Source organism: Gadus morhua, chromosome 8, assembly GCF_902167405.1.
Source record: "Gadus morhua chromosome 8, gadMor3.0, whole genome shotgun sequence".
NCBI lineage: Eukaryota > Metazoa > Chordata > Actinopteri > Gadiformes > Gadidae > Gadus > Gadus morhua.
This window is the reverse complement of record NC_044055.1, coordinates 17,025,698-17,097,786: the sequence shown is the minus strand read 5'-3', so window position 1 is coordinate 17,097,786 and position 72,089 is coordinate 17,025,698. Positions and strand designations below refer to the sequence as shown.

The following is a 72,089-nucleotide window of genomic DNA, read 5'->3' as shown; positions in this document are numbered from 1 at the left end:
CACACACACACACACACACACACACACACACATACACACACACACACACACACACACACACACACAAACACACCCCTCCCAGTTCTTACTCCATCACTCCACCGCCACTAGTACCACCACCACCACCACCACCACCACCATTTGGCATAGCCATTCAGACATTTATAGCGAGCGGAGTGGGTTTTCCTTGGAGAGTGTGGGGGGTGGTGGAGGGGAAGCGGGTGTTGGCGAGACACAATGGGGCTTTTTTAGTGCGGCCACATGGCCAGAGCTCTGCGACGCTGGTCGTACTGACCTGGATCACCGATCAACATGGGGGTCCTAACGGTTTCCTCTGCAGCAACCTCTCATTGTTTTGGGACTTTGAATGGGAGATTGACAATGCTTTTTATAGTCTTCAATCTAATTGTATGTGACCCCGTCCACATGTTTTGTGAATGATTTGACACAGTATGATTTGTATTCGTATTGGTTATTGGTTTTCATGCATTCCAGATGTTGGTCACAGTAAACCATGACACTATCTCCGGAGTGGACCACAACTGCCATCCTGTTTCTATGCACAGATGCACACAAACACACACACACACACGCGCACACAAACACACACACACACACACACACACACACACACACACACACACACACACACACACACACACACACACACACACACACACACACACAAACACACAAGTATGAACATGTGCTTTCCAACATATGCACACACACAGACGCAAACACACAGACACACACACACACACACACACACACACACACACACACACACACACACACACACACACACACACACACACATACGCACACACACATTACAAAACAACTCCCTACTCCAAACCTCATGGATGCCCTCTAGTGTCAAACTGACCAGCCATGCATAAGGCCTCATGTTCCTCAGTAGGCTGGGACATGGAGTCCTAATCACCACACTAGTTCAACTATCTGTCTCGATAAAGGGGGAAATAAACCTGACAATATTCTCGCCTATTCACATAGATCTAAAGAACTGGACCTTCAGATCTATAGAAATGTATCTATTGTTAGGAATTCTAGTCCCTAATCCCTAAAGGTCCCATGGCAGACACCATTGGGAGCTGTGTTTGTTTCAAGACATTTGTAACCACAGACCATATTTCTAATTCTCTCTGTCGATTAGCTGTTCCATCTTGAGTAATAGATACTTTTCTAGTAGACAAACTGGTTAAAGCAGGTATCAAGTACATTAAGTTCAACCAAAATCAAAATGGTTAAGGAAATACAAAATGATAGTCCATTGTCAATACAGATGTAGAGGGGATGGTGCATCTCCCACCAAATGTGTAATTTGCTTTTCTAGCAATTCTGCATGATTCTCTGTATTTCAACATCAATGTCGGGACTAGAAGAGGATACGGTTTATTCAAAAATGTTATTTTAGAATGAATATATTGAAAAATAGCCAAACAAACTCAAATAAAACACAAATACAGGAAAATTAGATATTTGCGTTTCTTACCAAGACTACCTGAAAATAATTTGCGAACCAACAAAAATATGGATCCTGCCAAGCATTGTTCACTAACAATATGTAATCACTGAACGTGTGTAGTTTTATGACCCAGATTGGTCCACTGTCTTTCCACCCTTCGCCACTTCTTCTTCAATCGCTGTGATTCCTAAGAGGTAACTGATTGGCTAAGAGCCGTCTTGCTCTGTTTGGCCTCTGCATTTCACTATCTGCACTAAAGGAATACAGAAAACAAGTGGAACTCAAGTAACAGCTGATTCAGATTAAATTTCAATTCATGTCACTCTAAAGAAATGGAGCAATGAGGTTGACAAAAGGCACTCTGAACAACCATTGCGTTTCATTATATTTATTAAGCTATAGCTTTTATATAAGCCGACTAACAATGAGTGCTTTCAACCATGAAGACAGAACCCAAAAAGTGCAAGTATTATTCACCAACACGTGTGCTTACAACTAGGTTTTACAAATAAATAACAATTGACTTCAGGACAACAGTATTTTAATGAGTCTGAATTAACTATTGCAATGCTTTATTGGGTGACATTTGTAGTATGCTTGTTAAATGCATATTTTAACAAGCAGAAAATAATATTTCCCAAAACGGTGTGAATGGCATCATGATTGAATGCTGCATCCGATTAAAAAAACGCAAACCATGTTTCTGAATGGACTGAGACGGTGAGGTCTGTGTTCCATAGCTACGGTTCTGATCCCCTTGACCAAGTAGCCCAGTAGAGGGCAACAACGCGTCGACTAGATCCCCAGGAAACCTATTTTTATTTTTTGCAGATGTAACCATCATAATAGTCTACAAGGATTTACTCAGGACAAACTTCCCCTGCTTGGCAGAGAATGGTGATTGGTTTTGAGCAAATCAGGCTGAAATACAAATAAACAACATAATATCATATATCTTCAAACATACCCTAAAGGAACACAAACAGAACAGGGATGCATTACAGCTGATCCCATAAACACATTTAGAAGCCCCTCTCTTGTTGACACACTGTGGTTTGCTTTGTGCCCTCGTACAAAGCTGTATCAAAACAAAGGGTTTTAATTTCTTTAAAGGGTCACTGTGTGTTGACACTGTTCTACTTTTTAAATGACCAGTTAGTTTGCTATATCCTGAAATGCAAGTGATTCATTGGTCACCGCAAAGTAAGAGATTGATAATGATACATAATAATACAACTGCAGAGAAAGCATTGATTAAATTAATTTAAAAAATCTAAGGTTGTCAATGCAGAACACACACATTTTTTTGTGTGTGTGCGTGTGTATTTTGGGTTTGAAAACGGCTCTGAAAAAAAGAATAATAGCAAATGTAGAATTATAGTAACAATAATTGTAGAACTAATAGAATATATAATTTTGGGAATTAGAATGATAATCAAATATTTATTGTGTGTGTTGTGTGGGGCAATTTGGAATTAATTACAGACAATTATGGACCCCCTCCGTGCTTGATTTCTTTCCCAGGCATTCTTGTGGAAGGGGTTATTATCTGTCATCAAATTGGAGCGTGCTGAACCGCAAGGAAATGGCATGATTGAGCCAGTATGGAGCCTGTTTGTTAACCTGGGTGGAGGCTTAGGACTCAGCACTATCGTCTACCTTTTATGTTACACATGTGTGTTTTTTATTATAAAACTATTCTAAATGGGTAATTATCATACTATACTACTGCAGTACCATAACCAATTACAATACATAAAGAAACGATTTATTTCAAATTAGCATCAGGTGTGGCACTAGATTGATATTTCAATATTCTGTGTTGTGCTTTCTGAGGAAAATACAGGATCAATGAGTTGCTAAAGGAGTGGGCCCTATCACGAACGCTTCTCCAGATGCTAATTGGGTATTCTGAAGCCGATGGCGCGCTGATCATCACATTGCACGTGTGTGTGTGTGCGTGAGTGTGTGTGCGTGTGTCGTCGGTGGCACCACAGTTTTGTTAAATTTGCCAAACCACTGCATGCTCAGTGGGTGTCAGAGAGAGAGAGTTAGACCATGCACACGCACACTGCATTGCTAATGAGATGTATTGTTCATGGATCTGACAGATCTGCCTCCATTACAGCCCCACCTGGGCCGACAAGCGCAAGGACTTCAATGTCGCAACATGGCCAAGATTGCTATCTCCAAAGTGTTTCTTTACAAGAAAAAGCATGTCTTCTCTAGGCCTATTGTTGGATTTTCTCTTTACAATGTGTTCAAATTGTTTTGTGCCTCTATTTGAATGGAAACCGACCTGCTTGCCTGCTCGTTCGTTCACAAACAGTTGACATTCAGAGGTTGATGTTTTCCATTTCATCTCGGTGATTTGCACAAAACAGGGCCGCCACCAGTAGTACATATAAGCATTTGTCACATTATGTTCTGTAGCGAGCACTCCACAAGGTGGACCCAGCTCCAAGAGAAGGCTGGAGTGTTCTGGTTTGGAGACAGTATTTTACAAGTAGCTACAACAGAAGCTAATCCCAGCGGCGTAGCTGACATTAGACAAAGAGCTATTCAAATAAGGAGCTGTAAAAAACAATGAAAGGCTGAAAGGGGCCTTATGAATACTTAAATCCAGAATATGCAAAAAAAGCAGCTGGACTGTTATGTTGACATGGTTTTGTGTGAGACTGACGCAAATGGTATGCTTTTCACCATGGATTCAGGTGCTGTTTGATAGCCCACTCAACACCTTGGGCCCACTCCTTTTGGCAGCGGATCATAGCTTCAGCACGGCTCATTAGAAAATGTCACGTAATAATAACCTTGTGTTAGCTGTTCTGTCTGGTACCGTGTTCATCTTCGTCCGTAACTTGCCATTTGTAAAAGGGTTTTGTTTGATTACTCCAATTCTTTAAACGTTTTCCATCGCGCCTCAATTCCTCATCTGTATAGTTCACCAAGGCGGCACTCATTGCATTGTTATTGGCAGTTCTTCATTCTTTCTTTCAATCATGTCTGTTTGTAAAGGCCAGGCGCCGCACCAACCCGCTCATCACATGGTGTGTACTTCCCTACCGCGAGTCTACAGATTCCTTGGGTTAATGCGGCTCCACACAGAGGAACTATTCAGCCGCGATTCCGAGGAGTGCTATTTTAAAAGAGGGCACAAAGGTGATTTATCAGCTGCACTCATCTTGTGTTCACGGCGATGTAAATGCCTGGAGTGGAACGCCTTAGCCCGCAAAGCTTAGGAGAAAACATTAGAGGCAACCGTCTTATTATTATTATTAGAATAAAACAATATATAAAATAGTTCTTTATTTACAATAACAATGTCATCCAGACGATACTTTTTATCGAAAGTGACTCACGGAGTCAATACAGAGACAAGTCATTAGGGAACAGGTAGGGGGGACTTTGGGGATCGAACCCAGAACCGTTCGTCTGGCGGTCAATTCGGCTCGGCATGTATGCTCTCATACGTTTCTGGTGGCACAAATTTAATCTGCGTGGCTTTTATCTCCTCTCGCTGAAACCTGCTAGCCGTGCCACTCATCGCGCCTCCATCAAACACCGTTCTGGGAGAGACTCGAGGAGCCAGGAACACAGAGAGATCTTCAGATTACTGCCTTCAGACTTTAAGCAATAAATCAGATACCAAACAGACACACCGCAGACCTTGCTACGGGCCGCGCCAGCGCACCGTGCTAACGCTTATAGACAAGATTCAAGTTGAGTTCAATATTCAAATTTATCCTTGATTATAATCTGTGAAGGCTTTACTGTATCTCATTCACCAGTTAAATATAGCAGCCTTCCAATAACACATGCACATGCACACATTCACACACACACACACACACACACACACACACACACACACACACACACACACACGCACACACACGATCTACACAAACGTATGCACACGCACACCCATGCACACACACCCACACACACACAGACTTATGGACACAAACACATACACACAAACACACACACATGCATACACGCACAACCCTGAAGCCTTGAAGGCTTAAAGGCTTTCGATGAAACCGTCCATCCTTCCAGCTATGGCTGGTAAAACTATGCTATACTAACATCTATGACTTAGGGAAACACACTATGCTTGCTGTCTGCAATTCGACTAATTTACCACACCAGTATGGAAAGTCAAGCTGTTTTCACATTTTAACTCAAAACCATGTCCAGAGCAGGGGACGAGTGGGACCCTTTTTCATACCGGGAGTTTCAGGGCCCCCTGCGCAGATATGTTGACGGGACGGGCCTCTGGTCCAGAGAGTCATGTCAGGACGTTGTCTGTAGTTGCCCTTTCAGACATAAAGCACCCGGGCTTGACCATCTGGCAGAGCCCGCCCACCCCCGTTGGGCCGGCGGGACTTGGGGGCCGACCACACATCCATGTTTCTTTTTTAATTATTATTCTGTCCGACTTGCCCACCAAACAGATCCATCGGCCCATTGGGTTTTTGAATCGACACAACTTTAAACCCGCCCCTTTGGGCTCAGGGCCTACAATAAATAGCACATCTGCAAAATAATCATGGTGAACACAGAGGGTCGGAGAAAGTAGAAATGGTAAAAATAGAAACACATTGACGGAATTAAACTTTATTTCTGTGTTTGGAAATTCTGTTTGGTTACGCTATTGACTTTTGCCTGAATTGGGTGATAACGGATGTTGTTATGTAGTAAAACATTGGTTGTGGGCGTTGTTTTACCTCACTCCTCCTGTAGCTGTGCTAAAAAGTTATTTAAATCAATGCAGAGTAGTAGACCAGGTTGTTACGGGGCCTATAGCCGTTCTATAGTCAGTTAGATAATACCGTGCAGCGCATCGCTGCGTCTCTGGGCCCTTATGGGGCCAGCAGACACGTAGAAGCCTCAGGGCAGATTACGCTCTGCGTGACGTTAACTTGTGCAGAATAAACAGACAAGATATTGGGCTGAGTTGGTCTGGGCCAAATGCCAGGAACCATTCTTCGTCAGACGTTTTCTCCCATCCTGGAAGTTCTCGGTTTGGTTTGGGGCGAGGGGGGCTAGGGCCAGGGTGGAGGAGAAATCTGTTCAATGTTCTGTCCAACCGATTTGGGCATTTGCGTTCTCGCATACAGCTCCACCGGGACGTCTAGATGAGTTCAGTGATGCAGTCAGGGCCGTAGCAAGGGTCTGAAAAATAGTGTGAGAGGGAGGGGGGGGGGGGGGGGGGGGTTGTGGCATCAGTTGCAGGGGTTCAGTTCTGTTCCGGGAGGGATTGTGCTTGGCTCGCACACGTACCACCAGATGTCAAAAAAGGCGGAGACAAAGTATTAAGTCTGAAATTAAATTAAGCTTGAGGATTTCTCATCTCTGAGAAGTTCTCAAATTGTATTAGTTTCCATTTTTACTTTCAGCTGCATAGGTCCGGACCTCGTGACCTCCTAGCTACGGGCGTGGTCGCATCGCAGGTGTGAGAGAGGCTTTAGTGAGGTCGCCGTGGGTGACCGCACCCGGGGCCCAGACAGACTTGACAGATAGATAATTGCATCGTAAATAATCAAGCAAACACACGCGTGTCTGATATACCTGTTTTCCCGTTGCCATTTACGAACACATATTCAAATGTTGTGGACGTATGTAATGCTAAAGTTTTTACAGGTCATCCAAATTGGCTCCGCTCTTATTTTGGAAACTGCTCGGAATACGGGGAAGTTGGTAACATCTTGAACTGAAGCAAAACTTGACACACACAGACACACACACACACACAACACAACACAAACACACACGCACGCATACACACACACACACACACACACACACGCACACGCACACACACGCACACACAAACACACCACACCGTGTGCCCTGGTACAAAGGCGGGCGTTGAATTGAATCCCTTTGAATTTCGCCTGTGACAAATTGCCCAAAGTGTGTGCTTTGTCTTCAACGACGGTTTGTTTTCGTCAAGTGGGGGAACTGGGCAGAGAAATGTAATCTTTATTTTCTTCCAAAGGGAACACAATAGAAGCCAGACCTGCATTTGTTTTGCAACTCAGAACACATAAAGTTCAATCTGCAATTATCAGATCATTGAAAAGATGGCAGTCAGAATAAGTAAAAAGTAAATAAGGCTTTGACAGATGTACTATATATTATGTGCATACATGTGTATGCATGTATATACTGCATGGTATGTTGTTCTAGCATATTGTCAGACTGTATTGTCCGGTTTTAATAACAGCTTTTGGTATGAGGTTTCTTTCCTGCTGTTCCCATTCACTTATACAGTCTTGTGTGGTTTTTGTGCAATGTATCTGTGGCTCTCTCTGCGTGGGTGTGTGTGATGGCGAGAGGAGGCATCGTTTCCAAATAATGAGGTATCCGTCCAAGGGTGAAGCTTTGTTTCTTTGGGTTTTTTCGGTAGGCGTGCGAAGAGATGAGGCGGCCAGCCCTTCCTCATCTACCGTGTTCTCCTGACAACAGCGTGTGGGCATGAGGCTCATTAGCGGCGTCCATTATGAGAGGAGAAACCCACACGCAGCACACAGCGGCAGCTGGACCTCAGTTCCCGTCACCGTCCTGAACGGGACCGTCTAGCGTGCGGCAGCATATCTGCGTCTCGTCCCTTGTTTGATTTGGGTTTTGTTTTTGATCACACGGTTTCTCAGTATTGTGTGCTGATAAAAGAACAACGTGTCCCTGATTAAGGTCATGAAATTAAAGCACTAATTAGTTTTACTCAGGATTAGTTGGGTGTGAGTTCATTCCTTAATTGGATGGTTGCCTGCGCTCCTTCTTAAGTCTGGGTCTTAGACACGACATTTGCTTTCTGTATTTACTGATGTTATGTTTCACTGTGACTACCTTGGATGTTCACCTCGGAGGTCCTTGTGATTAGTAACCCACTGTGACTTTACATCTGTATCTGTGGAGGAAGAAAGTGAGATTATTTGAATAGGTTTGATGATTGACCTCCATTTTAATTTAATATAAGGAAGTATTTGATTGACATGTTGTTCCTCCAGGGCAGTAAAGCTGATTACAGAGTTTACTGCTGCTGTGTGCCTCAATTAGATGTTTAGCATATACAAGTGTAAGCCATCAATTCAATTACCACTCTCGGGAAAGATTCAATGCAAATTACATTTTCTCTCTCAAGGGCATCAGTAATAAATGCATCGACTAGGTATGTCAACCATTGTATACCCTAGAACTGTGCATGGACAGTTGACTAACAGTTAGCTACGAGATCCTGGTTTCAAATACCCTTGAAGGCATTAACGTTGAAGGCAATCTCTCACATCACCTTGATGGCTAACTGGGGCAGTTCACAGCGCTTGCTAAATAATACAACTAGAAGGGTGACTGTCAGTAATTTTAAAAGCACAACAGTGGCTCAAGGCAGGGGGTCTTTGTGGCTATGAACTGATGGTATGATTTGATTTTGGGGGGACCAGGAAACCAGAGAGTATGAGGGCCGTAGACGTTATCATCCCTCAGAAGACGATATCACCAAATGTTTTTCTACAGTTGCCAGTCTACTCCATTTTGTTTGATTGGTTTGATTTTAAATCTATACAGAAACTTTTAAGGAGGTTGGTGTCCAGACGCTACATTAGCCCCCCGGCTAAACTATAAACTATTCATTTCCCACCGGCTATGGGAAATGTATAGTTTACCGTTATCAGTCCTCTTCTGCATCTGGTCAGCCAAATCACATTTGTTGTGGTTCCGCCCGTCAGTTGGTTTCCAGTAGAGATCTATTCCATGTAACCTGCGTAATGTAGATTATTGATCTTCTTGGAGCAGGTACAATGTAAGGACAATATGTAAGACAAATAGCAGAAGAAACCCTACTGGAAAAATACATCCATAGTGTTCAGCCGGAGTCATTACACTACCCTAATCTTACCATGCACTTTGCCACTGATATCAAGGACAGTGCAGCTGGAACACAATGCTCATGTTCCAAACACAGCCCATATCTGCATCTGGTCTTTAATGCGGGGAAATGTACAGGATGGTGTTATATGGTACCTCTGGATAAACCTGGGATGAACCTTTTGGACCTGTTTGTTGCGTCATGTAGAGAATAGCTCTTGATTGGATGAATTTGTCTCAGGAATCGGTCATGTTTGTCTGTATTCTTTTGTTAACCCTGAGAGTTCAACACGTTAATGGATATTTATGATGAATCCCCCGTCGACCTGTGACCGAAAAACACATTAAAAGTAAGCGTATTTAATGCAGTGTCTTTCAGGGGCCGGAGCTGTAATCTCACTCATTTTCTATTACCAATGTCTGTCGCTCAATCGGGGGCAATATTTGTGGAGATATTTGCTTTTATTTAAAACAGCAACAGAAGGCTTTATAAAAAAACACTAAAAAATCATTTGTCTTAAAACTATTCTGGAATTCAAAGATATCACTGATATCACTGTATGGATATCACTGTATGGCAATTGTATCTGATAGTCTAAGTCCACCATATGTGATTGAGGTCTGTCGACAGAATGAAACATGAAGGCATTGTCTTTGATATCCAAAGTGTTTCTCCACAAAGTTCAGGAGTAGTCTCTAGGGTTTTACGTTTCCAGTCAAAACGTTAGAAATATGGTGCAGCGTGACATTAGAACAATTTGGGGTCACAGCCATATAATTATTATGAAGTAGATATTGTAAGTATTCAGCCAACATTTTTCACACTTCGATACAAAGAAGTCACCTAAGGTCTGGGTGTGATTATACAGTACATTCAGGGATTTAATACAAGGTGAAGACTATTGCTGCACTTTATAGGCCATTGGTTTATTTCAGCTAAGTTTTATTAGACAAAAAACATTTTAAGAAAACACAACAGAATTCAAATACTTGATTTGACAAAACTGAAAACCGTGACCAAAAAAAGGTGAAAGGAGCAGTGACTTACCTGAACCGTTACACCACCAGTATTCTCGTAGAAGTTGACTACAATTCACTGGGATGCGTGCTTGTTATTTATGTTCCTACAGACTCTGTTTATTTCACTTCTGCATTTCTTCATATCTGGGTGGAATTAAAATGTACCTCGATTTGAAATACACGGTTTGAAAACCCCTTAAAATAACCTCTTATGGTGATTGATTCTTCCCTCAGGGCCTCTGTTGGAATGCATTATCCCAATTATGGTAGTGATACACATGGAGTACAATTAAAAGTTGCTTTTGTTATGTTGTTAAAGAAATTGCTGTTTAATCTAAGTAGCCCTTTTTCATTTGGAAGCTACAATGCAATTATTGACGATTATAACCCAATTAGAAACCGCAGGCTTGGTGTTGGATTTCTAAATTAATTCTTCCTAATAAATTATTCCAAGTTCCGTATCCAAGATGACTCCCACTTAACTTTCTCAGCCGTGGGATCTCTGACAGACACACACAGACGCAAACACACGCACACACACACACACACACACAAACACACGCACATGCACTCGCACACACACACACACACACACACACACACACACACACACACACACACACACACACACACACACACGCACACAACACACACACACACACACACACACACACACACACACACACACACACATACACACACATCCACCCGGGTTCTTATTGGCTGAAGGGGGCTCAGTATCCAGCCAACATATCCGCTTTGTTTGCATGATTTTCATTCCCCTGATTTGCAGCGCAGTTCCTAACCACAGTGCCAAAGAACTTATTAACACTGTTCATACTTTAACAAAAACACCCATGCCCCCGCCCCCCCCACCCCCTGCACCCCCACCGCCACCCACCTACTTTCCTCCCCTTTCCTTTCCCTCGTTCTCCCTAATCTATCACAGCACCTTTTTTCCCGCTTCCAATTCCCCAGAGTGCCGCGCAGACGCAGGCCTTCACAGGGTCCTGATTAAATGTCATTTTCTGCCCTTTCACAGTCAAGCACCAGCAGCACCAGCAGCACCAGCAGCAGCAGCAGCAGCAGCAGCAGCAGCCCAGAGCGGGCCGGACCGGATTAGACCGGTCCAGAGTAGCAGAGCAGCCAGCTCCTCATCACTGAATCACACTGGGTTTGCATTGAGCTCCCAGAGGCCGGGACTAAAGGTGTGTCATTAGAGAACTGCCAGAGGCACTTTTGCCATTGTCTTTTCAAACAGGTGAGGGGGGCCGCATGTACAAGCTGCATGTGTGAGTGTGCGTTTGTGTGTCTGTGTGCCTGAATGCGTGTGTGCATACGTTAGTGTGTGCATTTAAGGCCGTTGAAATCCTTTTCTCTTTCAGTTTTAATTAGAATTTTATCTCGATCTAATTTGTTTTTTTCTTTTTCTGGGGGCGGCTGACTGACTTTTTGTTCCAGTCGCTGACATTTTGTGCTCCGGTTTATCCATTGTGTGTGTGTGTGTGTGTGTGCAATGGATCGTCAGAGGCTCGGAAATATGCAGATTAATGGGAGCACCTCAGAGGGATCTGTTGCTGGGATTAAAACTGGTGGGGAATTAGAGGAGGTTGAGTGGCGAAGACCTAATGCTCACAAAAGCCTTTGAGAGAGAGAGAGAGAGAGAGAGAGAGAGAGAGAGAGAGAGAGAGAGAGAGAGAGAGAGAGAGAGAGAAATAACTTCTCTAAGAATGTTTCCATAACCACACACAGAGGGAGAGAGGTACAGAAGAAATATTTAAAATCATTATTACAGCAAAATAAGCAGGTATGCACCATAACAAAAGCAACAAGCAAATATAGAAGGGCACATGAAGAGATGTTCAGAGGCGGACCACTCTAATTCTATCTCCTCCTTACACGTTTTCCCTATTTTTATTCTTAATAGCAAAGCAAATTATTTTGCTTATTTATAATTGGAGGGGTAGAAATCTGCTAGCGTACTGCATCACCTCAGACTCTGTGATGATACACTAAGCAAGCAGATTTCAGTTTGCCTCTGTGGAATCATTAAATGTGTCTTAGATCAATCATCCCTTCCTCTCAGAAACATACATGAGACACTCTGAGTCACAGATATACAAACACATATTGACACAGTCTCTCTCTCTCTCTCTCTCTCTCTCTCTCTCTCTCTCTCTCTCTCTCTCTCTCTCTCTCTCTCTCTCTCTCTCTCTCTCTGTCTCTCTCTCTCTCTAATCTATGGCATGTACAACAACTGATTGCACAGCATCTCACTCAGTGTCATGCAGAACAAAAATTTGTGGAAACTATTGGTAAACTTTCAATGTCAAAGCGGCTTTTGTAGGATGACCACTTCTATCTGCATCAAGGAAAGAGCACCAGTGAGAGCCACTTCAGTTGGACTAACCTTTACAGCCAGAGAGCGAAGCTGATGTGAGTAGGCATTTCAGACAGCCAGAGCTATGTGGATCAACCTAAAAGTAGATTTTAGCCCAACCACCCTGGTCCATCGGTGTGATACTTTTATGACAGAACATGTCTTGGATTTGATTATTTTTATGTGTTGCACACATTGGTGTGTGTGTGTGTGTGTGTGTGTGTGTGTGTGTGTGTGTGTGTGTGTGTGTGTGTGTGTGTGTGTGTGTGTGTGTGTGTGTGTGTGTGTGTGTGTGTGTGTGTGTTTCTGTGCATGTGTGTGTGTGTTTCTGTGTATGAGTGTGTCTTACAATGGGAGGATTGGGGGATTATATGAACTCAAATCTACACCTTGTTATTAAACTTGAGCTCTGGGTTCCTCTCTTTCTAAATAACTCAATTTTTTTTATATTGTTTTTATATGTTTTTTCAACATACAGATCCTTATGCTGCGTCGTCTGTATGAAATGTTCCTCATAAATATACTTTGATTTAATGGATTCATAGAGTGCGGGAGGCTGTTGTGCTCATCGTAAACGTGAAGTGCCTACTTGCTAAACACAATGCTAAATGGTTTCGTATCTCTGACGCCAGGGTAGATGTAGGTTTTCCAAGAGGGCAGCACTAAACAAGGCACATCTTGAGGATTAAATGCACTCATTAAGGCTTAACTCTGAGTTGTGCTGAGTACAGCTGCTGTCCAGAGACTGACCCACAAACTCCTGAGACGCTGTGCAATCAGAATGATTGTTGTACATGCCATAGATTAGAGAGAGAGAGAGAGAGAGAGAGAGAGAGAGAGAGAGAGAGAGAGAGAGAGAGAGAGAGAGAGAGAGGGGGAGAGAGAGAGAGAGAGAGAGAGAGAGAGAGAGAGAGAGAGAGAGAGAGAGAGAGAGAGAGAGAGAGAGAGAGAGAGCTTTTAAGAACATTTTCCACACACATTAAAACACACATTTCCACTATAGAGTTCTTATATTAGCTGGCCATACTAATTGGTACAGGCCACGTCATTTTGCACTGAGGTGGGAACGTGTGATTATGTGTAATTTTCCGCAGATCGTTAATTCCTTGCAGAGTTACTGCTTTTTCTCCTAGCTGAAACAAAAACAAATCAAAGAGCCTTGCGGCCAGCAGATTTTCTGTTTGACTGAAATCATCGCAGCACAGAATGGACCTCCATGTCCCACGGTTGAACTCACTGGCCCCAGGTCAGCCAGGCTTGTCTCGGCTGAGAACTCTATTGACCTCCGTCTGGCAACAAATACAACTGAGTTCAAAGACCCTCATGAATCAATAACATTGATAGAGTCGTAAATCAATAACATAATCCGGATATCGGACCTCCATGATTACCAATGTGAAAAGCTTTCCTATGAAAGACCACGTCTTTCTTTAGAAAGACAGGCCTCCAGGAAGCCACTGTGTCAGTCCCCCGTCGCTGGCCGAATCAAGTGTAAGGGTGCTGTACTCTGTCCCCGCTGAGCCATACCGTATGGCTGAGCTGCACTTCTGTTGAAAGCCTGCAGGTTTGCTGACCTTCCCATCAAAGACCCACATAATAATAAAGAGCTGTCTGCATCGCAACCACAACAAACCAACAGAAAAAGGCCAACTTACATCCGGCACGACCTGAGGGGAGACGAGGAGTACTGCATGTTCGTCTGTGACCCGTCTCCACACTTCTCTGCTCCTTGACATTTGCAAAGGAACCAAAGCTTTCCCTTTTGGTTGTTGCATATATGTATTTTTTATTTGATCTCTGAGCCCTTAAAGGATAACACAGGCTAAATTCAGTTGTGTACGTCTTATCCGTACACAATGACACAAGGACTGGTCATTCCGATGGCACTGACATGTTCATTGACACAGATGTTTACTTTTGAGAGATAAACTAAGGATTTTGACCAAGAGACTGGCTTTTGCAGGTAATCCATGGCGTTTTGCTATTTTTACGAATAGTTTTGAGAAATGCGTTTGACTGGTTTGCAAACGTTGAGGATGATTCGAGAAATGTACCAAAGCAACTGAGAAAAACTGTAATGCAGTGAAGCGACGCAGATCACTGCAATGGATGAAGGCTCCGACCCCTTCAACACATTGACATGGAGTAGGCCTGTCTCATGGAGTCTGACGTATGCGGAAGCTTTAGTCTGAGCGGTTGTTGATCATGTGACCAGGGCCGCAGGGAGCCGGGGCGGGCCGTGGCCCCAGCCGGGGTCAAGGGGGCAAAGTCCCCGGGACCAAGATATTCCAGGTCACTAGTACGTCATATTTCCCTCGTAGCAAACAAAAAGACAGAATAACTGTAGCAAATGAATGTGTGGCACGATACAACTGTTGTAAAGATAGTTAATAGATGTATCAATGGCCAACTGAAAAGCGCACGGGGAAATCAGAGACTTTATATCAGCGCGCAATTGATTTTTATATGATTGGTGCCGCAGAGCCGCGTGACATATCCCAGTCCCAGGATAGTTTCTATTCACTACATAGGGCCTAGGGTGGTGGTTCTCAAACCTTTTAAACCGCATTCCACCACAGAAAAGGTTTTTCTCCCACCACCATTATGACAGATGTTATCAAATATAACTACATACAGTAGCGTAGGCCTGCGGCTCTAATCAGCTATGCACATCTCATGAAGGAGGCACATTTATTCTTAAAAATAATATTATTTATTGTAAGCTGTTAGTGGTAGCACCAGAACAGAGACACGGAAACACATACACATACTCATGGTAAAAGTATTTCCATTCGTACAAGTATTTTGTTAAAATAGTTTTATCAAACTTTTTTTTTTTTCTAATTTTTTTCTTGATTAATATTATTTGAGAAAATATTTACTGGCCCTTTGTCTTGCCTGGGCCCTGGGGCACTTGCCACTGCCCCACTCCCTCTCCCTAACCCTGCATGTGACAGACTACTGAAGATACACAGAAGAACAAATAAGGCATCAGCCGGCTCATTCTGTTAAATTGGTCAGATAGACGTCCATAAATATTACAGTCACGCTGGAGAACGGTAACTCGGTAAGTTATTTACATTTAGGGCATTTAGCAGACGCTTCTATCCAAAGCGACTTACAATAATAAATTTGTCATAAAAAAGTGAAACAATATATCGCTGTCGGTACAATAAGGATGATCATAGAACCAAGTGCAAAACACCAACAATCACTAGGTTAACCCATTCCCTGTATCCAACATAGATAGCTAGGATATGATGTTACATAACTATGTACAATAACTTAACAGCATACAATAAGTGCGTACATTAAGTGCCAGGACATACAGTACAACATACAACAAGTAGGAGGGGAGGGACTTAAGATCTCTCTGCAATTTCATTATTTAACTGACTGACAGACAGACAGACAGACAGACAGACAGACAGACAGACAGACAGACAGACAGACAGACAGACAGACAGACAGAAAGACAGAGAGACAGACAAACAGACAGACAGACCGACAGACAGACCGAAACACACAGAGCCCAGCCTGGAAACGGTGTGAAAAGGTTACTGTCTAAAATAAGAGACGCCATCTGCACACTGCCTCCACCGGGAGAGCGGCGACCAACGGGGAACAGCAGATCTCTGCCCTCCACTGAGGCCGTGTCAGGCCTCGTGTTCGCCCTAATCTTCTCATTTCATGGCCCAAATAGCACAGTGTTCTCTCTTTCTTGATTGACGTTTACAGCTGAATTGAATTGCATAGGCTTGTGCGGTGCACCTTGTAGCCATAACACTGCGTAAGCTAATGGCTGCCGCTGCACGACCGCCTGTACACATCACCATGGAAACGTTTACATACATGTGGTTCAGTTCAGGCACCTGTTGTCTGTCTCCAAAACGTCCGCCTTTGCATGGTGATCCCTCCGGGCTGGGATGACAGCCCTGGGCTTTGACAGCAGTCGTTGTCTGTGAGTGTGTGAGCGACGTTCTGCCCCTCGCCCGTTGTGGATGAAGCATGTTGATAGGGAGCAATGTGATGGTGAAGATGGATTGTGCACCAAGGCACTAAAGGGCTGCTGTGTTTTCATTGGTTCGCTCTCTATCTTGTCGGAAGACAGACGTTCTGCTTGTATGATGCGGTCTCTGCATGTTGATTGTTATTCCGGGACTACTAAAAGAAGTTTTGCAGATGAATACGTTTTTCAATAAAAAATAAAAATCAGCAAGACAATGAACCCAAGAGGGACCCAGAGGTTCTTAATAATCTTCAGGTGTGTTGGGTACTAGAAACAAAGGGACAAAATTGAAGAGCTATTACTATGTTCACAATGTTTTTCTATTATTTTACCAAAAAAGGGAAAGGAAAGAAAACCACAGAAAATCTACAGAATTTTAACTTTGGCTTGTGGCGAGGGTTAAGCACCTCCTGGCGTTGGTGATAAGTGAAGTCTGTTTTTAGCCCTCTGTTTTGTTGAACTGTGCCGTTTTTGTAACTGACACCAGCAGCACAAAGGTTTCTTTTCTCTGCTTGTAGACGGAGTGCACAACATGAGGAACCAGCTGCATGTCCCATGCAACTGAAGCAGACCGTCTTCAACAGACTCATAGCACTCCTTAAAACCACCATCATGTACTCCACTGTGAGGATTACGATTTATTTCTGAATAAGCTTAATTGAAGACTAGCTTAATACCGAGCTATTTCTTTCTTTAGATCTTTGTTCAAGCATCTGAATGCAGCCCGAATATGAAATTCAGCATTAGCTTCAATACATCTCACCGAGAAATGGGGTTGAATATGGCTGGTTATGCGGCTGTGCCTTTCCAATAAATCATCTTGATAATCAATATGCAGTGGCATATGCCTTATAGAAATCTACCACAGAGCTGTCTGTGAATTTGAAATACATAAATATAAATTATATCTAAAAAAATCTAACTTTGAAATCAAAATTTCACGAGGCATAAGACCAAACGGCCGCAGTAAATGGAAAAGGAAATACTAACACTCACTTAATTAACTGAAGTCTTCTGTCAGCTGCACTACCAAAACAGTCAGTTAAGCGTTCAGCTAGACTCGGGCCATTAACATCAGATGCTAAAGGTCATCTCGGATTAGTCACTTGAGATGCAACACAGCACAAGGAAGCCTCTGGATGAAGCAGCCATCGGAGGGATGTATGAGAATGAAGGCACACAATCACTTAGTTACGCAATCAAACAGATCCAGGTGCCTAAGATACACGCACATGCACACGTCTGCACACACACCCCACACAAACACACACGCACACATATTTACAACTAAATGGACGGTAAATGGACTGCATATATAGAGCGCTTTTATCCAAAGGTCTTTACAATATTGCCTGACATTTGTCCATTCACGCACACATTCACACACCGACGGCGGAATCAACCATGCAAGGCGAAAAGATGCTTGTCAGGAGAAGTTAGGGTGAGGTGCCTTGCTCAGGGACACCTCGACAATCAGCTAGGAGGAGCTGTGGATCGAACTAGCAACTAGCAACTGTGGTTACCAGCCAAGCAACTCTACCACCTGAGCTACTGGCATGGTAACAAGTAAGGATGGGAACTTGGCGTTATTTTCATTTCAGGGGTGAAAGTCACAGACAGGAGAGCAGAAGTCCACACACACTCACACACCGGCCTCATTATAACGCCTCTACTTTTATATATAGATATCCGAAATGACACTCTCGGTCACACAAAGGACAATGTTGCCTTCCTGCAAGAGGCTAGAGAACAGCAGGAAAAGCCTCGCCTGTTGAACCACTCAATAGGTTTCCTTGAACGATTTTTGTGACAGTGATGTGTTCAAATATTTGTGTGAAGGACATATGTTGCAATACATTTCAGCAGTCTGCTTTAGGCAGACGAAGACCCTTTGACTAAACTATTTTTCACAACTTTTGAACACACACATACGCACACACACACACACACACACACACACACACACACACACACACACACACACACACACACACACACACACACACACACACACACACACACACACAAACATATCTACACTGTTCAATGTTTTAAGAAACAAATGAAGAAAGCCAGCTAAAGCAATCGGGACACACTTAATGATTCTATAATGCGCCTCAAAATTGTCATCCCCAATTTGTATGTTGAGCACCATGTGGAAGTGCCTTGGTCTCTCCTCATTAACTGACGGGCTAACGGCCTGTTTATCTTCAGTGGAGCAGCAGGCTGCGAGCTCCCAGCTGGGGCTTCTCCTTTCCTTTCGGGGATCTGTTTTGTACATAAATCATATGTAAATAATACCAGGCAGATAAGTGTTCATTTCATCCTACCTTTTTTCCTATAGTCGGGGGTCTGCAGGCGATGATATTGGGTGTTAGTATAACACAGTGCGTCAGAGTGAGAGCCGGGACAACCTTTCCGTTTAAAGTCTCAGGACTACTTTGCGCAGAGGATGCTGATAGAAAACAACACACCTTTACTTCCATTATTCATCTCCATCGTCTGCTGTCCTCACGCCCCGGTTTCATACCCAACCCCCCGGGAGCTGAGATACAGACATACTGCAGGACGCCAGACACGGTCTCATTCAGCTGACTGCCTCAATCGTGCGTAGCCTTCAAGGTCTTGTGCTAAACCTCCGAGCAGAACAGCTGCGGCTAACCCTCATTCCCATCGCCCTGTAATGAGCTTGATTCAACTGTAGGTGAGCAAGGCCTGTGGGTCACCTCCTTTCGAGGGCGTTAGTACAATTAAAAAAGACTGCTCGTTGTTATAAATGATTCAAAGGAATTGGCGTCCGTGGTCGGCTCAGGCGGGCAACACTGGGAGGCCCCAGACTGGCTAGGAATCCCAAGCCGTCAAAGAGAAACTAACACGACCGGGTGGACAGGTTGTTGAACTGCTGGGTCCACTTTGATTAATTCACCGCCCCGGGGTTGAGGGCCACTGCCATTGTAGGGCATATTTTATTCAGCTGTCTTCACGATAACACTGTCCGTGTTCAGGGACAGCCGCTGTTTGAAGTGGCAGAGGTCACTCCAGAACATCATTGTCCACAGTGGCTTGCATGACAATTGTCTCTCTTTTATTATTCGGACAAGGAGCCAAGTCAGAAGCACGCTTGATCAAAACACTGCGTCCACCGAGTGCGTAAGCGCACCTCTATATTTATGTCACCGTGACGTGCCTTCAAGTGGAAGCCTTGCCTCAGAAGACATAAATCCATAACAGCACAAGGGAGGTTAAATTGATGACGAACTGTCAGGTTAGGTTTAGCTTTAATCCATTACTGCTAATAACTTCCAGGTACATCGAAGGTCAGGCTGCACCCCTTGAATCCCATTAAGCACCCTTACTAAGCAGCATTCCCTGGACAAACAAGAGGGATTGTCCTGGTTGTTCAAATCACCCCATTAGCTTTTTCTTTGAACGATTAACTAAAATATGTAAAAATGAAAACATAAACATGTTTAGCATCCTAATTACATCCAAATAATCTCTGCCTTGAGATAAGAATAGAGGTATATTTAATTGCTTTGAACGATTGGTGGTGTAAATTGATCACTGCTGGACGTTAACTCGTTTATTTATTTTCTCCTGTCAGAAGCTGAAATTCTAATATGTGACAAAGCATTTCTATGCTTTGTCACATATCAAAATGAAGGCAAAAAGCAAAAACAAACAACAAAAAACTAACAAAAAAACACACCATTATATATCAATATCAATATCATTCCAACAAATTTCTCTTAAAGAAAGACCTGACGTATTCTCTATTGAGAAACCCTCTGCAGTACTCGGCAGCCTTAACCCTGTTGAGCGATCAGGCACCAGAAAAGGCATTTCTTTGCCTCCATGCGACTGTTATTGAAAACTGCGTCTGCTGATAGGAAGCACCAGGAGGGAACGAGACTCACTTAGAAGCCAGAGGACGCGACCAGTGGAGGGAATGATCACAGCGGCTCACACCCTGGCAGGCCGGGCCACACAGGGAGCCGCCGTCCGTTCGGGTTCAGCCTCAAATGAGTAGCCCCATGAGCACTGATTAAAACTAAACTCACACAATGACATTTAAACCCCCAAAAAACCTTTCCCCCTTTTTTGCTCCCTCCCTCCGGTTTCTCCACTTTTAGGAATTGTCGCAGTGACACACCTGTGATTCACCGGTGAGATGGATTCCCCTTAACTAATCGGGGAAGAGATGCCCTGATCATCAGAGTTTTGCAGGCACTGGTCTCAAATCAAGATTTGCTCAAATGCAGGGGCTCTCAACCCAGAATAGAGTATCTACTCTCACAGACTATTCCTTATGCAACACAAACAAACGTATTCACCTGATGATTCAGACACTCACTAGCCTTGACTGTCTTTAGTGCTCACTTACATATTCCAATAATATTGTGCATTTGTTTGATGCTTTTTGCCAGAGTGTTTTGAGTTGTTAGGGCAGACTTTAAGGTGTCGGAACACATCGTCAGTATTTGGAGAAAGTGAGGAGAACCTAACTTTGATTGGGGCAACCAATTAGACAAATTTTTAAGATGGCTATTGGCTTTAGGACGAGAAATGCCATAGATCCATTTTAACAAAGTTCAGTATGTGAGCTGTTGTTCATTATTATTATGGAAAATAGAGTTGTAATTAAACCCATAGCAATAATGTGGAAACCCCTGTCGATAATGTAACACATTTCTGAGAGCGTAATATAATATCATTTTGCCTATAACGTTACAACGTATAACATTCGTTCACCACAAATGACTCTTAAAAGCAGTGCCAACATTTTAATATTTTTTAACCATTCTGCGAACAAAAGGCAACCGGCTGATTATCATTTAGGGGGCCACTCAATGACATGCAGAAGCGTCATCAACACGCCCACTAATGTGGTCTGAGAAATACAGACTTTATACTCCTCATTCACATGTAAGGTATTTACATTTCCTACAGAGAAAATACTACCTCAGGGGTAGTATTATTCAGACAATCAATTGCAAATCAATTATTAAAGTGTTTGTGTGTGCGTGTGTGCGTTTCCATGTATGTTTGTGCGGTGTGTGTATACGTCTGTATGTGCGTGCTTGCCGTGTTTGTATGCGTTTGCGAGTGCTGTGTGTGTGTGTGTGTGTGTGTGTGTGTGTGTGTGTGTGTGTGTGTGTGTGTGTGTGTGTGTGTGTGTGTGTGTGTGTGTGTGTGTGTGTGTGTGAGAGCTGCAGGCTGCTTCGCACATGCGCACATGACTAACTTGAGTAACTGGTGCGACTATTATAGTAGTAGGATGACTTATAAATAAATGATGTCATTTATATAGTATACTGCAGAATTAAACAAATGAGAATGAAGATTTTCAAGATGGATTTCAAATTGTAGATGCACACGTTTGTTTTGTATCATCTGCCCTGAGGTCCGATGATGCGTCCTACAACATGAATCAATCAGTAAAGATTTGTTTTCTCATTAGCGTTAATGGAACACGGCATGCGATTAGAGTGACGGATCCGTTATGGGTCGGGTGATCTCTGTAATAGGATGGCATTCTGATCCCCCCCACCAACGCAACTTCATTCAAATAGGACCTGGGGGTGGGTGGGGGAAAGGGGGGGGTGGAATTAACCTTTACATACACTTCTCCTAGCTCTATGCATACAATTTAATACCTTCTCGGTTACTTGGTAAAGTCAACACTGCAAGGTAGATGGCGTGGGCTCAATGCCCATACAGAGTACACTGTAACAAGAAGAGAAGAAGATGTGTGGACTCTCCGTCAAATGAGATGTCCTGTATTCATTTACAGTGCTGAGGTGCATGCCTATAGATTTCGATGGTGATCTGAAAAACAAAAACTGTTCTTAACAGGTTTTAGTTTTAGTGTGGGCCCTTGCATCACAGCTCCAAATTCCAGGCTACAACGGGGATTGTCTTTGCAGAGCTGCACGACGTGCTGGTAGGAATATGAACAGGGACTAAAGGGGGTGAGAGGTAGCACAATACATGGGGAGGGGTGACGGGCACGAAAGAGGAATGGAGCTGAAAGTCACGTACGACCAAGTGCTCCTCATTAACTTCTTAAAGTTCTTACATGTTGGATGCCACATGTGTAATCATGACCTCATCACGTATTTACCATCAGGGGGATGAGAACTCATCAGGGGGAATGGAAGCACACATTATAGCATATCAGAACCACAATCATAATAATGAATTAAAGATCTCCTTGTAGTAATGATACACTAAATGTTTGATTTCATGCTGTAGACATGTCATTTTCATCCCCTTAGGCATTTAAATCTCATTCACTTCAACGGGTATCAAGTATGAGGCCGGTGCAGGCCTAGTTATGCACTATTCAACAATTATTCGCCGTAGGCGAAGTGAATGGTCGGGAATAGCCGATGGGTATAATAACTAATGGCTATCCCAATTATTCACAGAGCCTAAGGTGAATAATTGTTTTAGTATACTACTACACGTGAACACTCCAAAAATAAACAAGATAACACTTTCTGCCTGGATTTATTTGTATTTTTTCCTTTGAAACACTTGCAAAGCTTGATGTTTTGCGAGGAAAATAATATCCCGAGGTTGAGACCTCAATCATGGGATCCCGAGATAGCGAACCAATAAAATTGCGCCATCTTAGGAGGTTTACCGTTAGCATATACTAATATGTTTTTTAGTGCTTCGGAATACATAGGCCCATTTGGTTGGTTTCATTTGGCCTCAGAATTGTCTTATAGCATTCAACCCAGCAGGCTGCCTAAAGAGCTCCATCAACCTCATATACCCTATTGCTAGCCTGCTACAAAACGACTGAGGAGGTGTCGACCTTAAGAGCTTGGTCTGCATTATAATAATATAAAAATAATGCCATATTATTATTGATTGTATAAATGTGTGTGTTTGTGTGTGTGTGTGTGTGTGTGTGTGTGTGTGTGTGTGTGTGTGTGTGTGTGTGTGTGTGTGTGTGTGTGTGTGTGTGTGTGTGTTTGTGTGTGTGTGTGTGTGTGTGTGTGCGTGTGTGTGTGTGTGTGTGCCAAAACATGTGATAAAAATAACGAAAATAACGTTCACACAGTCAAGTGAGCATTTCAATTGATTCTGAACAGATAGGGGCTCGGCGCCTAAACGGTATGGATAAATGTCGAGCGTGTTGGAGCGCGTGCATTAGTGGCTCCGCGGCGCTGATTGGATGAGGTCTTGGTATAGAGGTTCGAAATAGGCGCGCTCGCTCTGCCGCCGTCAGTCACTCCACACACAGGCTCCTCTCCCGGACTTACAGCACTTTCAACGATACATTTGGGACAGCCATTTTCGCTATGGATGCTACGATTTATCAAATCATCTTGGGGGAGTTTGGCGACCTTAACTGTAGTTTAATGGACGCTTTCCAGGACACTTTTTACGAAAACATTTCGTTCTCATTGTTGAATATTGATGGTAAGCTGTGGTCATTGTAAAAATTGTGTCTGTCGAGGTTTTTTGTGTTAGATATTCGTATGTGCCTCCTTCTGTCTAAGCGTCGTTTTCTTTTATTTTGTTTGCTGTCTGAAGGTTCATATTGTAATGCCACAACGGATGAGATTGGGACCTGCTGGCCGCGGAGCAGCACCGGGCGGATGGTAGAGAGACCATGCCCCGAGTACATCAACGGGGTGAAGTACAACACAACAAGTATGCCTTCTCGTTTACTAGAAGACCTATTTTTTTGTCTTCATGAAAACTGTGCTTTAAATGGGCTAAACAAATATGTTACATTTACTGCAAATGTAGCCTATTTATATTAGGTTTACTGCAGATGTAACCTGCAGGTTGGACCTGCATTTATTATGCTTTCATAAGTAGGCTAGCTACCCTGCCACAGACTGCCCTACCACTGTCTGGAACTTAATGAATACGCAAGGAAATATTTATTGATGGAACAGAAATGAATTCAGATTAAACCCATGGAATGCTAGATATTGCGGAGAAATTAGGATTCTAGGGATATTTTGTCTCTGCAAAATCACCCCTATAATGTCCACGGTTGTAGTGTTGGAATACTAATCTGAACCCCCTCATCAAAGATGTGTCTTCATTTATGTCACATTATAAAAAGGAGGTTAAAGTAATCCCTTTGCTTCACCGGCCGGAATCCAGACTCTTAATAGCGGTTTCCTTGGCTTCTCCATCCATCAATTCAGTGAGCAAAGTGCAGTCCTTTGCCACCGCACATGCACACAACACATTCTGTGACAGACATGTTGCTGGCCGCTTGAAGGGCCTAACTCTGACAGCACGGAGGCGTTCGTCTATTGTTAGCGATAAGTATCCCCAGGTGATTGTTGCAACAAAAAGAGGGGCAGTGGGCACATGAAAACTCTTTTGCAGTTGCTTTCTATAGTGAAGCCATACATCTCTCATAGGCTTTTTCAAATGGATGGCAATTAGTGTAATGGAAATCTGAGATGGAGGGTTTGATTTGTTGTGCACAGAGCATAGAAGACTGGATTGATCAGGAGAATGTGTCATTGAGGCAGTAGATCCAATGTGTTGATTGCACTGCAGCCAAGCACAGCCATCCAGCAGCATCACCATAGGTACATTTCTGAATGGATATTGGATTGGCAGCGGGTAGATCAGCATTGTTCATTCTTCACATCACTTTCTCTCGATCCGCTCCAACGATAGAACTAAAACCGGCAGAACTTCTTGAGAAATCACAGTTTATTACATTTTATTTATGTATTGTTTTTCTTCAACAAATGTCATGCATCCATTCTTACCTTGACCTGTCCGACCGACCCAGGCCCCAGGGGAGTGGGACTCTGGCTGATGGTATGTGTGGGTCTCACAGGAGGTGCAGTGGGTTGCTGCTGCTGCACAGCATGTCTAAACAGCATCAGTTCCTCTTCACAAAGTCCTCTTGGGGACCTCACAAACGGGGCTAATTGCATTATAATCTCCAGCTCACTGTTAAAAGGCTGGGAGAACATTTTAAATAATAATAAGCAGAGGATTTTAATATACCGTAATTATATTCCTGTTTTCTGCTCATGTGTTAGCTCCCTTTTCCACCACCACCAACAACACCACCACCTCCACCGACAGCATCACCACCACTGACACCACCACCACCACTGACACCACCACCACCACTGACACCACCACCACCACTGACACCACCACCACTGACACCACCACCACTGACACCACCACCACCAACAACACCACCACCTCCACCGACAGCATCACCACCACTGACACCACCACCACCACTGACACCACCACCACCACTGACACCACCACCACCACCACCACTGACACCACCACCACCACCTCCACCACCACCACCAACTCCACCAACAGCATCACCACCACTGCCACCACCACCACCACCTCCACCGACAGCATCACCACCACTGACACCACCACCACCACTGCCACCACCACCACCAACTCCACCAACAGCATCACCACCACTGACACCACCATCACCACTGACACCACCACCACCACTGCCACCACCAACTCCACCAACAGCATCACCACCACTGACACCACCACCACCACCACTGACACCACCACCACCACTGACACCAGCACCAGTATCTCCAACATCTCCACAACCACCACCACCGACATCTTCACCACTACCTGATCCACCTCCACCGCCCCCCACTGAAAGCTCAACCACTCCCTCCCCCTGCACCGGCACCGACACGACACCCCACAACCACCTCCACCCCCTCCACTGCCTCTCAAACTGAATGGGTTCGTCTTTTACCTCAAAGCACAGAGCTAAACGTTAAGGCCATGACAACTGAGCCATGTCTCTCAAGGGCTCCTCAATACTTCAACGGACGCATCTGGTTTTCATCGCCGGTGCCTTTCTACACCGCCAATCTCAGAACAAGTACACCTACTGAGAAGCCTTGCTTCAGCTGCATGTGTGAATTATGGGCCCTTGAGATTCTAAGTGATATCTGTTTTACATTTAGTATTCCAGTGCTATTACGGTAAAAGAATGAGGCCATCGCTTGTTTCAGTCACAGGTCTGATTGCATGAAATTCAAAATAAATTCCACAGATACCACATCTCCACTCTCGGGCCCTCGTGATAGGATGACAGTGTCATCCTGTTATTAACAGACGATTCAAGATCCTGAGATTAATTCAAGAGTAGGATACACACACGATGATTCACACTATGTGGGAGCGTATTAATAGCGATGGCAGGAATAGGTTTTCAGAGAGCACGAGTTCACGTCTTAATTAAACACGTCTGTCTCTGCAGTGCCAGCCTTGCAGGAAGCCGTCGTAGAGAAGAGGGCGTGTGTTCATCAAGTCGATCGTAACCTACCGCGTCCGGTTTGATTTTTTGTGTGGTTTCTTTCTAACCACCTTGCCCTCGTATCCGCCAACAGAACTAATAATAGACCGCTCTCCGTTTGAGATGCTGTCCTGGGTGAGTTCCCGAGCGGAGTGCAACCAGCGGTGCTACAGAGAAGCTTATTAGGTTGCCCAGGGGGAGAAAGCCGAGATGGACACGCCTCGATCCTCTGACCCAGTTGTTGGCACTGAGACGACCACACACATCCTGTTTGACCTGGTTGTGCTGTTCGATAGATCTTATTTATAAACGGTTGGAAGGAAACTTTATGAGAGGTCATGATGAAAAAAAGGCAAAGGGTCAATGTCTCAAAAAAAAGGAAATCTGAAGTATTCACTGTGGGAATATAGTGAAATGGCTTTCCATGTCATTCAACATATATCAACATGATACAATATTGATGTCATGCGAGAGGCTTAAGAGGTTTATGAATTTTTAAAAGGAGTTGCACCCTTTTTACGCCAGTGTTCATCCCGTTTAGAAGTCAATATAAAATGTATATTCGTGGCATTAATAGCTGTTGAATATACTATATACACTCCCATGTGTCACATGTTCTGTTCTCAGCCAGATAAGAAGACTCCCGAGATACAGCAAAAAAAATTGGGTCATTTCGAGAAGTTAGTCCATCATGTTTGTTTTCTTATAAATGGCTCCTTCATGTATAGGCCCATTGTGAAGACACGTTATTAGTTCACACAATGCTGTCCATGGCTACAGTTTAAAGACAAGATCTCTGCCCCTACAATGGGGTGTTATTGGCTCTCTTATCTGTGTTAATAAAGTCTCTGCCGTACGGCCGAGCAGAACTTATGTTGTGCAGCAGGTACCGATCTGTAGGGCAAGCAGCAGACCATCTCCCTCGCTTCATGACGGGAACAGAACTTGTCAGTTCATTTTAAATCACATGAATGAATCGGTGCACAGCCACTTGTTCTTCATGAGGGAAACACGGCACTTTAGATGCACTTAAGTTAAAAAATTGGCTGATTCTTCAACAAAGAGGAGAATATAATTAATGTTGACCAAAAAGTGACTTTGTTTCATTGGAGCTATTTATTTATTCATTCAACTATTCATCACCGGCTTTCTGAATCATCTCAATCATCACATGTTATTCAAACTACTGAGATCAATGAATTTATTCTTGTAATTTCAAATTGAGATGGAAATTACCCTGAAAAAATTATATATTTTTTTATATATTATTTATTTTCTATTTTCAGGGAAATTACCTGATTCAAGGTCTGTTCATAAGACCGTTTTATACTTATTATTTTGAATATGACGAATTAATCAGCTAATGGCAACTGTCTGAGACTAATCTAAAACTAGATCAGTGTTTGCAAGGTAAGATATATAGCATCATTATACAACTTGTAATAGTTAACTCATAATTTAGGAAATCATTGTTAAGGCCATGGAAGTGGGACCCTCTGTATTATATCGTCATTATTCTCATCACTGTTTTCCTATCATGGATGTTACCCATGCTTTGGAGAACCATTTCTAATCCAGGGAGCTCAAACATGGCCTTTCATTGGCTGGCCGGGGCCTGGCTGTAATTTGGGGCCTTAGATGGATCCTTTTCCAGGCTTACACCTCGGTTCTCCCTGACCTACAGCCACACAAACACGTACACGCGCGCGCACTTGCACACACGCATTCATTCAAACTCATACACAGTCATACGCCGCAGATCCACGCTATTCATAGTCGGTAAAAATAGTCCTTTCCAGTCAAGTGCCCAAGCTTACGGCGGACTCCTGTATTCACAAGCGTACTCTGACTTCATTTTTAATGCATGGGCATTTTTAGAGACAGCTACATTCTTCAGGATTTGCAAAATGTCTGGGATTGGGATAAAGGTGCATTTCCTTAAAGACCCCCCTGAGTTTAGGGCCATTGGGCTCTTTATAAATTCTCCTCTCTTTCCTTTTCATCTCCTTTTGGCCTTTTCATAAATATGCGACATGTTTGAATGGTACTGGCAGAAAAGTATCAACATCTGGCTTAGTTGGTGTAGTTCAGATCAGATACTACCTTTAGGAGAAAAATGTTGGTAATAAGTGACTCTTCTTAATTTGTCAAATCCACAACAAGAAGAAATGGTTTTAGTTTAAAGTGATGTATTGTTCAGAGTGTACACACCAGGGGTGGTAAGATGGGTGATGTGTGTGTCAGAATATAGTTCTGAATAGAATAGAGTGTATTTTTGTGTGTCTGGATAGATGCATATCTTTTGTTCTGTGTGTAATCAGGGATGGGAGGGATGTGTGCAGGAGTATTGCTGCTGAGTTCAGGAGTCTTGTGGTTTGTGGGAAAAAGTTGTTGCTGAACCTGGTGGTTTGGATGTAGATTATTCTGCACTGTTTTCCAGGAGGTGAGAGAGTGAACAGTTTGAGGCTGGGGTGTTTGTGATCCCTAAGTATACTCAGGCTCTGCATGGCTGTGCGTGAACTAAGGCTTGGGGATTTGGTCTAAAAATAAAATCTCAAATTTTTCAAACCAAATCCGATTATCGATTTTAATAGACTTTCCAAGTGAAAAAAAAAAAAGAAATCAAGTTTGGATTTTGTTTGAAGGATTACAATGATTAACAAAAGCAAAATAAATAACACACATCTCCCACTCTGCTGCGTGCCTCAGTTTAAGATGTTGTAATAGATGTAATGTGCTGCTGCTTATGGTTGCCACAGACTTTAAGCAAATTACACACTCACTTTTTTTAGTGCATTCTGCCATGTTGATATTTATCTTTTAATTAAGTCCTAGGTCATTTTGAACAGTTGATGTGGGTCCAGGGTGTCATACAGTGAGGAAGTGAGGTGGGTTTTGACTTGCCGCTCAAAGCACTTAATGACGACGGATGTGAGTGCTAGGGCACTGGCTATGGGGCACTGGGTAGTCATTTAAGCAGAGTGGTTTGGTCTTCAGGGACACACACATCTTGTGTGTGTGTCTGCCAACACCTTGAGTGATCAGCCGTGGATGCCTTGAGGGACAGGTGTTTTTTGTGGTTTATCCCTTTTGAAGGTTTAATACCCCTCTGGGTAGATGTTTCAAATGGGCAAGGGTCCTGGTCTGTTTAACCATCGCAGCATCAGTCGGATCAGGGGTTCAGCCACAGTACAGCGCCGGGGACCATGTCTGCTACACACAGCCTTGGTCAAGGGCACCGGCAGGAGTCCCAACATGGATGTCCTTTGGTCTTCTGCATATCCACAGTAGGGGAGTTATCCTGAAAGCGTACATGAAGAGACAGTGTACATAAAAGAGACAGCGTCCGTAGAAGAGACAACATACATTGAAGAGACGGCGTCTACAGAAGAGACAGCGTCCACAGAAGAGACAGCGTACGTAGAAGGGTTTGGTTTATCTGCGAGAGATCGGACACTTCCACTGTTGGTTTCCTTTTCTAATTCCTGATGTTTTGAATCCGGACCACATGTTTTGGTGTTTGAGCCCCTGTAGTTGGACTCAACTTTGACCCTGTATGGCCTCTTTGCATTAAAGTTTGTCTGATTCCATCCACTCTGTGGATAGAACAATGACGTCGGGCAGAGTATGAGTGGTTGGACCAATGTCAGAAGAACCGCATCACAGGCTTTCCCTGCTTTAGTCATTGCCTGTGAGCGGGGAGCAGCAAAATTGAGGTGCGGGGGGCCATTGGATTCAGGCCATTCCTGGAAAGGTGTCAACATGGTCTACCATGTTATCACCTTGCGTAGGAAAGCTGATCTGTTGAATCTCAGTAGCCCTTTCTTCACGGTTCAAATTGTCTGCCACTATAATCACAGCTTGTGAGTGTCCTGTGCCTGTCGATAACTCTGTAAAAGGCCAATGCCTGGCGTTGGTCGATTTGGTCATCAATTTTATTTGCATAGCCCTTAATCCATAGTCCCAGACTCATAGAGCTTTGCAGGATATATATTTATTAGGGCCCGACCGATATTGATTTTTGAGTGCCGATGCCGATTATTTTCAGAGAAAAATTACGATTACGATTTAATCGGCCGATTAAAAAAAAAAAAAAAAAAAAAAAAAAAGCATATAAAACATAGTTTTTGATACCTTAAATATACTTTAAACACTTTTGACGAATATGTGAATTGAAGGCAGAATCTTTGAGTGTTTTAGAATACATTTACAGTCAAAAATGAGTGTAATGTAAAATGCAAAATAAATAACTAACTCCCAATGTGCTGCACTCGTGAGCAGTGACTAACACGTGCGTGCTGAGCAGTATGGTCTCACCGTTAGAGTCTACAGTATAACAAATGAACATGGCCTGGGACCTAAAGAAAAACAGGCACAACATGCTCAAACAACGCGTCTTGTGTACATTGGTGAGGTGAGCGCGCAGCTGCCTGAGCGAGCGTGCTTTCATGTTGTACGGTAAAATTCAATCTCCTCTTTTTTACTCCAGCTAAAGTTGTTAGTTAGCAAGGCGAGTAGGAGCGCAATCTGCAGGATACTAAGCGCAATAACATTAAAAAAAATAAAATAAAATCGGTTGTAATCGGCGTCTTTTTGGCCGATGCCGATTATTTTCAAAAAGGCTATGATCGGCCGATTAAATCGGCAGGCCGATGAATCGGTCGGGCCCTAATATTTATACCGCCCCATAACCCTAGCCCCTGAAAGAACACGAAGAAACTCCCTTAACTAACAAGTAAACTAACAGGTTGATTTAGCTGTAATGAGAGCTGAAGAATACTCCTACGAGCCAAATGAGTAAAGAAATATGATTTGAGTGTGGAATTTAAATTTTCAGACCGATTCCCTGATTACAGGTAGCAGATTGGAGAGGGATGAGAGAGGACTATATTGAGCAGTAGCTTCTTCAAATCTGACCTGAAATTTTTTTGAAATCTGACCTGAAATTTATAGGAGCATATTATGAAGTATATAATAAAAAAGTATATAAATATATGTATATATATATATATATATATATATATATATATATATATATATATATATATATATATATATATATATATATATACTAGAGCTGTCAGTTAAACGCGTTATTAACGGCGTAAACGCAAACCAAATTTAACGGTGTTAAATTTTTTATCGCGCGATTAACGCAATTATTTTATAAAAAAAAAAACATTTTTTTTTTTTTTTTTTTTGGCTCAAAACAAAGAAGCAGTAGCCTGACTGCTATGTTCAAATTACATTTGTTCAAAGCAGTCGTTTAATTGCACTATAGGCTCTTCTTTTGTATCGTCCTGTTTTGATCAGTGTATATGCCAATGTTGTTATCAATAAAAAAATCATTTGCACAAGGCAAGCCGATGCACTTCACCATGTTAATAAGAGAATTAAAATGAGAAGAATTATGGGCCAAAAAAATCAAGGGATATTTAGCATAGAAAAAGAATTTGCGATTAATCGCGATTAATTAGAGTTAACTATGACATTAATGCGATTAATCACGATTAAATATTTTAATCTCTTGACAGCTCTAATATATACATATATATATATAAAAGTTTTTCATTTTTATCACCAATAAACTAACCTTTTCAGGCAACACTAGATAGCTTCGACTGGTCTTGCACAATTTTTCAACGGTGTAGTCTGAATAAACCGGGCTTCAACCATTAGTAGCGCTGAAATAGCAATGACATCTTTGGAATTCCCTGATCGACCGCATTGCCATCTTCTCCCATCGCTATAGGATGAGAAGGTTTACGTTGTTCCCCTGATCACGCGACAGGGGGTATATTGACCGACAGTGCATCACTATAACTGACCATGTACCGTTCTCCGGTAGGACTCTGCCCAGGCCCTCATAAGCAGGAGTGGATAAATACATTTGTCATCCTTTGTTGCTGTTGTCACGGCCGAGGGGGATTCACTTAATTTAGCCTCAGCTACTTGATAGTTTCATTGTGTTTGCAACACTGTGCATAAAGAACTTTCTCAGATTGCAGATTCAAGGTCACTCAAGCCAGACATATTGGATAAAAACATTTATGGTGTTTAACCTTTAATTTGAAGGTTCAACAAAAAATAACAAGATTTAAGATGTTTTCATTATTTTGTAAGACATACTTCATAAGCACAAACTAATGATTTTTAAAAACTCTCAAGAATATGTAGTAGACCGTAGTCAATTGAGTTTGACCGGGGAGTCAGTGGCTAACACCAGACTATGATGACAAACAAGGAGAAGGCTGCAGGGATGTGATTAATCTGCTCATCCTCCAGTGTGTGGCCCGGAGAGTTGGTGGTGGGAGAAAGCATTAGTCACTGGCGGCACCTCTCTCTCCCCACCCTCCCTCTCTCGTCACCAGTGCCACCTTACCAACACCGCCCAAAACCAACTGTAAAAGTGCAAGTGTAAGTGGGTCTGCATCAGCATCAAGAAAATAACCCCCTCACCCAGCCGCAAGCACCATAAATACAATGTCCTTGTTGACAACGGCAGAATATTTTGCAGGGTTTGCAGTACCCAGTTTGACAACAAAACAAGTTTTCTCCATCCCCGCCCCCCATTAAGACTCCCACAGGCCCAAACCGTTTTAAATTTGACTTGGTCTGCCCTAAGCATGTGATTTCTTTCCGACAGATGTTGTTTTAAACTTCTTGTACATGCTCCTTGTGTGTATTATGCTCATTTGTACACTAATTCAATTGATGAAATCTCGTTCATCTTCGTCGATCACTTGATTAATAAGGAGCTTAATGTTTCAGCAGTGCGTCCTGAAGTGCTTGAAGTGCATAAAGTACCTGAAAGCGCTGTTGTTTTCGTATAACTGGTTATGCTGCAGCATTACTTCCTGACAACCACACTATTCTAGAAAATAATCTGAGAGTCACAAGTAACACATTTCCCGCTCGAGCTGTGATACAATATGAATGCAATAATAAACCCACAGAAAATCAATGAGCAGCTCAATCAACTGTAAACCACTTTCACATTGTGCATTGCCAGTGGAAGTGGAATCTGTGGTGTTTCTGTCAATGTCCTGACAATACGTGATTCAAAAGGATACAATAGCTTTAGCCTTTTGTACAGCTTTACCCTTTTCCAAAGTAGGAACCAATGTTGATCTCTATATCCAGCATATTTAGCTCTGTGGACCGACTGTTAGTGTGTGTGTATTTTTTGTGTGAGGTGTCCTCCATCTCCTCCAAGGCCTATCTCTAAGCCAAAAGTCTCTTTTGTGCTTAGTATGTTTTAAGCAAGGACCTCTCTGGGTTATCTGTGATCTGCCTGCATGTGTCCTAAAGGGGGTTCAGCTGTCATGCGACCCCTGAGTTGACCCCAGTTGCAGCTGGCAGCGACTGGTCTCTCTCTCTCTCTCTCTCTCTCTCTCTCTCTCTCTCTCTCTCTCTCTCTCTCTCTCTCTCTCTCTCTCTCTCTCTCTCTCTGTAGCTTGGAATCAGGATATATCCCACTGCGCAATGTGTCGACCAAGCGACGTCATTTCTGTTTCATTATTGGTTGTCAAATTTTGGTCCACTGGAAGGGGTTGTTTTGTAACACCATTCGACGTCTACCGAACGTCTAATGTTGACGTCCGTGGGACCTCTCTGTGTAAGGGCTATTTATAGTCCAAATGTGGTTGTTTGTGGACGTCTTTTCAACATCAAATTTAGACAAATTTTAAACGTCTTTTCTATACGACTTCTATATTTTATTTATATGCTTATGGTTGTTGCAATCGAAAAAGAGAAACGGCGATTTATTGAAATGGAGGGTCGAAGAAATAATATGGACCCGAAGTGAACTGACAATTGCAGTGGTCCAAATGAGGAGCATAGTCGAACTATGGCTTTAATCTGAGCAAGCTGTGCATGTAAACGTACTGACTGGCTCAGACGCTCTTGATAGGGAGCTGTCCTCGTCTGGTTTGTTTGAGATCACTGGCTCTCACTCAAAATATATGAAGTGAAAAAGTACTTGATTACTTAAAATAAATAAACCAGGAAATGTAAAATAACAACAAAAAAACATTACATCATGTATACATTTCCTGCACCGGTCATAGGCGTCCAAATGACGTCCAGAATATGTACCCAGTTCAAAGGTGAAATGTTGAACGTCAATATGACGTCCAAGTTGCGTCATGGTTTGACATCCAAAAAGTGGACCTCATTTTGACGTCAAATAGATGTCCAGAATTGGTCATGGACCGACGGACTAGTATCGGACATCCAATGTTTAGTGGGAACATGCTGTGGCACACTCACCAAATAACACATTATTTGATTGTGTTATCTGTCCATTCTATAATTTAACAATAAGGTAACTATTGGTGTTATAATTAGAAATTATACTAAACATTATTGTCTATTTATTTATTTTTTTACAAATCAAATAATATCGTTATATAATATTTATTTAATTAAATAATTTCTTCGTTACGTGAGCAGTGTTTTCCATTTGGTACACTGCATTTCGCACATAATTATGCACAGAAGGACTGTTACCCTCGTAAACAAGTGTTGCGGTAAGACCCTCCCCATAGAATATTGTAAATCCCGCATTCTGTTGATGCAGTTTTCCCATCGCCTCAATCCCAACACAGCTGCCAATTTTCATCTTGTACAACAGCGGTAATCTGCCCTAATTCATTAAGCCTTATGTCTTCAGTCAGGAGCAGTGCTTGAAATGTACTTTCAGGGGCTAACTCAATAGTGGATTAGTTGGCAGGTTAGCGAGTCAGTCAATCATCCGAGTGTTATCAACACTTCAGGGTCCAGCCTCTCCCCCTGGCCTGTCTGCCTCAGATTGATGTACCGAGGCCTGCTGCTTAATGCATAGCACAAATACAACTGATGGAATGGTTCTTGCTATCCCCATTCCGATACAGGCAGCATATATATTCTATATAACCTAAGGTCACTTTCTCTTTCTCCCTCCCTCTCGCTCTCTCACTCACCCTCCCTCCTTCTCTCTTTCGTCTCTCATTTCCCTCCCTCCGTTTTGTCTGTCTCCCTCTTTCTCGCTTTTTTCTCCCTCAGTACTTCCCTCTTTCTCTCTCTCTCTCTCAAACTCTCACTATTTCTTACTCCATCCCTCTCTCGCTCTTTCTCTCTCTCTCTCCCTCACTCCCTCCCCCTCACTCACTCTCTTTCTTCTCATTCCCTCACACATGCTCAGACATCTTTGCACACAGGCAAGCACACATAAAAAAAAAACAAGGGGACACACACCATCACGAAAACCATTTCTCCAATGTGCTGGTGTGAACTTGTGTGTCGTTTGTTAGTCAAACACTTAGTGAATTATGAATGCAAATCTATATGCATAATGTATTGTATCTAATGGATTGTTGCTTTTTTTCAATTCTTAGTTGATTAACCTCACAGTCCATCATCCTAGACCTCTGAATGATGTTAAGCATAATGCCCTTCTAACCCTTACTCCTGTATTCTTAAAGAATAAAGCTGCATTTTCTCTAAGCCGCAGGAGCAGTAAAATAGGGTTGGATGTTTCAATGCCTTAAATAAGCCGCTCTGTTGTATAAACCACATCTTATTACATATCTCAGCTCAACAACCCATTTACTTGCATGTACCGCCCGATGCTGGCGTGAAACCGTAACAATGGTTTAAATAAACAATATTCCTTGGAGCCGCTACCTCGCTGTGCTACCGGTTAACAGACAGGTGGAAGCAGCTTCTGTGAGTAATAGGCGATAATGCAGATTCAAGCTTCAGTAAAACCCTGAACTTTTTGACAGATTTAGCAAACAATTTTGCTTTTTTTCTTTTCGTCAATATTAGTGTTATTGCAAATGCGAAAATCAATATATATATTTTATTTTGGTATTTGCACAAAATGTAAAACTTTGATCAGTAGATACGTAGGCATTTTTTTACAAATCCTAATGGTTTTATCAACTATGAGACACATCACTGTCCATATTCAACCACTACCTGTCTTATATATATTTAAACATCTGTTTACATCCACACACACGTTTTCTAGTTGACTGCCTATTTGTTTTGTTAGTAACTTGCAGGCTTTTTAGATATGTTCATGTTGTTATTATCTTTTGTTTCTCTTGCTGCTGCTGTTGTAAACCTCAAATTTCCCCCATAGGACCAATAACGGGTTATCTGATCAGCAACCAAGGACTCGTCTGTGGGATAATCCTGAGCACTACAATAAGCCTTTGTCATTGTTTTTGATGCTTGATTCTGGGTCTCTATGTTTTAATCCACTGAACTGGGTGTTAATGTTGTACTTTCATTGACTCATACGCATACGTTTATCAGCAAAGAAGAACTAAAAACAAAAAAATAAAATTAAAAAAATGCAGCTTGACATACAATTACGATAACTGTCTTACGGAAGCAGGTTTAAGCGACAGCCACGACTGATCCATAGGCTAAACACAACCATAGCATCATAAGAGAACCGATGATAAAATAACAGAAACACAAATGATTCCATGATTCACGGCCCGTAATAAGGCTATCCAAAGACGTGCAACGTCCCAGCAGCCCCCGCTAGAGATTGCTTTATTACAGACTAGAGCATGAATATCCAATATCTTCCTAGCTCAGTTTGACAAGATCAATATGATGGATCAATCCACAGTTCACGGCAATCCCGCCAATCGACTGCATTCAAAACAAAAGTAAAATCAACAGCTCGTCCAGAGCTCATTACAATAACGTTTGAGATTATTTAATATTTTCCCTTTGTGGCATAGTCCTTTCAAAGTTTTTATTTTGATATGTTGCTCTCTCATTAGATCTAACATGAAATACTTCTTCTTGTGAAGCAGTAGTTCTCTTGTAATGATTATTTTCTCTGTTACATGATTTCTATCATGCCATACCTATATATTAAGCCTCCATATCATGTTTGTTTCAGTTATTGTAAAGCACTGCAATGGTTATTCTGGGAGACTTTGAGTGGCCCCAGGGTAGACAGAGCGGAGAGCCCTAGAAGAAACTCTATGTAGTTCCTCCAGCCGGTAGTGGCAGAACGACCCAATAGGATGGGATTTATTTCTCTTAATACAAAGGCAATCGTTTTTTTCATTAGTTTAGGATGTCAGCGGTCAAGTCTTCTTCATACTATCTATTTTGCATGGTTATATTTTTATTAAAAAGCATAATTTCTGATGCTTGTTTCACACCGTAAGAAAAAAAAAAACCTTAATAACGTAATTAGAAGTGAATTCCGTAATTTCGTTGTCTGTCACTTTAATACATTTTGCCCATAGAATGGGTCTTTGTTCGGGATCAATTCCTCTGACCTACCCATGTCATAGAGCTGTCCTCTGGAACAAGGTGTCCCAGCTCTCTGGGCAGATTAAGTGTTAGAATTGCTCCTCGTTAGCCCAGTCTGGGCTCTTCTTGATTTTAATAACAGTCCATCTCCCCTGTCCCAGAACATCCACTTGTGCTCCCAATCAATGGGATAACTGGAGAGTGCAGCCCAAGGACCACTGCTTTTTAAACTCTTTCAAAGGGGAAAAAAATTATCCCCACCTCTTATCCGTGTCAAAGTTTTTTGTTAGAGGGCACACAACAAATGGTTTCGTGTTCTCACTGAGCTCTTTTGTTTTCTTTATCCTTATATCTCTTAGATTCATAAAATGTACAGAATGTCGATTTCAGTGTTAAAATGAGGGTCATATTTGAGTGTTTTAATATAGCGCCTGCGAGAGCATCACTCTTGCACCCAATTTAAAAGAGTCAGAGAGCACAGAGTATTAGCACGTGAATGCAAAAGGTTTTTTGCCATTGATGCATGCAATGTGTTGCTTGTAGTATGCATTTTGTAGTACGCCAAAAATATAGCGCGTCCGAATGCTCAGTACGCATTGTGTAGTACGGAAGACGTTTCCGAATGCGTACTACTACTACCGCCAAAGTAAACCACGGAGTTCACTACGCTATCCCACAATGCAACCGGAGTCTGGTAACGAACGAAGAAGAGATGGCTGACCCGACACCACCCGAAAGACGTTGTAGAAAGCCGCGAAAAAAAGAGACATTAAAAAGAGTAAAATAGTAAAGTAAGTAATTAAGTAAAAAGAGACATTTTTAATTTAATAGCAACGATGACAAGACGGAAAACAGGTAACTTATCAAGGTAATTTTGCCGGCATCTGAGGGGAGATACGTCATCTCCAAACATCCGGTGGAGTTTCGGCGATGTTCGGAAGTGTTCGGAGGCGTTCTACGCATAGCTGTAGACCGTACTACACTGTCAAGTGTAGTACCGTCAAGTAGTAGACACTGAACAGAAATAGTATGTACTAAGTATTCGGATTCAGCGATGAAGAGGGCAAAACGGAGTGCAGTATGGAGCCACTTTAAGTTGGTTAATGACGACAAAGACGCCAAATGCACAATATGTGGAAGTATTTTAAAGTACAACAACTAAACAACTTTGTTGAATTACCACCTAAATGTGTCACATTCAGTAGGAAATTCAGCTTCTCAGAAGAATTGCCGCTTATCAATTAATCGATCATCGATCGATAAGATGAAACTATCGATTAATGAATTACTCGATAATTTGCATCCAATGAGTGTGTCAATTATTAATGCCACTACGGTTGGTTGATTCACTGCTATTCCGTATTCAACTGGATTTGGTGTGACAATAAAATCAAATAGTCTTTATCTGGCTGCTGGGTCCATCCTGCTGGACAACTCTGCGGTGCTGAAGCAGAAACACAGCAGGAAGTGTGGAGGGTGTCTTCACGAGGCTGTCCCACATTACGTTGCCATCTATAGGACGGCAGTGGGGTGAGCTTGGCGTGCCATCAGCCAGAGCTTAGCCAGAGCGTTTGGAACATCTGTCTTTGGTTTGATTGGGTCAATGAAAGCCAGTGACCCTTGAGAAGAAGTTGACACCAAATGAGAGACAGGCCGGCGGTCGCTGGTTGAAGATGTGTGAGGGGCAGCCTACTGCATGTTGTGCTGCTGCTCTGGCTGCATCTGGCTTTTGAGTCATGCTGTGCACTACGGGAGAACAGCAGGCTGGCAGACAGAAACACACTGCAGCATACAGTCAATTGGAGAACCCAGCAAGTGACCGAAGTACTGCTGCTCACTTGTCCCTTTTGTTTCCAGTTGGCTTGAGGAGATTTGAGCATTCTTTGAGTTGTTGCTATGCTACCGCCTATTGTTTTGATCATTCTTAGGACCAATTTATTTCACGCTGTGATTTTCAGGGGTTTCATCAGAATCTGTAATTACGATCCATTCAAGACGAGTGATGAGAAGTCTTTTCTGCAAAAAAGGCACTGCAAGTTGATGGATTTGAATACAGTTCTCTATTTTTTCGCAGTTCAGTTCAAATATTTGGGACGATATGAAACAGTTTCAGAACAATGCAGAGAGAGCTGCAGCAGTGTGATCTGGTTAGTTGCACAGGGTCTGAAGCCGTTGCTTGGTGTCTCAAGAGATTCACTTGATCAAATCCTTAAAAGATAGTTGTTTTCAATCTTCAATGTCTCCGGTAGACGATGACCGCAAAACTCAGTTACACAATGTGGCACACCAAAGGATACAATGGTAATTACTTTAAAAAGGGGAATTATGACCATAAAATATCCCAGCGTGATATTGATTGATATTTAGTTTCTCAGCTGTCGCCAAGAAGCCTAGCGTTATTATTCATTAGTTGCTCTCCAGGTGGGAATACAACCGTTGAAGTTTGGTGCATTGCCAGCTCCCAACTCTGTGCACAATATTGTTGTAAGCCTTCTGCCTCTGATGCTGCAGTAGCCACAGACAGCTCACGTCACTACAATGGGCCAGTTTCAGAACCGGGTGACTGCTTGGACGTCCAAGCAGTCACCCTTTGTTTTTTTTTTAACTTCTTTTCATTTTCCTCTTATCAGTTGCAGTCATACAGTACATCACATCAGTACATGAATTTAAGTGCTACGGGTACAAATCTTAGGCTGGTGGGGTTAACAGTCCATGGATGTCTTGGGGGGCCCATGCAGTCACCCTTTGCAAGCAGTCTCATCGCTAATCTTTGATCTGAACTGGACTTAATAAAATGCTCTGCATGGATTAGTGGTGTAGCGGGAAAAAAAAGGTACTAAATAAATATCCATAAAGGTATACAGCATTCAGAAAATTAACTGTAAGAAATAACTTTTTTTACAGAAACTTTAGAATCGCCAGCTTGTACTAAGATTCATTGTATTTTCATGTTGTTTTTGACAGACTTAGTAACATGTCCACATTGTTTGCAGAAAGGGCAGAGCTGCTGGCACTAACAATGTCTTCCACCATGGAGAACAGCCTCTCTCTAGGGACAGAGGCAGCACGTACAGCAAGGCAGCGCTTAGCTAACAATGGCAACGTGGGGATCTCTGGGCTCATTGGTCCTCCAGCACAAAAGTGGCCCGGAATCCAGTGAAGTGCGGCTACCTCTTCCTTCACCATCTGAAGAGTAGGCTTCTTTCTCTCCTCTGTCTTGTAGAGCTCACCTAACCGCTAATTAAATATTAGGCAAAAAGGATATGATGTGAATGCCGCCTCTGGACAGGGTTCATATAATTAGCCTTATGGTCCATGGTAATGGCGAGCCCTGACTCACTACCCGGCTTGTAAGGTCCTTTCACAGTGAACGTGAGTTTTGGGTGGGATTTTTAAAATGACAAAAAAAATTAAAATCATTCTGTTGAATGACAATGCGATTTACATTTTGTGAAAAGACGACATTCATTTGATTCACACCAAGGTTGATTCTTTAAGGCTATCGCAAGCGGATACGTCCGTTCAGCCATCACATTCGGGTCTCTTTGTCATAGTCACCAATGTGGAGACTTTATAAGTTGTAGGACGTGGCCAAGGTAACAGCCTATTTAGGTTTCTCAACACACTGTTTTTTACTGCATCCAAAGAGGTAAAGTACAAAAATTAATATATACTACATTTATATATATTGTTTATTATCATTCATCTCGATAGCAGTCGCGATACAAGCCAATGTTTACTTGCACTTGTGTTGTTTACTTGCAAATGTAGTTATTTTTTAAAAACTCTCTATGAAAAGGGTGATAGCCTAGTTTAGTTATTGAGCAGGGCTACTAAATGCTCCAAAAGACACCCACTTATTAGATCCCCCTCATCCGCGAACAGCCATCGCTCGAACCTCCAGTACACCTTAATCCTCTCAATACATTGGATGTTTTGGTAAAGGGTCGGAGCATAAGCTATTAATCTGAAAGTATTCTGTCCGTCTTTTCACCGTTCCATTATTATCAGAATATGCAGCATCTTCGCATCGTGGCTATTAAACAGTTTTAATTTGCGTGAAACCTTTATTGTTCATCAGGCGTGACGTAGGCCATGCGAGAAGGGCGAGATTCTCTATCGTTAGTGTAACTTTTGGAGACAAATGTTGAGCATTTTTTTTCTTTGATACGTTCGCCTGCTCTCACTCCGCAGTCATTTAAGGGGCTAGAAATGGCACTTGCATTGCATCAAGATATCTCTTCTTTATTTTTAATGCATACATTTTTTTGTAACTACATTTTATATTTCAGCATTTCTTCTCTTTTAATCTTTGTTTTGGCCTGGTGGGGGTCCTCGTTGGCCTGGCCTGACACTAAGATGCCACACACACAAAGGCATTCTGCACATAAAGTGGTTAAAACAATTCTGCCTAAGTTCTGTACACATGGTACACAGTACACACGCACATTTTGTGTACGAATATGCGTAACATTACACCCCTAGTACGTGTGCCTCAAAATCCCACACAACGAGTTCCGAGTTACTATCCACTGAGACAACTCCACTGTCCACGTGGTCACGTGACATGGAGAGGGCTTGAGCGTCTTTCTCTGGAGCCGTTTCCCCAATCAAGTGCTTCTTTAGAATAGAAGCCGCAGGTAACTTCCCTTGACACCACGAAGGCAGACAATGTCAAAATAGAAGCTCTCAACGCAGTGTAATACTCATTATTATCTTATTTGACTCCCCTCCCTTGAGGCATTATTCAATAATAGTTCCTCAGCACAATGTACGTGACAAAGATAAGTCTAGTTTGGCATTGCTATCTTTTACAATTAATTTCCCATGTCATCGTATTGTTCTTTTCAAGATATCTTGTGCCGTGAGTAGCTTTGAGCTGCTGGTGTGTTAGAAGTGTGACTTTGACAGCCTGGAGAAGCAGGATGTGTTATGTTTTGTGATACCCCTCTCTACACATCCTCTCTTTGGCTGTGTTATTATAACTGAACGTAGGTGGCCGGTACAATAATAAGACAGATGGTTTGATTAGCAAGATTAGAGCAAACCACACATAGGGCTTTCCACATGCACCGAAAGTCGGACGTTCTCCTGACAATCCCCGCTGGGGCTGTATGTTTGAACTGGTGTCAGAATCTGCCCCTCCAGAGTAAAACCCTAGTGTAAAGTCTGGAGTATTAGGGAGCCGGAGTGATTCTGCTTTTGCTGACATGTTGCTGACGTGTTGATGTCGTTTCTGTCATGCGGCTGGAGTGAAATTTGGCAGCACGGAGTTTAGCTGCCTCATACTTTTCTCTTCTCACCTATATTTTGCGTTCCAACTTCTGTCTGCTTCGCACTCTTATGTTGATATTGTGGATACATCACAATAAATGCAGTATTGATGTCACTGCAAAAAGAGTCAGCATCGAAGAGTTGGTAGCCACCTTCGCCATCCTTAATGTGTTTCAAACAGAACACACTTTTTGAAAGGGCAACTACTGATTATCCCGATTCTCTGGAGTTAATCGGGAGTTCATGTGTGAAAGGCCTTACACAAACACACACACATACACACACATACAGGCCACAAGCACACAGAGACACACACACACACACACATGCACACACATGCATGCATGTGCACACACATATAGATACACACAGGCACAAAATCTTAAGCCAGAGGAGGAGCAGCATCCTTCTACTGTTGTTTGGTTCCCAATAGAGCTGTAGTCAACCAAATAAAATATTGATTGACAGAAATTCAACCATCTCTATGACAAATCGATTGGACGATGGGGACATTTTTTTATCAAAATAAATCGGACAGTTATCTCTGGATTAACTGATTTGTTCACAATGCAGTCTACTCGACCTGCTAGCCTAAATATCAAGTAAGTGCTGTTTGGAGAATGTCAGTGGGTTTCAGATCCACTCTTGGTCAGAGTCCGACTGGGTTACTGCAGAGCTTCAATATAAAGCGTTCAGCATACCGGATGAGCCACAGAGCGCCGCCGTGGTAGAGAGACAACACACGGCCGAAGATTAGATTTGAGGTTTTGATTTTTTTTGTCCTGTGTTTAATCAAATGGGTCCTAATGGATGGCACTCTGATTTGTGCTGAGGGAAAAACATTGGAAAAAATAATAACTTTTCCCATTTAAATTATATGACTACATACTTTTAATTACTTTACACTTCATATACCTATTTTTTATAATTTTTATCCAAATGCTGCCAGACAGACAACTTCTTTGGTAACAATTCAAAGTTGGGAAAACAGGATGATTTGCCCTTCTAATTTATAAGTACCGTATTAGTCTATCAAACAATATGATTATTAAAACAGTAACTAGGAAGCCGTCAATAGCCTTCAATTCCTAGTTCTCAGTAAAAAAAAACTGACGTTTTCATTTGCAAACAGAAAAACAATAAAAAGCTTGAGTGATGGGAGAAGTTACGCTAAAGGGTTATCATATTGGGAGTCTCAGAATTCATGTAATGGTAAAGTTTTGTGGCAAGTGCATTTAAAAGGAACAAAAAAAAGAGACTAACAATAAACCACCTACCGGGAATTCTTCCACATTTCTGACAGCCTGTTCCTCTGATCCAACCCTGGAGTTTGTTGTTTTACGGACCTCTCCGCTTAGGCGTGCTCTAAAGCACGCCTAAGCAACCATGAGCAAAGACGGCTGCTGAAGAGGCATTCTGCGCTGAAGTCAGATACCAAGTCTCTATTACATTTTCATAAGGGGCTTACGTGTTTGAGTTCTGTCAAACGTTTGTAGCGTCCCCTTGGAAAGTGTAAAAATAACGACCTGGGATGTCTAGGGGATATTGTCTTGTCTGTACTCAAAGAGATCAGTATGCTGTCTTATAATTGCATAAATATGCATAGCAATTAATAATTCCTCAGCAGAAATGTTTGGTCTTATGTAAAGTAGTCATTCCTATTGAATTACCTTTAATACCATGGGATTGGAAGCCAAGCGAAACGTTTGATTTGCTTAGAAAGGTTTTTCAAGAAGATAATAAAGGCAAAAGTTACCAAAGAAGTGTTCAGAAGAGTTGCATAAAATATCTATTTCTATGAATAATTTGCCTCACCTATTACCAGCCCCGTTACTGCATTTACAAAAATGAAACGTCCCAGTGATATATTTACCTCTCTCAGTAATCCATGCCCAGGGCCTTTACAGATTCTGACGGCAAATTCCAGCTCCACCTCACACCCACTGCTAGATTATGTCATTATGTCATTGTCAAACAAACCATTTATTAAGTACGGTAGCTATAATCAATGTCTGAGGAAACAAAACAAAACGATGGGGGAACACCCTGCCTCTTGCCCCTGTGGCGCGTTAGCGTTGTGAATCCAACGCTGTCCTCATGAACCCAATACACTGATTGCTGTTGTCATGCATCACAATGTCAGAAGCCTCCAGCCGGCGGAGAGACTGTGTAACAATGTGCCCTGGTTTGCTCTGCTCCCTTCAGGGTCATGACATTTATTTTCTGACGAGTGCATGAGCAAAGGCATGCCTGGAAGGGCTCAGGTGTATGTTGCACACTGGAACCTAACCAAAGCTGTGCTGGGTGATTTGAGTTGTAATGGATTATCTAAGAGATGAGTCTAACAAAAGTGAAAAACAAACAGAAATAAAATATATCAAATTTAACTCTACATGTACTCGATATGTAGAGCCCTTCAGAGATGAATAATAAAAAAAATTTAATTGAAGTATTAATTGATAATAATAAATTTGAAGTATTGTAGAATTGTCTGTATCTGCATCACATGCAGTGTGCCAGTAAGAAAATAGCCCCATTGATTAAAAGTGTGCGTTAGTTATCCCTGTTTTGCTATCGTTAACTTCTGAACTCCTCAGATATAAATAATAATCAGGTCTTTTTACACTATACAGCTATTCCACCAAGTGAAATGTTTGGTAGACATTTGCCTTGTTTATCAGTCAAGCTGTTTTAGTTATATGACTTCACTGCAAAAAATGAATATGCATATTTATTTCTATGTAGTGTCTGGCAGCCATGGCTGCTACAGTGAAAAAGCATCACTCCCTCCCATGACAATGGAAACCCTGGCTGTAGGACAGCCTGGGCTGACCTCCAGGAACAGTGTGTGGAAGACAGGACACATTGAAACAGATCATCTCCCCACAGCCACACTGATAGCCCTGACTATCACTCAGGTCACTACCCCATGGTGGCAGAGTGGGTGAGGGCTGAGATGGTAGGTTGGTTGTGTCAAAAGATTAAGCAGACGTTGTAAAGCAAAGCCTCAACATTAACACACGTCGCCACCAGCCTGACACCACCAGACCTCTCAATTCATTTTAGATTTCCAAGGGTCGCTATAAGGGCGCCGACCAAAGTGCCTCTGGACACAATTGGACGGACGGACAACCTATCAGACCAAAGGTGTGTGAGGATCAGCCGCAGCCATCTAGCTTGTGTATGAGAATTCCTCCACGGCGCTGCCATAGGGTGCTCCTCTACATCATCTTATACCTGCAAACCCAAATTATATCACATTATATATTATAGAACGGTTGTGATTGGCCTGACCCGGTCCAGGTCTGCTGGAAATCAGACAGGAGGAAGGCCAGACGCACACGCCAGAGCAAATAAAACATGAGCTCGCAGAGCTGACTGCTATCCAGGCTATGTTGCCACTGCAGCAGAACAGTACAAAAGGCTTTCTATGGACAATGTTCTTTTTCTTGAACACCAATCCAGCGATTAAACGTGAGTGAGCTTCTCGCTGCACTGCAGGAACAAGAAACGAAATGGATCCACCCGCTGAGTTCGTTATATTTAGCTAAAGGAATGCTTTTACGATCCACTTTTTCTCTTGTTGAGTCTTCTAGGCTTGTATCAACCGCATCACCATATTAACTAAGACAAGAAACAAAGAAGGATTTTAAGGAACATTACAGCTCGTTGCTCAGCTGATGTTTGCCTTAACATGTCCTTAAATGAGCTGGCAAATGTTGACAAATGCTAGAAAACAAATGATCCCTCACACACCGACAAATATAAATAACTGCACATCTGTTCATGTTCAATTAACTAGCATCGTCATTGGAGCAGAATGTGCAGTCTGAGCAGTGGACTTATTTTGGCAGACTCAGTATTATGTTTGTATCGTGTAGTTTCACATGTAGAGGAACTCATGTAAAAGGAAGAGTGAGAATTGTTAGTGATCCTCACTACTGCGTCTGAATGAAAGACTCGATAATCCTGCAGGAAGGAGGAGAGCTCAGACAACAGCTGTCATTGTCATAACCTCAAAGCAGAGAGCATAAAACTAAAACTATTCAACAAACCTACAGATACAAAACAAAACTTTGCATGAAAACTGAATTGCATGAAATGATGGACGTACACTTCAGTGTACGTTCAACGATGTGTGATGTGCGATCCATCAAAGCGGCGTTAATTCAATAATTCGCAGGTTGCCACAGGGAGGAAAAAAGGCATAGGTGAACACAATGAGCTGTTCTGTGTGCACTGCACAGATGGGCAGCGCGTGTGTAATGTGCTTTGGCTTCACCATTACTTTAAATTAGCCCTGCCTCAGTGGAAAAGCTCAGAGACAAACCCCAACAAGACCTGCTGTCATTCCGGTAGCTCTTCCAACATAGCAACTCACTTTGCACACAGGGACTGAATATTCTGGGATATCTTTGGATCTTTAGCACTGGGGCTCACACATAGAGCCATGGCCTGTCCTGCTGATTATACATGATTAGTATGTTTGAGTAAGAGATTACTCATGTACAGCACTGGCTGTGAACAAAACAGAATATATTTTCAATAGGAGAATATTCAGTAAAAACGAATGGAAAGACCTTTCCCTGGAATATATTTTGTTAATCCAGCACTCTACACTTGACAATAGCATCATGTTTCTACTTGGAAAGTTACATAGACGATTTATCTTCAAACCAACATTTGCATGACCAGTTCAGCAGTAGGGAAATTGCATCTGTTTCATTAGGAGAGAAAAGCACAACCAGAGTGTTTGATAAGATGTATTCATGACATCGACGCGAGGGGATGTTTCCAGAACACCTGGCTGTCTTCTGCACAGAGCACCAGCCTCCTAAACTGTTGGAGTGCGGAGTTTGAACCCATCAAGGACATCCAATCATTCTGTTTCTTATCGACCACTTACTATTATAAACATACTGGCTGTTGAAAGGAAATTGAAGGTGAATAATGAAAGGAATCTCTAAGGTGCGTTCTTTCGCTTGTACTTTGTATTTTAATTCTATTTTTATAACCTGAAAACTTGCTATTATAGTTGAAGTTAGAGGAACTCTCTAGAGCCTTTTGTCAATTTAAATAGATTGACAAATTTCTCATCATCAAGTGTGTGTTTAAACAAAACACAGACTCTATAGACTATCATTGCCATCTTTGTCGTTATTTAAAAGCATATGTGACTTCTTCAGCGAATTGGGAAAAAAGGTACCTCAAAAGTCACTCAAGATGATAATGGAGAGCTCTATCAGAAGATATACTAATTATTTGAGGGGTTCAGTGGCTTTGCATAAAACAACCATACATTAAAATGTTAATCCTTACTTTGTATTCCTTAGAAGTATCATTGACCAATTACTGCATGAAACTTTCAACTGAGTTTGAAGCTTGCTTGCTGGCCTGAATATGAATCACCTGTTATTTAACCACAACATTAATAACTCTATTAAACTAGTTTGTATTTTCTGAACATAATATAAGTTGGTGAAAATAATTCAGTTGGTCATTTTTTGTGTTTCATGCATACTAAGCTCTGTTCATACTGTACTGTATCACTTCAGTGAGGTTTAACTTATCCTTTTCCCAGAACTGTTCTTTAGAGGGCAGGTTTGTTCGGCTCGCAGCTCTCGTACTGGGTTCAATCCCCAAACCCCACCAGCTCTTTTACTGGGTTCAATCCCCAAACCCCACCAGCTCTTTTACTGGGTTCAATCCCCAAACCCCACCAGCTCTTTTACCGGGTTCAATCCCCAAACCCCACCAGCTCTTTTACTGGGTTCAATCCCCAAACCCCAACAGTTGTTGTACTGGGTTCAATCCCCAAATACCACAAGCTCTTTTACTGGGTTCAATCCCCAAACCCCACCAGCTCTTGCACTGGGTTCAATCCCCATATCCACCACCTATCTGATGCATCCTTGACCGAGAGGCCTAAACCTCTGCCGAGTGTCCCTGTTAGACACTTTGGAGAAAGCACCTGCTGAATACACTTAGTAGAATAAGTAATAACATGTTAGATAATATATATACGTCTGCATTTTTCCTTCCTTTTACAGGAAGTGCATACAGAGAGTGCATGGATAACGGCACCTGGGCTGAGAGGAGCAACTACTCCAGCTGTGAGCCCATCCTGGAGGAGAAGGTAGGAGATCAGCACTGCACCTACTGAGAACCAACCCGCCCAAACACCTGCTACCTCCACCTCCTGAGAACCGACCACACCCAGACACCTGCACCTACTGAGAACCGACCACGCCCAAACACCTGCTACCTCCACCTCCTGAGAACCGACCACACCCAGACACCTGCACCTACTGAGAACCGACCACGCCCAAACACCTGCTACCTCCACCTCCTGAGAACCGACCACACCCAGACACCTGCACCTACTGAGAACCGACCACGCCCCCTCACCTCCACCTGCTGAGAACCAACCACACCCAACACCTGTCACCTCCACCCCCTAAAAAATAATGCCTCTCAATACATGAGATCTGACAGTATAAGCAGCCTTTATACAGCATATGTGGAGGGCTGGGCGATAAATCGAATATATGCGATGTATCACGAGATGTTCTCCAGGGGATGTATAAAATGCCCCTGTCGCGAACATCGAATACAAATTGGCACGTAATCTGTTTATTTTTGCCGCCGCCGGCATACTCATTGTGCGTTCACACCAAACGCGACGGGGCGACAAAATCCCATATAAAGTGAATGTAGACACATATCGGGCGAATTCTTCGCGAGAGAAAACCGGCAACAAGTTTTGATTTGTCAAATTCGCTCGAGTTGAAATGTATTTTAATTTCTCGTGATGACAGCCAATCAGCGTTCAACAGCGCGGCCACTGAGTGACATGTGTAACGTAAACAGCCAATCAGCGTTCAACCGTCAAACTCAGTGCAGTGCAGTCCAGGGTGAACTGCAGTATTGAGGAGAAAGTGAATGTTGCCGTTTGCGACTCCCGGAGCTCTATATATAATAGTATATAATATAATATAATTGTATAATATCACGGCCAAAAGCTCTGTGCGCCTCCGACGTCTCTCCCTCTTCCACAAAAGGTAAAGACATGCAATGGCACAAACACACTCACTCCCCCCGCCGGTGTGACGTAGTCTGGACGGCGCGCTGCTGTAGGTGTGTGTACCTCCGACCGGTGAGTGAGAACAGCGATAGAGAGAAAAAAGGATGGAAACTGAGGATTTGGTTTTGAAAAAGAATAGCATTGGATCCGTCGTCTGGCAGTGTATATATAATAATTATTATGCAAACAGTTAATAAATAATTAACGGTTTGAATAAATGCTGTGTTGGTAAATCTAACTTGCTGTGATTTTCCTTTTCTTATGTGCATGTTCTAAATTGTTCCAATACAAAGCACTAATGAGTTTAAACAATATGTTGTTTCATGTAATCTACATGCAGACTTATATTTCAGGAATACTAGAATTATTACTGACGTAACATTATGCCAGACATGGTTGAATCGAACATTTATGATGTGCTCTAGAGGAGATTCAAAATATATCGAGATATATATTGTGTATCGAGATATAGTAAAAAAATATCGAGATATTCATTTTGGCCCATATCGCCCAGCCCTATGTGGAGCTCATAACTGTAGATCCATCTTACCGTTTTCATATATTCCTTTCACATATAGGTCTCCTTATATAATGCACCGTGATCATTTCAAACAGTTCGATCTAGACTTTCTGGGGGGGGACTTTGACTTGATCGTGTCATGTTTAACCCTGTAATAACGACCCAAGCAAAATGTGTTTGCAGAGGAAATACCCGGTTCACTATAAGATCGCTCTGATCATCAACTACCTCGGCCACTGTATCTCCGTGGGAGCCCTGGTTGTGGCCTTCATTCTCTTCCTCTGCTTAAGGCAAGTTTAGAAATAGTCCTTCCCAAAAACATCCTACACGCATATGACGGCTCACAAACAGTCACGGACATTCAGTTAACGGCCAATGACAGCCGTCCTCGTCATTATCTCGTTCACGTCAAACGAGCAGATCCGGTCGTTTAGCGCGGTAACATGCATTAGCCCTGTGAAACGCATGCTGTGTGTTCAAAAGACACACACACATGCATTCACACACACACAAGCACATACATACGCATGAACAAACAGACATACACATACAGACACACACACACACACACACACACGCACACACACATATGTACAGATATGTTTACAACTAAGGCGTACCATGTCTCAAAAACGCACATACACAAACACACACACACACGCACACACACACAGACATGACCTTGTATTTCTTACTCTATTTACTTATAATGTATCCCCAATCTGCTCTGACAGAAGCAGAGACAAATCAGCATTAACTATCTCTTACATCATGCCGAAAGAGAAAATGTCTTTCAGCTGCATGAACTCATTATAGTATAATAAATATTAACAAGAACAATACTCCTTTGATGTCTATTTGTCTGATCTCTTCCATAGGAGCATAAGATGTCTTCGAAACATCATCCACTGGAATTTAATCACCACCTTCATATTACGAAACGTCATGTGGTTCCTGCTACAGTTGATTGATCACAATATTCACGAGAGCAATGAGGTAAAAACTAAAACCTTTTATCCTAAAACGTGAATTGGGATATATTATTAATAGACTTGATATATTCATGAAACATGAAATTACAGAATTATTGCTTGTCTTTGATTGACATTGAACTACCGTCCTCTCTTGCAGCCCTGGTGCCGGCTAATTACGACCATTTACAACTACTTTGTGGTGACTAACTTTTTCTGGATGTTTGTTGAAGGATGCTACCTTCACACAGCCATTGTAATGACCTATTCCACGGACAAGCTTAGAAAGTGGGTCTTCCTTTTCATTGGATGGTGTAAGTACAACAGACACACAATGTGCAGCGGGAAACAAACAAACAACCAGCCCTTTGTGCACGGGAGCAAGGGATGCATGGATTAAAATATGTCTAAATAACATCCTCACAAACTTTCAGAGGATCAAATCTATTTCAGGTGGTTATGTATTCATAGAATTATCTACCCACCACTCATAGAAAAAAGCACAGCTTACGGGGCTCGCTTGAATGAAGGCCTTCTTGTGAGGAACGGTTCACAATGTCACAGAGCTACACATCATTCAGTCAAACGTCTCCCACTTCATTTGAAACCACCGAATCTTGGAGAGAATCCCGTTGACTATGAGTCGCGCTCGGTTTGGCCGTGTTTTCCAGAGATAGAAACTGTGTGTTGCGCGCGGTGGGAAGTAGATGTAGGGTACAGTTTAGCACCACATCAATTATACACAATGGCCCGTCTCCACGTGCGCTATTAGAGAGAACACGGAGCGGAAGGCGGGAGACCCTGCCTGAACACTCTGCTCCCAACCCTCTCGCTTTGGGCCGCGTGCGAGCGCTCTCCCCTGCTCACTTAGCCGCCACAGTGCCGTTTGGGGTGGTGCGTGTCTCGCTCATTGTAAGCCCAGCGCACACACAGAGGAAGAACTGGGATTAATGTGCTTCACATTAAAAGATGCTTTCATGGAGCCAACGCAAACAGATGCAGCGGGATGCACGCCACTCACAGTGTACTGTAAAGCTGTACGTTTAGGACGATATAATACGAATAATGAGAACAATGCATACATATCTAAATATATATAGATGTATGTATGTATATGTCATTTGGTGGATGATTTTAACTTAAGCATCTGATGAGTGCGAGTGCATACGTGCTTTGCATATGCTGCCCCAGCAGCTACCGAGCACTCAACATTGTCGATGTGTAGAAAATAGAACATTTAATCTTAATAAGCAGAATATGTGTTCAAGGAATAACTCGTCAGTAGGCTACAATAGGTTTATAGGTCAAACTATTTAGATTTAGAGTAATGAAATATTTAAAACAGAGATATTGACAAATGGAATACACTATCACAATGTTCCAGCTGTACAATATGCGGCGTAGGCAGATTGGTAAAGATGTATGATCCGCCGGTGTGGTTTTGGCTGAGGTTTAGATTTAAGTTCATCCTCTGGGACTCAATGATCCATCGCAGTACCCTGCTAAAGTCACAGATGGTGTTGAAATAACCCACCATCCATCTTCTAATGGTGTATCTATGCTGGCTAATTGAGGAGAAGAATATTGCAAAGAGAGTCCTGAAGCATTCTGCGAATAATGATTTCTTTAACAGAGCAGCCTCACCCACCCTATCGAGTAATGAGTCTACGTTTTTCGGTAGTCTCAAGACAGCCGCTAATTAGCGTCCTTCTGCCGATCACAGGAAGTGGAACAGTTTAAATCTGTCTTGGCACCAGGGAACTCGTGAGGAGGAAGGAGCAAAGACAGGATACAGTTGTAGACGTTGTCAAACAATGCCACAAATGAGTCTCCCTCTACAGAAGTACACCCAGGAGCATTTCAACTGCTTCCTTCCATGATGACCTTTTACGCCTCATATCGTGAATTTCGAAACGTTAATATACCCATCATGCAATGACCCAACGACAATTTGCATTCAATTGCAGAGTGAGACTGAACAATGACGGCGATAGTGTCCGTGAGAGGCTTGAATTAAATGATTGCCCTGTTAGCAAGGTAAATTGGCGGATGTGTGTTGTCCTTGTTCGAAGTAGAAGTGGTGTCGTCCACTACTTTTGATCCAGCACAACGCCCCCTCCCGATGTTTCAAAATGTAATTTACCTTTTCCACTGAAAACATCTTAAGATGACCTTTTATGTTCTCATTCATTACTGCATAATTGTGCTTTGCAAACACACTCTAAAATGAGTTTTTCATTTCCATGTGATTAGGTATTCCATGTCCTATTATCGTTGCATGGGCCATTGGAAAACTCTACTATGAAAATGAACAGTAAGTGTCCACTTAAGCTCTGCATCTCTGCACATGACATATGACTACAGTGGTTACACCTGGGTTTTAACAAAGCATTCATTCATGTGTTAAGGTGCTGGTTTGGCAAGGAGCCTGGTAAATATGTTGACTATATTTACCAAGGGCCGGTGATACTGGTACTGTTGGTGAGTAATTCTGAACCTGATTCATAATGTCACACGTTAATTTTATTTATTCACATATCATGTCCCAAACATTGTATTTTGAATGTGAATTTAAGTAACACTAACATTTTCAGACCTGTGAAATATGTGATCAAGCATTAGGTGAACTGAATGCCTGGAGAGGAAAATCAATGAATGAAACCCACCATCTTCTGAGCATGCAGTTTGTTGACTCAAAGGGTGTCTGTTTGTGCCATTTGGCTGCTAAAAATAGGTGTTAAAATGCCATCATGTTTGTGTTTTATTGTTCAACTGAGCCTACCTTGCTATGAAATTGTTCACCAAGTTTATTTATTATGAGGTGTTTCCAATATCTCACCCTTATATTTGTTCACTTTTAGTGTGGCTAATTAACACTTGTGTTGGCATTAATTCATGTCTTTGTATTCCTGGCAGATAAACTTTGTTTTCCTCTTCAACATAGTGAGAATTCTCATGACCAAACTGAGAGCTTCGACCACCTCTGAAACCATACAGTACAGGTATGTATACTATAGCCGCATCAATATAGCGGTTCTTACTCATTTTCTACACCGTTACCTGCTCAAACGGCCAGTTAATGCTGAGTTTCAGGAGTGGTTAATTACTGATATATTAAACCTTAAAAGGGATTGTGTGCTCAATTCGAACTGGAGCAAATACATTGGAGCCGATTACTTTTTCAAGGGGGAAACAAACACATTGTCGCTTGGTCTCCTAGGTAAACGTAAACTTTTCCAATTAAAATCCCCAATTTAGAAAATAGTGCACAATGTTCATGCGTCATTATTTGCAATTATTATGAAGAAATATAAATCTCAACCATAGCACTGCTCGTGATTTCAGGTTCACTGATCTCTAATGAGTGAACTTCTCTGTTGAACCCGTAATAAAACCATTAGAATAATTTCTGTGTTGCTCTGGTGTGTGCTTACTGACCTGTGCACGAGTCTGTTCCATTCATATGCCTTTGTGTTGTTGTTTTTTACCATTTTAAAGGCATTCTCCCTATTTTTCTTCCACACAGAAAGGCTGTGAAGGCAACGCTGGTTCTACTGCCTCTGCTGGGCATCACCTACATACTCTTTTTCGTGAACCCTGGAGAAGATGACATCTCTCAGATAGTCTTCATCTACTTCAACTCCTTTCTGCAGTCGTTTCAGGTACGGAGGGGCAGGGTAATGACCGGGGAGGGCTGGGGCCACGGGGAAACCGTGCAGTTAATCGAATCAGAATCCTTTCATCATGAGCACGTCCTGCTACTTTTGTTCCATTATTTCTTTGGGCGAGAGCTTTCAGCTCAGAAGTGAGGGCACAGGATGATGAGGATGATGATGATGATGATGCTTGTGTACTGTTTCAACACAAACACAGACACACACACACACACACACAGACCAACTCCCAGCATCAGGCCTCCCTGTAGCCCATGCTTAGTGCTCAACTGTCAGCGTGAGATGTGAGGAGTGGGTGCTATTCTCTGCGTGGGTATTTGCCTTCCACTCGTCAGGAATGAGTCAGGCAGGGGAAAAAATACAAGAAACCAGTTGAAGTCAGTCGAGGCCACTGCAGTCCCGTCACACAGACACACACACACACACACACACACTTGCACAATTCCAACGCAAACTGGCACAAGCACACAGCGGTCGTCTTGAAAACATTTCAGAGCGTGTTGTCTTCTGGGAATATTCGATTGCGTTCATCAGTGGAGACGGTGTGCAGAGCATTACGGCGTCTTGAGAGCCACTCTCCTCTGGAGGTTGTGTCTGTATACACAGTGGGTGTTGTGAGGGTTGCATACTCAAACCCAGCTGCCTTTGTTTTTGTGGTTTTGTCTGTTCCAGGGTTTTTTTGTGTCTGTGTTTTACTGCTTCCTAAACGGAGAGGTGAGTGGACAGCCTTTCGCCCAAAGCCCTCCATGGCTCGCTCATGTATTTCATTTGAAATGTCAAGTTGAAATGTTAATTGTTTCCTCTATGAAGGTTCAAATGGGTTTCATTAACCCCTGTACATCGCTCTCGAGGCTATACTTACCTTTCAACTTGTTTGATTCAATTATTATTTAATGTTGGCCAACTCATAAAAACAAACCATATCCAACTATATATTATTATTATTATTTAAAGATTGATTGAAATTACCCTTTTGCTTTTCCGAGCAAACCGTTAAGTCCCAATGGCCAAGCAAGCAATAAACATGTGTTTTAAGTATTGTTGCATGTACGCATCATAAAATGCATCTGGATCAGGCATAAATAATGATTACTATGATTTTGTTTTGCTTTTGCTTCTCTGTACTTTGTCCAGCTGTGTTTTAGAAACTTGGATGTAGCACTTCCAATTTAACATTCTCTGGTGGTTCTTTGAGCGAAGTCTATAGGTCTCTTTGGATAAAAGCGTCTGTGTGGGAGTGTGTGTGGATGACTGCTGGTTTAAGCAGCCTCCCCAGCCCCCAATCAGTCTGCCTCGGGCCGGGTGAGGCTGCATAAACCAGCCGTCATCCACACACACTCCCACACAGACGTGAACGCACGTCGGGTCTCTTTCAAGTGACATTGTTCTCGGCAGGTGCGCTCCGCCGTGAGGAAGAGGTGGCACCGTTGGCAAGACAACCACGCCCTGCGGGTGCGGGTGGCCCGGGCCATGTCCATCCCCACCTCCCCCAGCCGCATCAGCTTCCACAGCATCAAGCAGACCACGGCCATGTGACCCCAGGGGCCGCAGGGCCACGGGGCCGCCTCCGCCGCTACCACAGGTGGAGGAGGAGGAGGAGGAGGAGGAGGAGGCAGCTGAGGTGGAAACAACGCTGCCACGGAGACACTCACTTTGTGTTTGTCATTGTCGTCGAGTACGGACCATCGATGAGGCGGAAATAAGACTGAAATCCATAAGTCTGACGGGTTCACCCAGTGTGTGATGGCAGACGTATCGGGACCGTTTCCTTCTAATTTATTTGTGAGGGAAGAGGAGCCATGAAGAGTGGCTGGGATGTGGACCCCATGCATTATGCTTGTCGTGTTTCTGTGTATTTATATGTCTGGTGTCCGTTTTGAAGAGTACATTGTTTATGTATTTGTGACTTACTTAAAACTGGAACCCATTTCCAAGTATTGCAGATCATAAAGAATGGTATCGTGTCTGGCAACCGGGGCATAGAGTCTGTTCCACTTTCATGAGGACAATTGCTCGGATACAATTAGTGCATGATCATTTTCTGAGGAAAGGCAAGGTGTCTTACAACAGCAGGGGAATCAGCCTGATGAAGATTAGGGCTTTGATTCTCCCAAATCCACATTGTTGTTATCAAAGAGCCCCTTGAGCACACTCGTCATTGGATTGCCTCAATTACAAACACAGTAGTATGCGTTAGAGTCTGGAGTTATTCATCCTGTTTCAAAGAATTTCTCTTGCCTTTTTCCAATCTTCCCAAAAAGTTATTGCAACAGGAGTGCCACGATTGTATTGTTCCGTCATTGCTGTTATTCCTCCTAATTCACAATGTGAGCATCTTCTCCTAAAGCCCCATCTGTTTGTGGACTGTTCGACTCTGACTTGAGTTGGCTTGGATTTTGTTTAACACACTCTTTAGATCATTAGGACCAGTCACGTGTGTTTTGTTGTTCTATTCATATCCCCTGGAGGCTGATGAATGAGCCCTTCACAAACCTTTCAATGCCTCCAATCTCCACTATAATTATACCCATTACGTTATGCTAATAATGCACGTCGGGGGTCATTATAATCCCCCCCTTCAACCCAAAGATATGTAAACAGCGTAAACAGAAACGTTGTTGCATGCCCTCTGATACGAAGCAAGCCACAGGCTGATCTTATGTCAAATCAGTTGTGAGCTTTTTCTTTGGTTTGGTTTCCTGCGTGGATTCCTCTCACTGAAGCGCCAACCGTTGGACCAATGCGTCTGGTCCAAGAGATAAAAACCTTGCTGACAGAGTAGAGCTACGTTTGCCCTTTTCAAAGGCTTGCTCCGGTCAAAACCTCCTGGTCCTGGAAATGGAAATGACCCCTACGAAATAGCCGGCCCCCTCCAGGGCGAACCCTAATTTGGGGATTCGGGGAGTTGACATGTAGCTGGGAAGCCGCCATGGTCTCCCCTCTGTCTGCCAATAGGAGGATGTTCCCTGGATTAGCTCGCCGCGGCGTGTTATGGCTGCTGATAGGAAACAGCCCAGATAAGCAGGCTGGTTCATGCGTAGCAGAGGTCGGAGCACTGTTGTTGAAATGAGACTGAAATGAGACCAATCTTTCCTCAATGATGAATAAGTGGTGCCAAACAATTCAACAATGTGACAGATGGTAGTAATTCCCATTATGATTGAGTTGCATGAAGTTTGAAAAGTCATGTCATTTGGTTTAAGACATTTTGTCATCATGAGTGTAATTTGGCAGCGACCTCCCCTGCTCCCAATTTAGCCCTAACATTTTCACAATGATACAATCTTTTCAGAGCCCCAAAATGCGATGTGATTAAGATGCAGAACATATGCCATTCATTCATCCGTCTTTGAACTGCGCAGTTCCATTTTTGTATTGTGTATAAACGTGATGCACGGATGTTTGTGTCGTCGTGCTGTTGGACCAACTCTCTTTTAAAACGTATATTCCAGCTTTGATGATCATTCAATATATATATAAACAGACCCATACAAGAACATGCTGACTTAGGGAAATACATCAACATCAACACAGGTACAGCGAAACTGACCTGCTGGCCCAGTTTGGGAAATTATTTTTGCATATATATTTATATATATATATATACATATATATATATATATATATCTCTGTTTGAAATCACCAAAGAGTCTAACATGTATTTACTTATCTACAAACTTACTTGGATAGAAAGACATACTGTTCCGGCTGTGCACTGTACATAGACCATAAGCGGGGGCATGATTTATATACCTTTGTTTAAAACTGTGTTTGTAACACTTAACAATAAGGGTACATTAATTAACCGTTATTACCTTAAGTTAATGCAGTATTAATCATTTACTAACAGTTAACTAATGGTCAAGTAATCTTTTACTAATGGTGTTCATATAGTTCTAGCATAGAATATATTAAAGTATTATAGTAATATAAAATAAATAATGTATAAATGAATACCTAAGATACCACCATAAGTAAACAAATACTAGAACATTAATGAAGTCATACTTAATTATAAGGTACTGCTTATTACTGCATTAAATAATGTTCATTCATGGTTGATTACCCTTATCTTAAAGTGTTACCAATGTTTTATATATTGTGTCCGTGACCTGTGATTCAATAAGTTGTCATTGGTGTACTGGTGTATACATTTTATTAAGTTTTATTTTATTTGAATTGAAACGTTTGTGTTTATCCACCCAGGTTGCCTTACAAAGCAAATGTAAATGTACATTTGTAGGTACGAAAAACATGTATCTGTATATTATGTACTGGTCTGTGATCAAATGAGATTTGTACATTCACATGCAAAAAGAAAGATATAATTAAAATCTTATACTTGGTGGTTGGACCATATAGCCGACAATTTTTAAAACAGCCTGGATATGTGTGTTTACTCAATGAACCGAGCATATTGGGTCAGATCGATAAAGTTGGCCGTCGTACTTTCTTGTCATGAATTGCACAAATGGAAAATGCTCGCTTGACGTGCTTCTATGTTTTTGCTCTTTTCCCTGTCTTGAAGCATTACACGGCATGCCTTCAAAAAGTGTTTACACAGGGCTGATGATTCGATAAAGATTTCTCTTGATGATGATGCTGGAAGTCTGGGCTGGGCATCTGCAGGCTTACCGACACTGAGGCATGCAGATGTAACTATCATTATAGTGTTTTATCACACTGATTAGAATGATTGGCTTATTGTGCGTGGTCTGAGCAGAGTACTAGCCACATTATGTAATATGCCTGTAGATTTAGTTCTGTCATGTAACCACGGGGTTGGGCTCGGGTGAAGTGGAGCATGAAATGTATCTGAGGAGGCCCACTCCCCCCTCAGGACACAGGGAGATAAGCAGTTCCTCACAATCCGAGCAGACCCTGATTCAGTTCCAACGACAATTAACGGTTATTAATAACGTGCAGCGTGGCCTCATTTGGCAGACATCTGCAATCTGCTCTCCCTAGTGTGCCCCAAGCTCTCTCTACAGTAGGTCAAGTCAGCACTTAAGAAAATAAGCCACCCTCATCAGGACATTTTTGTTGTGTCGTGTCGTGTCGGAGGCCTATCATATATTCTAGTTAAGACTTTGTGTTTTTCAACCCAGCAACACGGGGCCAGGGATCCTACACAGCTCTTTTAAAGGAGTCGTGCAGTCCGCTGGCTCAATGTATTGCTGTCGTTGTTTATTTGTTGGCAACTTGGGCGTGTCCTGGAAACGACACAATTTATTTTCCCAGCCCTAGTGGGTCTCTCTGTGAAAAGTATCTCCCTGCTAGCATTGATGTGTTCTCCCTATTTTCGTGGAGGAATACCAAGTGGCAATAGCTACGATTGGGAAAGATAGCTGATGTGCCGAAAGCAGTTATTTGTCAAATGGAAGCCAGGCTAGCCTTGTTGCATTCAACTCCATTTCATTCAACTCCACTTCATTAATCAAAGACATGACAATAATTGTCATTGAAATGAAAAGACAGTTAAATATAACGGTGTAAATATTATGGCCTTTTCATATCCCTTCCAATATAAAAGCAGTGTGTATGCTACCAGGGTCCCATGTTCCCAGCATCCCATGTTGCCAGGGCTCTGTTCTTCTAGGTCCTATGTCCCCAGGTCCATAGGACCATGTTCCTATGTTACCAGGTCCTATGTTACCAGGTCCTAACCAGGGTCCTAAGTTCCCATGGTCCCATGTTCTCAGGGTCTATGTTCTCAGGGTCTATGTTCCAGGGTCTATGTTCCAGGGTCTATGTTCTCAGGGCCTTTGTTCCAGGGTCTATGTTCCAGGGTCTATGTTCTAAGGGTCTATGTTCCAGGGTCTATGTTCCAGGGTCTATGTTCTCAGGGTCTATGTTCTCAGGGCCTATGTTCCAGGGTCTATGTTCTCAGGGTCTATATTCTCAGGGTCTATGTTCCAGGGTCTATGTTCCAGGGTCTATGTTCTCAGGGTCTATGTTCTCAGGGTCTATGTTCCAGGGTCTATGTTCTCAGGGTCTATGTTCTCAGGGTCTATGTTCTCAGGGTCTATGTTCTCAGGGTCTATCTTCCTTGGTCCTATGCTCCCATGGTCAAGTCAAAATATTTTATAAATAAAATGCCATTTTTTTATATTGGAATGATGCTTTATAGCAGCTAGATAAACAGAACAAACAAAGTCCTCTGCGGGTCGATTTCAACCTATTTTTGACGATTTTTTTTGATGATCTTAACAACAGTAAGTTATGGCAGTTTTGTTAAGAATGTGAAGTTATTTATGAGGTTCAACCAATGAGGTAAAACGAGTTTTTAAAGTGAAAAGGCCAAAATTGACCAGTGAACACAATCGGTACATGCCCCATAGCACAATCTGAGGGTAAAGTAACAATTTCAAAAGATTTGACCATTTTCCTCTGCCTCTATGTTCAACCTCATGCTATGTTCCCTGAACATTCCCATACATGCAAACACCCGTTCAGATTTTCAGATCCAAGTTAACAATAACTATGTTCCTATTATAGGCCACATAAATCTGTGAACATAGGGACCCTGGGAAATGACCGGCATGGCAATTCCTTATGTATATGATCTGGGACAAATAATGCATTTCTGACAGAAGAGAAGGGAATGTTAAACGTAGAATTACACATTCAAAAAGCCCAGTTCAGTTTTATCCTCAACAGTCCAACATGTTGCGAATGTTGGCGAATGATTAATGAATGGTGAAACTGAGATTTAGCATTAGGAAAAATGTATCCTTATTAAAAAAATATTATAAATCTAATAATAATATCCTTAAAAAGCATTCTTTGGCCATTTGCCAAAAGAAGGTTTACATGTTCCACATCCTTGGTGCCATTCAGTACTGTTTCTATACTGCCAGGACCTGGCTTATAGGCAGAGTGGAAAGTATAGTCCTGACCAATCATCAAACAAACCTTAGAGATGCTAAGTTATAAATAACCATTGTTCATCAAACCATTCAAGCTTGATCAGTGTAAATGTCAGTTTGGGACATCAGCTTTCATGGCATTTCCCCCAGGATGGCTAGGGGAATGTGGATGTGGACGTAGAATAGGAATACCCCTGAAAAATAAGCACAAAAGGCAACAGTCCCATCGTGATAGCCCTGCTGAAAGCCACACGTTTGAAGGGAAGTAAGGGGAACTCTGAAAAGGCTCTCAGTCTCGACACTTCGTCCCTTAATCCTGGGATCTCAGTGGTCCTTTGGTTTAGAAATGAATGGAAATTATCTTGGGAGACAAGGAAAGTTATACAGGGCAGAAAGCTGAAGGACAAACATAACACCACCAAGGTCGCACAAACAATAAATGAAAAGCGGTGCAAACTTAAGGTGCAAGTGCATGCATTGTATTACTGTTATGAGGCTGAATACGGTTCAGCACACTTCTTGTCGTATGTTAACCAATCTGGGTGACGGCACCCCATTCTGAGAACACGCTGGCCTTTTGCAATACAAAGAAATTATATTTACATACATTATGGCATGATTCAGTTTGTGTGTGTGTGTGTGTGTGTGTGTGTGTGTGTGTGTGTGTGTGTGTGTGTGTGTGTGTGACGTGTGTGTGTGTGTGTGTGTGTGTGTGTGTGTGTCTTCCATAACAATTTAATTACAAGAAAAAGGCAAAATATTGGAAAATGTGATTGGTAAGTCCTAGAATATTTACATTACATGTCTAACACGAGCATCTATTTAAGCTCTTGAACTAACTGTTGCAATTATGGCATACAGGATTTAATTAGAAAATGTCCAACCCTGGGGCTTCCCAGTGGTGCACCGGGAAGAGCGCGTACCATATAAGGCTCAGTCCTGATGGCAGCGACCCGGGTTCAATAACTGCACGTGGTCCTTTGCTGCATGTCCGCCCCTCTATCTCCGATACTTTCCTACTATCTTACTCTAGCATAAAATTGCAGAAAAAAATCTAATAAATAACAATGTCCAACCTAAAGAAATAGCGCCCTCTACTTGCAGAAGAAAGTAATCACTAATAAACTAGCCTTAAACTGATTTGGGAGTTAACGCCACCACTCTTCCAAAACATACCTGTTGTCTCAATAGTTGAATGGATTCATTCGTTAAGATGATTTGATTATTTATCCAATTGACAGGCATCCGTGAAATGTTGTTTAAATATGGACATCCAGCACTAGTAGATTATAGAGAGTGGTAAAGTGTTCTTTACCACAGGCACACTTTGTTCCTCATTAACTGGGAGGAAGAAAACCTTTAGCCTGTTTTTGATATAATCCATAACACTGTTTGTCCGTTTGTTTTAGGATGTGTCTAAACATTCTACGCATTAACATTCATCATGTCGGGCTCATTTCGGTGGTCTCCCTGGACATGAGGGCCTACTCATGTCCAGATGCAGAACCGCTCCTCTAGTGATCTTAGAATGTCATATCAAAGGGTATAGCACCCTCTGCTGGATGACCTGTGAACTGCTTCAACTTTACTCCTGTACTGTCAAAAAGCATCTTAAAGAATTGTTGGAAAAAGTATCCTTTATTTCCGAATTTAATTAGGTTACAATATGAACAAGGTTTATGTGCAACAAATGTATACTGTTTCTTGCCTCCAAGTCGGGCACTCAATCAAGACAAACAACATTGAAAAGTCCTTTGTAACGCAATATGCATAAGTGAAGACTGGGAGATAGAATTGGATGTATACATCGATTCCGGCCTTCTGAAGTCATCATTTTCTGATGGAAGATAAGAGGGTAAGGAGGGGGGCGGTAAGACACTTTGTGTGACCTTAAAAGTCACAAATCTTAAAAAATCTCAGAATACGTTTTTGAGTTAATGTTGAGGAGAAGTTCCCTCACCTTAAGACGCCATGATGTGTTTGACAAAGGCCTCGTAGTTGATGCAGCCGTTGGCGTCCTCCTGGTTCTGCATCAGCTGCTCCACCTCGTCCTCCTTCAGCTTCTCACCTTCGGCCCACATGGGAGAACAACGTTCACTTAGAGTGAGACATAGCCCTACTATATTATTGACAGATTAAAAAAAAAAAAAAGTATATATGAATCTTAAAATAATAGCTCAGAAATAAGTAAATAACAATAATAATCACTGAGGAATACCAAAAGTATGTTTAATTTCATTTTTTAAAGAGTTGAGAAGTGAACGCTTCACAGACATATTGACAAAAAGTGTCTCAGACATGATGAATCCCAAAAATGTTCCTCAGTCGCTTGCGACACCAACAGAACAGCCGACGAAACACTGCTGTGTAAACGTGCAGGACTAAGCCTAAGGGAAATGTCCAGCTAATGTCTAGGTATGGTCAGTGGCGTGCCGGGTCCGATGCACACCTCCCCATTACACTGTTGTCATCACCGCATTTATGTTTAATTTTTCATCATCAGCAATTGATGTGTGGCACCTCTTCAAAGGGAAACCTACTCACCCATTACTGAGAGAACGTGTCTGAGCTCAGCGCCCATGACTGTACCGTTGCCCTCCTTGTCGAACACCCTCAGACCCTCAACAAAGTCCTCATACGTCCCGCTGTCCTTCCCCTTACAGAAGTGCTGGTGCATAGGCAGGAACTCGTCAAAGTTCAGCATCTTGGTTTGCATTTCTGAAGAGAAAGTGTTGTCATAAATATTTGGCCTGTTAAGCCCTTTCACACTAATGGTGATTAAGGGCATTAAAAATACAATTGAATTGAATGAAATACAGATGCACACTGTTGTCATTATCATTTGTTGTTTTGGTGTTACTATTGTTATTATTGACTTATTCAAATCCTTTTTTGTATTCAATCTATTCATTACATGTCTGCAGAGGATGGACACAACAAAGAATTCAATGAGGACATATATTGGGCTCCATAATTACCTTCTGGCTTGGGCTTTCCTAGAACGTACATGATCTCCTTGTTGGTTGGGTTTTGACCAAGGGCTCTGGTGAGGTCGCCGCACTGTGCGTAAGTTATCTTCATTTCATTGGCGGGTGTTCTGTCGAACAACTGGAAGGCATCTTTGAAATCTGACAGGAAAAGAAACCGAGCCAAGAAACGGTGAATAATGCATCCTATGAACTCCCTGCATCCCTTTTGAATTTTTGTTCATTCGTTTTTTGTGCTGATGAGACGGTTACATTATGTCAAATTAATGTCACTGCCAACAAAAACCAAAAACAACATTAGAATGCCTTGTTGTGTTTCTTTCTTATCTATAATCGATTGATCTTGGAAATTTTCGGACAGAAATGGATTGGCGCTGGTCCTTGCTGAGAATAACAAGCTCTTCTATCCCTCTATAAATAGCTGGCGGCCAATACACTGGACCCACTGGACCCACTGGGACCACTGGGACAACAAGCCCAAACGTACCTTCAATTTGCTCAGGGGTGAACTCCAACTGAGGGGAGGCAAAGCACATGAAACCATTAGCGTTGTTCTGGAGCTCCGAGACAAACACCAAGAAGAAGGAATTCAAGCAGTGACACATAAATCAAGGAAAACAGAAACAAGGAAAAGGAGAGGGGAATCCCGTCCTTAACGACCTGTGGCCCTTATTAAAAACCCAGAGCTTTCTAAACGGCCCCCCAACCCGGTCCCGGAGCACACTAAGATTCCAGCGACTCAAGTTTCTCTGCGCTCATTCGAGGAATCTGCATTCCTCTCCTCTGCTTTGTTCTGTGGTAACCTTGAGTCCCAGTACAACAGCCTCTTCTCCCCACACCGCTAGACAACAGGCAGGGCGCTGTCTGACTCTCTCTTTTATTATAGCAAAGACGGTGTCATGAAGGGGTGTAATTAGAAAGCTGACCAACGGTGGTCCGCGCTGTGTAGGGCTCTTAAGATCAACTAGGTGTGATATGTCTAAAAATATGATACATGATATAAGGTAGGCCTCAAACCACTACTACTACTATGGCTATTATTATATTATTATAATAATGCTATATATAGCCTAATTATACAAAGTTCCTTTAAACATTGAACTATCAAGATAAAGCTTTTACATTTTTATTAAATTGTTATCAAAAGACAAAGTAGGTCCAAATAGACTGTAGGAGTGGAATAGATTTATCTTTATGTGCAGCATTAGGAATCCTAAAAACAAATCCCCATTTAGACTTGGATAAACATAAGCCAAGTTGATTATCACTGAATATGTTGATGTTGGATTCCTGACCACATCTCAAACCAGCCCTCTTGTCTCAGCACGGCAACACACCCAAGACCGCTATAAAAACAGTACAAATATTATCACAACACTTATCTACACACGGTTAAAAATGGATCATTGTTGGTTTTAATTATCCGCCTCTTTTTTCCCTTCTCCTAAGCAGTTCTCCCGCAGCAGACATGGTGGGTGGTCTCCAATTCTCAGACATAATGAAAATCATATTTTGTGGTTGTAACCTCGCTGCTTCAGAACATGGCTGCTCCCCTAAACCAAGCCGATGTCTAGACAAAGGACGCCAAGTCAGCAGAAGACCGGTTTTCCATGATGTTCCGTCTTAGCTACTATGCTATAGTTAGTAAGCCATAGCTTTACACTGAACAAGACTGACACAAACCAGAACACATTTAACACATGACAAATTAGTTGCAAGAATAGTAACAGGGATCCATTTACATAAAGTTATTATTGACCTATTCAGCTACGTATGCACATATTAAGCAAAACTATGCATGAAATGTTTTCATCCAAATCTAATCAAAATAAACTTCCTTTATTTTAGTTGAACGTGTTTGTGATGACGTTACCTCGGGTTTACCAATACTTCTGTCTGCATGCACTGTTGTGTTTATGTCACATGGTGTCCCTGGTGCTCTGTAAGAGACATGCATCACAGCATGTACGCCGCATTCACACGTCTAATCTCTAAATCGAAAGGGATTTCAGATTTTCTTTGGTTATTGCAATAATAGAATTAGAACACCTTTATTTTGCAATACAACACGATTAGGTCAACAGAAGAACGCACCCAACTTGTGATCAATAGATCCAAGTTTTCTATCGGTTATTTACCTTCACTGATGCAGAGTCAAACACTGGCGTCTTGGGGCGTTCGGGCTCAGGCTTAGGAGCTTCCACCGGCTTGGGCTCTTCCTTCTTCTTTGGCGCCATTGCGAGGGTCTTTCAAGGGTGAGGATAGGACGAATTAACACCGCCGAAGGGTTCTGCACGCTATGGTGGAAAGTAGCCCCTTAGGCTGGCGGGGCCCATTTATCTACTGTGCCACCACAGGTGTCATCTCCCAGCCCGCACACCGGCGCGTGACCTCCAGGGCCCGCCAACAATAGGCCGAGCACTATAAAAGGCGATGCCTTTGTGATTCTATTTAAGACAAAGGAGCGCGAATGTTGGCCTGCGTGATTAGGAGTGGGACATCAGAGACGCAAACCGCGGAGTAAATCCCCCCCCCCCCAGGAGCCTGAAACCTTCTTAGAGTCAATGGAGAGACCTTGAGTAACCTCACTCACACACACACACACACACACACACACACACACACACACACACACACACACACACACACACACACACACACACACACACACACACACACACACACACACACACACACATACACACACACGCACACCCCTTGTTTGCCAATTGAGTGAAGTGGAGGTCAGGGGGTTGCGGGCAATGACGTCATGACGACCAGACTTGAGATTCAGCTGTTGAGATGAGCCTATCACACGACGACAATAAGCAGCCATAATGCGCAACGAGGTCTTCTCCTTCAGATTTGCAAAAATAGGTTTATTTGGATCTGTCAATGACAATTGACAGACAATCAATGAACATTTGTTTTTGATGTTAATACTTATATGATAATAATATAGCTACAGCTGCTTGTCAACATGATGCTGTAAAAAAAGAAATGTGTAAATATATATATACATACAAAATGTATCATAGGTAGTAGTTTATTTGTGTAACTTTGTATAAATTGTATTTAGGCCTATGTGAAACATTCAACAATTAGAAAAGGTAATTCAATGATCCTTTGAAAAGGGTGTGTAGATGAACCAGATAAACAATATACAATTTCAACCACTTTCAATTACCTAACCTTATCAAGATAAGTAAAATGGGCTGGTTTAACAGGCCTTTATCTTGAAATAAATTCAAATACATAGCATATTCACATGCATCGTTATCCAACATGCAAGGTGTGTGACAATCCCCTAATGACATGATATCCGGCAGCTGATTAGAATCTGGACCTAGCAGCTTTTAACTGTATCACCTCACTTCTTCACAGCCACTCCTTAACATAATCATTTAGGTTGAGTCTGGAGTCTTTCAACTTTGACACATTAAACTATGCAAATGAACGCGTATGCAGGCAGGTTGCGGTCTTCAAACTGCCTGCTATGATTAGAACAGTAATGATGCTTTTACTAGCAGTACAGTGAGTAATATTGACTGGAAAACCATTTTACAGGTTGACAGTTGACCATTATGGTTTTGGATTAGGAGTTGGATTGAGTCCTTTTGTTTTGGAAAGGCATGATGGTGGTAGTATGCGAGGGTGTCTGACCTCCAGTGAAAGGTGGCTATGTTCAATCCCCTGTGACCATTCTACAGCCTACTCGTGGGCATCCTTGAGCAAGATGCCTGACCCAGAGGCCATTCGGGGCCTGACCTCTGACCTGTGAGGCATTATCCTAGGAATGAGGAATTTTAAAGATTGTTGTGGAGGCTAGACCCAGAGATTTGACTTAGAGATGGTTTCCATCTATAGGACAATAGGACAATGATGCACACCAAGGTCACCACTGTCACCATGGGAAATATCAACTACACACACTCGGATATAGGGTTTAACCTTGTAAGGATGTTTTCTTGGCCATGGTCATGTATAGAATCAACTCTTCTCTTTCATGTCAATGGAACGATAATTACAGATTCAATCAATTGCAAGTGGTGAAACTCAGCCCTCCCGAGGTCAGCAGGAGTTAAGACAGTTTGAAAAAGCAATGATTGCTTGTAACCTGAATAGTTGAAAACATACAACAACAACACAAAAATAACACAACATAGAGAAAATTTGCAGTACATACAAAAGCCCAAAGCTGATGTGCAGAATCATGGTCTTGAACCATGCCTACTAATCAGATCACCGTATGCCGGGGTCATTAAATTAGAAGTGGCTGCTTTTTGATCCTTATTAGGCCAAACCCACACATGACCGGTTTTGTCTGGGCACTGGCGCACGCCCGCCCACTTAGAGCAAATAAATACAATCGGAACAGAGGAAGAAACAATGACAAAAGGGTAGAAAGGGGGACCCCTCTAGAGATTTTATCTGGTAATCACCGTTGCCAGCTCAGAACAACAATCCCCCGTCATGATCCACCGTGGGGCGTCACAGGAGCCATCCCAGAGCTGCACTGCCTGCTATTTCTGTACCGGCCTGTTGTTTCTTCTGGCATGTCTCTTGGAAACACTTCAGCTTTCTACAATGCCAATTGTTGTACGGGCCCGGCAGGTGACCTTCAGCTGCAGCTGTGCTGTGCAGTGCACTTTTATTTTAGAAGTGGGCCCGGCCCAGTGCTCACTGGTTGCATCCGGTCCAGACCACTGGTTGAGACTGGGTGGTTCAGTGGAATTATGTCCATGAGGCTCTTCTGCCTTTATGAGCTGTGGCAAGAGCTTTTACCCTGGGATGAGCTGCTGAACCTCTCACATTCATTTGATGGTCTTATACGTGTGTTTTACTTTTATCACGTGTCTTAACCTGTATGAATGGGGATGAAGGTTTAGTGTCAGGGATGTCTGGTGAATCAAGTTTTATGTCTGCCACTATATAAATTGATAAATCAAGCTGTGGCGAGTGACCATTCAAATAATTGCAGTTCTGCAATTAAATAATTAGACATGGAGAATTAATATTCATATTTATATAATATAATTATATTACAATCATTTAAGAATGATCTAACAGTTTGAATTGATTATGGAAAATCATATCAAAACAAGTGTACCGTTCTGGCAGATACATTAATATTCATACTTCTCTTGATTACCTCTCCGTGGCGTTGTGGTGCCACTGCAAACGTTATTTTAGGCGTCTGATGACTAGTTCATTGTCATAATTTTGCTAATCCAAGAGGCGGTCACAAACTCTTTCTTTTGAACTACTCTTTTGATGAGAATTTTTTATCCAAATTTGAATTATTTACCTTAACACTACTGTGTGTGTGTGTGTGTGTGTGTGTGTGTGTGTGTGTGTGTGTGTGTGTGTGTGTGTGTGTGTGTGTGTGTGTGTGTGTGTGTGCGTGCGTGCGTGTGTGTGTGCGTGTGTGGTGTGTTTGTGTGTGTGTGTGTGTGTGTGTGTGTGTGTGTGCGTGTGCGTGTGTGTGTGTGTGTGTGTGTGTGTGTGCGTGTGCGTGCGTGTGTGCGTGAATTAGTGTGTTCATGAGCAGCGTTTGCTATGTTACTATTTAAAAGTCGGCCCTAAAACTAATTCAGTTTGACCGCATGGGAAACATGTAGCATTATTCTAATGATAATAAAGGCTTAGCTTGATAAAATAGCTGCCAACCCGCCCTTAGTCACACTTCCATGAACATTTCAACAACAAAATAATTGATTCAACATCAAAGTTGGGCCATACAGTATATAAGCTTTCTTGGTTGTAATTGTGCCTGACAGTTCTACGTTAGGTGATTTAATATGTTACTACCTATAGATCGGCTTTATCTTTTTCCTTTCATGCTTTGTAACGATGTTTCACAATGCATGCAACCCAGGTTGGTTAGACCAATGTAGAACAACTAATTGGTCTAACCCACAACAAAGGTTCAATTACAGTGTTTGTCTGAATGACAACCGTATATCAGGCAGTGGCTAAGACAATCAATTGGTGAATGCAATGTCTGTGAGCATCACAAGCCGGCAAACTACAGTACCCTCCCCCGGTAACACATAACACATTTGGTCTGGAAATCCTGAAGGGCCTACATGCCTGAACCATTCCACGGTTATCGTCTTTGTCCTTTTTTAAATGTCCGAACCATCCATTCCTCATTCATTTCATTTCATGGATCGCATTCCTCCAACCTGTTGGACAGTTTTTGTGACGGTGAAATGTGTGTGCTCAGGGCAGCTGCACCAATTACGGCCTTCCTCTTGAGGAGTTAGGCTTTTGATTGGGGCCACCGTATCTTAATGAGTAGCAGCGCGACCCCCACTTCACTCAACTGCTCGGCGAAAAACTGGTTGAAAC

At 42.4% G+C, this 72,089-nt stretch overlaps 2 protein-coding genes across 3 annotated transcripts; one reads left to right on the top strand and one right to left on the bottom strand.

The window, feature by feature from the left end:
* Nucleotides 1–23,973: 23,973 nt before the first annotated feature.
* On the top strand, nt 23,974–60,257 carry LOC115549148 (corticotropin-releasing factor receptor 2). Its single transcript, XM_030364165.1, has 12 exons — nt 23,974–24,210; nt 24,325–24,444; nt 49,681–49,766; nt 51,418–51,524; nt 52,113–52,230; nt 52,366–52,519; nt 54,459–54,519; nt 54,614–54,686; nt 55,122–55,207; nt 55,732–55,867; nt 56,552–56,593; nt 57,275–60,257. Exons 1-12 carry the CDS (start codon nt 24,090–24,092, stop codon nt 57,413–57,415), a joined length of 1,245 nt encoding a protein of 414 aa, XP_030220025.1. The 5' UTR covers nt 23,974–24,089; the 3' UTR covers nt 57,416–60,257.
* Nucleotides 60,258–64,367: 4,110 nt separating this feature from the next.
* Nucleotides 64,368–68,128, bottom strand: myl13 (myosin, light chain 13). Of its 2 annotated transcripts, XM_030364822.1 has the most exons (7): nt 67,874–68,128; nt 67,609–67,726; nt 66,223–66,250; nt 65,727–65,876; nt 65,293–65,466; nt 64,709–64,816; nt 64,368–64,585 (listed from the first exon to the last, which is right to left on the bottom strand). In XM_030364822.1, exons 2-6 carry the CDS (start codon nt 67,690–67,692, stop codon nt 64,710–64,712), a joined length of 543 nt encoding a protein of 180 aa, XP_030220682.1. In that variant the 5' UTR covers nt 67,693–67,726; nt 67,874–68,128; the 3' UTR covers nt 64,368–64,585; nt 64,709. The 2 variants fall into 2 exon arrangements, with proteins under 2 accessions (XP_030220682.1, XP_030220681.1); XM_030364821.1 differs by lacking the exon at nt 67,609–67,726 and having other exon boundaries at nt 67,874–68,085.
* Between the last annotated feature and the right edge of the window lie 3,961 nt (nt 68,129–72,089).

Excerpts from the sequence above, each read along its gene's own strand:
- LOC115549148 (XM_030364165.1), top strand. The coding sequence starts at position 24,090 with ATGGATGCTACGATTTATCAAATCATCTTGGGGGAGTTTGGCGACCTT. Across the intron at positions 51,525-52,112 it reads ATTCTCTTCCTCTGCTTAAG|GAGCATAAGATGTCTTCGAA; the intron begins GCAAGTTTAGAA and ends TCTCTTCCATAG. Across the intron at positions 56,594-57,274 it reads ACTGCTTCCTAAACGGAGAG|GTGCGCTCCGCCGTGAGGAA; the intron begins GTGAGTGGACAG and ends TGTTCTCGGCAG.
- myl13 (XM_030364821.1), bottom strand. The coding sequence starts at position 67,972 with ATGGCGCCAAAGAAGAAGGAAGAGCCCAAGCCGGTGGAAGCTCCTAAG. Across the intron at positions 66,251-67,873 it reads TTGACTCTGCATCAGTGAAG|TTGGAGTTCACCCCTGAGCA; the intron begins GTAAATAACCGA and ends GCCTCCCCTCAG. Across the intron at positions 65,467-65,726 it reads AGGAAAGCCCAAGCCAGAAG|AAATGCAAACCAAGATGCTG; the intron begins GTAATTATGGAG and ends CTTTCTCTTCAG.